Genomic DNA, 72,089 nt, shown 5'->3' with positions numbered 1-72,089 from the left:
AAATATTTTAGGTCCTATGGTGTTATATACATGATGGAAGGCTAGGCTGCTGGGTGGCTAGGTAGGTGAACATAAATATTTTAATTGGAGTGTTTTAGTCTCTCCAGCAGATCAAATCTGGTTATGTGCACTTGTATGTCTAGACGCTTCTCAGGTTAATTAGGTTTATAATGTAGAGTCCCTAGTGGATTTTTTGAGTCTTCTGCTCATCTCCCTTTTGTGGGGGAAGAAGGCCCTAGATAGGATATCTATTTTATTAGTTTTCCTCTTTAGCAATCTTTGCTAAATAGTAACTGGGGGCCTGGAGGAGGCCCATGACATCAATCTACAAATATTTATTAAAAGTGTAAACACCAAGAAAGGAGAGGGATTATTTATTCTTGTATAAAGACATGTAACTAGAAGCAATGAGCTGAAATGCAAAAAGAACATTTAGTCTGAGCATTAGTGATTTCAGTCATACAATAAATCGCTCACAAGTCAAGTGTTGGAAGCCTGGTCATTTGGGATTTTTAAAAAATCAGTCATACAAAATACAGGAAAGTATACGGCAAGGAACGATTCTGCAAGGTAAACTGGATCTAGGTACTCCTTCTATGAGTTTGTGGTTTCCCCTTTGATTGTGATCCTTCACATTACAAAACATTTATCTAGTTGCTGCACATCAGGAATCTTGGTGCAGTGCCTGGGTTTGAAATAAAGATTTATTTTTCTGGAGTAGCATTTTATAAATAGCGTTATTTTGAACTCTAGTCATTTCATTAGATATCTGTAGCTGTCTTTATAGATATAGGAAGAATTTGCCATCTTGCTTTTGCTGTTTCTCTATGCATATTTTTATCATGCTTAATGAAAAGCTCATAAAAAGTATTTGATTATTAAAAAGAATGCTGAACTTTATTTCTGTATAAACTGCATGTTGAACAGCTGCTGGTGCCACCTTCGTACTGTCACCATGTTCTTTGTTGTTGGACTGAGAGAGAATTCGTGATCAACCTTCTCTGCTGTTAGCAAATATCAGCTTCTGCCAGGTACCTTCTGAGCTAATCCTTGAAGTGAATCCAATTTTTTCTTGCTCTGATGAGCTGTCAGATACATCAGGTCAGATCCTCAGCTGGTGTAAATAAGTGCAGCATATTTAACCAACATGTCGTTCCAGCCATGATGTTGGGACAGATTCTGCAACCTGTCTGTTGAGTGTTTATTTCTCTATTTTTATTTTATATAGACGTAGTCATGTGAGTCGTCCCAAACACTTCAGTGGGACTACTCACTTGAGTAGCGGCTATACAGCGTAAGGATTGCAGAATTTGGGTGAAAGTCAGTTTTCTTGAACATGCATTTTGAAAAGGTATCAGGTAAGAATGTCAGAAGCTTGGGAATATTTTATATTCATCCTTTATTCTATGTTTAATAACTTCTATTCTAAAAGTTCGCATAATCTTCATCATCACTATCAACTGTGTTCTGAGATCAGCAGGCTGCCTTTGTGAATCATGACCTAATTATATAATCTTTTTCCAAGTCTCTTGGGTCCTGATCACCTCACGTGGGATACTCAATTACCTCAACTCATCTGAAGTCATTTGGAAGTTAAGGCTGCTCAGTACAGCTCAGGATTGAGCCCATAAATAACTTCAGACTGTGCTTCCATTGGCTTGGTACCCGACACCTTCTTCAACAGATTTTAAAAATAAGGTGATAACAACAACAAAATCTGTTGCACACAAATTTAGGCTGCTTGGACTGTTCACAACTACCCAGAGTCTTGTTCTAAATATTCAGACTTGTACCTTCTTTATTAAAAATATAACCCTTATGGAACACTAACACCTGCTGTCAGTGTGGGACTGGAATCAAATTGTCACCAGTTTTTGGCTGGGTGAACTCTTACTCCATTGTAGATGACCCTGTGAATAATTCATTCCTCATTACATGTGTATGAGGCATTATTTCTTTTTCGAACAAAGCTCTGAAACCACAGGAGTCAGTGGGGGACTGCGTGGCTCAGGGTATTGACACTGAGCTATTGAAACCACTGGCTCAAACCTGGTAATGACCAGAAGTCATTCTCGTCTTATTATTGTTTCCTGGCTTGTATAAAATGAGTTGGTGGTTTCCAGCTAACTGCTAGCAGGGGCCCACATCACAAAAATCACAACCGCAAATCTAATTGCTGGCAGCCTTAGTTGAGAAACCAAGGACTGAATCAGCATGGAGATTTCTCGAAGGATAAGAAGGTAGTTCAGAGAGTTGAAGGGACATTGTCAGGGCAGTGTGGGAAAGCTTAGGGCTTGTCTACACTACTGCTTAAGTCAATGTAACTTACATTCCTCAGGGGTGTGAAAAAACCACCCCTCTGAGTGACGTAAGTTATATCAACATAAAGCAGTGTCCACACTGTGCTATGTTGGCAGGAGATGCTCTCCCACTGACATAGCTTCTGCCTCTCATTGAAGTGGAGTAATTACATTGATGGGAGAGCGCTCTCCGTTAACATAGTGCGTCTTCAGGGCAGGTGCAACCACTAGGCAAACTAGGCAGCCGCCTAGGGTGCCAAGATTTGGGGGCGCCACCGCGAATCAAGACGCTGCCTGCAGATCACAGACTGTAGGGAGATAGGATATATATGAGAAGAACCACGCTCCCAATGAATTGCTCTCCTGCCATTTAGAAAGCCAGCGAAGTCCTTTGATTGTGAATGTACAGATAGGTACATTTACACAGTAATAGCTCCTTTGTCTTGTAGATTGCACCGCAGCCAGAAGGAGAGTGGAGCAGCATGCGGCGGGAAGTGTAAGACCCCTGCCGGGGCTGAGCTGTGCTGTCAGTGCGGTGCAGCCGGGACCAGCTTGCGTGGCATGCTCTGAGAGCGGGCTGCAGGATTTGCAGGCAGAGGAGGCTCTGCTGCTCCCTGGGGAGAGAAGGGAGGGAGGCCTGGCTGGGGGCTCTCTCACGTGGAGGGGTAGCTAAGCCGCTTTAACCCACCTCACTGCGCCCCAGCTTGCTATCCTCCTGACCCTGCTTTGGCGTGAGGGCCACGCACTCTGTGCCTCACAGTCCTGAACCCAGTCTGCTTCCTTCTCCTCCCAGACAAACTCGAACCGTCACTGTCACTGACCAAACCCGATCTGCTCCCCTTCCCCTCCCCAGCCAAACCCGATCCTCCCAGTGACCAGACCCAGTTTGCTCCCCTTCCCCTCCCCAGCCAAACCCGATCCTCCCAGTGACCAAACCCAGTCTGCTCCCCTTCCCCTCCCCAGCCAAACCCAAACCCCCACTGACCGAACCCAGTTTGCTTCCCTTCCCCACCAAACCCAATCCCCCAGTATGACAGAGTATCTGCCATTCTAATTTTATAAAAACAACAAGGAGTCTGGTGGCACCTTAAAGACTAACAGATTTATTTAGGCACAAGCTTTCCTGGGTAAAAAACCCACTTCTTCAGATGCATGGAGTGAAAGTTACAGATGCTGGAATAACACATGAAGAGAAGGGAGTACCTCACAAGTGGAGAACCAGTGTTGACAGGGCCAATTCGATCAGGGTGGATGTAGTCCACTCCCAATAATAGATGAGGAGGTGTCAATTCCAGGAGAGGCAAAGCTGCTTCTGTTATGAGCCAGCCACTCCCAGTCCCTATTCAAACCCAAATTAATGGTGTTAAATTTGCAAATGAATTTTAGTTCTGCTGTTTCTCTTTGAAGTCTGTTTCTGAAGTTTTTTTGTTCAAGAATAGTGACTTTTAAATCTATTATAGAATGTCCAGGGAGATTGAAGTGTTCTCCTACTGGCTTTTGTATGTTACCATTCCTGATGTCCGATTTGTGTCCATTTTTCTTTTACGTAGGGACTGTCCAGTTTGGCCAATGTACGTGGCAGCGGGGCATAGCTGGCACATGATGGCATATATAACATTAGTAGACGTGCAGGTGAATGAGCCCTTGATTGTGTGGCTGATGTAGTTGGGTCCTCTAATGGTGTCGCTAGAGTAGATATGGGGACAGAATAGGCAACGAGGTTTGCTACAGGGATTGGTTCCTGGGTTAGTGTTTCTGTGGTGTGGTGTGTAGTTGCTGGCGGACTCCTTGTTGTTTTTGTGGATACAGACTAACACGGCTACCCCCTGATACTTGACACCATGCAAGGCTCTAATTTTATAATTTTTATTAATAACAGTAATTGGATATTATAAATATAGAATAAAATGTAGTAGATTTTGATATGAAAGAATGAAGGACGGAAGTGACAGTGTATTGTGTATAACGTATGTGTTTTCTTTTAAGATCAATGCTATGTTGTGCAAAGCGAAAACAATAACAATGTCAACACTGTCAGGTTATTCATTTATTTTTATTAAATATGTAGACTAAATAATGAAATTAATAAATTTTCAAGCCGAACGTGTATCAATTCTAATGAACAATGCCATATTATGCATTATTCATTTTTGAAAGTTTATAATAAGCGATGCTTGGGGGGAGGGGAGAGGATGCGGGGCGGGGCGCAAGGTGGAAGTTTTGCCTAGGGCGGCAAAATATCCTTGCACCAGCCCTGTGCTTCTTCACCAGCTGCACTGATGTAGCGTGGTAATGAAGACAAGCCCTTACACTGATGTTGATCACATATACATATTAAAGTATTTATATCTGAAATAGTAAAGTTCATAAAAAAAAATTTTCAGGGCCTCCTTTTAAAATGTTTCTATAACTTCATTCACAGAGGTAAAAAGTAGCCACCTGAAATCAAGTGAAATAGATGATGGGAGGAGCTTTATGATTACAAAGTGTTCAGTTTGGAACTGAGATCTGGCTGCACATACTTTCAAAAAAGATGGAATGACATGTTCTTTTGAGTCTGCTAGCTACATGCTGCACTCGGAATGGTATGTCTGGTTGGATACTTGTGTTCACAAGCATTATATGTACCTTGTCCTTGAATGACCAAAGAAGGGATTGGTTTCTCTAAAAGGTTGAGATTTCAGAATTATTCCTTCACTTCTTCATAAGCTCCTGTCAAAAACAAGTGCAAGACACTTCACATAAAAACAGTATCACACAGAAACTGTGTTAGGTGCATAGGCTCTGAGGAGATTGCTGCTGCTGTGTGATCTCAGGGATTTTTCAGGTAATTTAGGGCATGTCTACACTACAGACTTAAGTCGACCTATGTTGAGTTGACTTACAGCCACGGCAGTAATTACTGCGGTGCTTGATATCTGAAATACCCTCGTTCTGTCAGTGGTGCTGTAGTGATTCGGTGTGGCTCCCCTCCTGCCCTGAAGAGGGAGCCCACGTGCAGGCACCAGAGTGGGCGGGACCACCACCGCCTGTCCCCGCCCCCCGGAAGTCAAGGGGCGGGACAGGAAGTATAAAGGCCGGCCGCCAGAGCTCAGTCGGCGGCCAGCCACCACAGGGAGCAGACGTGCGGCCGGGAGCTCCCGGCCAGGAGACCGTGGAAGACCAAGGCCTGGACCCTAGCTGGCCCGAGCTACCCCGGGCCCGCTACGAGGAGGAGCTGCCGGAGCCCGTTCACGCCCGCTACTGGGAGAACCCCTGGGAACCGCACCCCACTAACCCTGAGGGTGAGACTGGACCCGAACCCCTTCGCCCCTGCTGCTATCCAGAGGAGCCGCCTGAGGACCACTGGCCGGACTTCCCAACAGAGCTACCAGACTTGCCGCCGAGCCCGGGCAGAGAGGAGCCCATGCAGGTGGACTGGCCCGATCCCGGCGCTACGAACGAGGTAGGCTTTGAGGGGGATCACGGAAGTAGCCCGGGGGTAACCGACCCTGGTCCGGCTGCAACTGAGTGTGAGCCTATGTCAGTGTGTTGCGGTCTGGATACCCCACTGACCAGCAGCGGCAGCAACCGCTGTTAGGGCCCCGGGCTGGAACGCAGTGGAGTGGGTGGGCCTGCGTTCCCCCCTGCCACCCTCCGCACGGGTGGCAGGCTTCCCCCTCACCCAGCGCTCGGCCACAGAAGGCCTAGGCGTACCGTATCTGAACTATTTGCTCGCTCAGCCCTGCAACAAGGGCCTGAGCCTACTGTGTTTGCCCCGCCCTGATCCAGGGCCTGGGCTCTGAACTATTTGCTCGCTCAGCCCTGCAACAAGGGCCTGAGCCTACTGTGTTTGCCCCGCCCTGATCCAGGGCCTGGGCTCTGAACTATTTGCTCGCTCAGCCCTGCAACAAGGGCCTGAGCTAACTGTGTTTGCCCTGCCCTGATCCAGGGCCTGGGCTCTGAACTATTTGCCCGCTCAGCCCTGCACCAAGGGCCTGAGCTAACCGTGTTTGCCCTGCCCTGATCCAGGACCTGGGCTTTAAACTGTTTGCTCGCTCAGCCCTGCACCAAGGGCCTGAGCTAACTGTGTTTGCCCTGCCCCGATCCAGGGCCTGGGCTCTGAACTATTTGCCCGCTCAGCCCTGCACCAAGGGCCTGAGCTAACTGTGTTTGCCCTGCCCTGATCCAGGGCCTGGGTTTTGAACTATTTGCCCGCTCAGCTCCCTGCAAACAAGGGCCTGAGCTACCTGTGTTTGCCCCGCCCTGATCCAGGGCCTGGGCTTTAAACTGCTTGCTGACTCAGCTCCCTGCAACCAAGGGCCTGAGCTAACTGTGTTTGCCCCGCCCTGACCCAGGGCCTGGGCTCTGAACTATTTGCTCGCTCAGCCCTGCAACAAGGGCCTGAGCCTACTGTGTTTGCTCCGACTCTGCACAAAAGAGCCGGAGACTTGGGACTAACTGACTGCTTGTTCCCATAGTAGTGAGTCGGTGTGGCTCCCCTCCTGCCCGGAAGGGTCGAGCCCCGGCTAGGACCTACTACATTTGGCGCCCAACGTGGGGCACGAGCCCCTGCCCCTGTGAGAAGGGGCTAGAGGGGGAGTGGCCATCGCCCCCCCCGTTTTAGGAATGGATATGGAGCGGCTGTTTCAGCTGCTCACGGAGAGCCAGGAGCGACAGCAGACGGCCCAGCTGCAGCAGCAACAGCAACAGCAGGCCGCTCAGCTCGCGCAGCAACAGCAGCGAGATGCCGCCCAACTCCAGTTGCAGCAGGAGCAGCACACAGCCCAGCTCGAGCAACAGCAACAGCTGGTGCGGCAGTTGGGAGTCCAGCTGCAGCAGCTGCTGGTCACGCTCCCTCGCCCCGCGCCGGGGCCGGCAGGGGAGTCTGCGGAGATGCCGCGGTTAGCTGCCCCCCTTCGCTTGACTAAGATGAGCCCAGACGACGACCCGGAGGCATTCCTGGTCACGTTCGAGCGGGTAGCCCTCGTCGCCGGGTGGCCCAGGGACCAGTGGGCTACCCTCTTAGCCCCCCACCTGACGGGGGCGGCCCAGGTGGCCTATCGGGGATTGGCGGCTGAGGAAGCACGGGACTACGACCTGGTGAAGGCCGCGATATTGGACGCCCTCGACGTCAGTCCCGAGACTTTCCGACAAAGGTTTCGGGGCCAGACTTACCCCCCCGGGGCCCGACCGCGGGTAGTGGCCCAAACCTTAAAAGAGGCTTGCCGACGGTGGCTACAGCCCGGCACCCGGACGGCGGAGGAGGTAACCGAGCAGGTGGTGTTGGAACAGTTCGTGCATACCCTACCCTCCCGAGGGCGCGCCTGGGTGCTTCGCCACCGGCCGACGACACTGGCCCAGGCAGTGTCGCTAATGGAGGACTTCCTAGCCGCCGAAGATGCGGTAGGACCCACCTTCCGACGCCCCGGGCCCGAACCAGCCCGCGGCGAAAAGAAAGGGGAAACCCCGAGCGGGCCACGACACCCCGCACCGAGGCCCGACCCCCGCCGCGAGACCCGAACCCGGCACACGGACCCGGCTCCTCGGACCGGACCAGTGGCCCCGGGCCAGGGGCCCCCAAGGGCTCAGCGAAGCCCCCCCCGGAGCCCAAGCCGAGAAGGCCCCCGGAGCAGACGACCTGAACTTGGACCCTGCTTCAGTTGTGGGAAGATGGGGCACCTCCGGCGGGACTGTCCGGAGATGGATTGCAGCTATGGGCAAGTGTGGGCGGGCCACACTCGAGCCAGGCCAGCCATGAACCCCAAGCTGACCATCCCGGCGACCGTCGGAGGACGGACTACGCGGGCCTTGATCGACTCGGGTTGTGGCCAGACGTTGGTCCGCAAGGACCTAGTACCACCGGCTGATACCCGCCTCGGATGTATTCATCTACAGTGCATCCATGGGGATGTCCGACCATACCCCAGCGCCCGGGTCCCCCTAACCATTGCGGGGATCACCCGACACCTGGTGGTTGGGGTAGCTCCCCATCTTGCATACCCGGTGATCCTCGGTCGGGACTGGCCGGCCTTTGAGGAAGTCCTACGGTCCACGCCGGCCCTGGAGGCTGATCGGTTGGGGTCCTCCTCCGAGACCCCCGAGCAGGGTCCGGCGACCGAGATAGACGACACGGATGCAGCGGGACCGCCGCCGGAGCCGGCCCCTCAGCCCCGCTTCGATACCGATTTCTGTCGGGACCAGCGAGAGGATCCCACCCTTAGCCGCTTCTACGAGCAGCTCGCGGCAATAGACGGGAATATTGTGGACCCCCAGCGGGCCACCCTGTGGCCCCATTTTGAGCTGCGCCGAGACCGGCTCTACCGCCTGGACCGTGACCCCCGCACCCAGGAACCACAAACCCAGCTGTTAGTGCCCCTGTGTCACCGGCGGGCGGTAATGAAGTTGGCCCACGATGTGCCAGCCGCCGGGCACCTGGGGCGAGAGAAGACCCTCGCTCGAATCCTGGCGCGCTTCTTTTGGCCAGGAATCTCTCAGGAGGTGAAAGAATATTGCGCCTCCTGCCCAGAGTGTCAGAGGGTCGCCCCGCCCGGGATCCCCAAGGCATCCCTGGTCCCCATGCCAGTGATGGAGACGCCTTTTGAACGGGTCGCCATGGACCTCGTGGGCCCCCTCCCGAAAAGTGCCGCGGGGTTTCAATACATCCTGGTTTTGGTGGACTATGCCTCTCGGTTCCCCGAAGCCATCCCCCTGCGAAGTATTACCGCCCGGACTATCGCGGGGGAATTGCTGAAAATCTTCGCCCGAGTAGGACTGCCTAGAGAGATCCTGACCGACCAGGGAACGAACTTCACGTCCCAATTGTTGCGACAGGTCTGTGCCCTCTTAGGCATCAAACAACTCCGGACGTCTGTGTACCACCCGCAGACGGACGGGTTGGTGGAGCGGTTTAACCGCACGTTGAAAAGCATGTTGCGGAAATTCCCCGCAGAGGACCTCCGCCACTGGGACCAATTCCTTCCACCCTTGCTGCTAGCCATCCGAGAAGTCCCGCAGACCTCAACGAAATTTTCCCCTTTCGAGCTGCTGTATGGACGCAGACCCCGGGGCCTCTTAGACCTGATGAGAGAGACCTGGGAACAGTCAGCGTCCCCAGCCCAGGGCCTCCTGAAATATGTCATCCAGTTACAGGAGTACCTTGCCCAGGCCGGAGCCCTGGCCCGCGAAAATTTGAAGACGGCGCAGGAGCGGCAGAAACGAACCTACGATCAGGGAGCCCAAGTCCGGGAGTTCCAACCAGGAGACCGTGTCCTACTCCTCCTCCCGTCTAGTGAGTCAAAATTGTTAGCCCGGTGGCAGGGACCTTACGACGTCGTGCGTAAGGTCGGTCCCGTCACCTACGAGGTGCGGCAACCGGACAAGCGGAAGGGAACCCAGCGGTATCACGTAAACCTGCTGAAACGCTGGCAGGACCGGGAGGGCCTCTTAATTAACCCATGCCCGCCCGAGCCGGAATTGGGACCCCACGTACCCTCGACGGATGACCCCCCGGCACCCCAACTCGGACAATCGCTCACGGAAGAGCAATGTAAACAGACTAACTGCCTGCTGCAGACCTTCAAGCGAACCTTCACGGCCATACCGGGCTACACGTCCCTGGTCAAACACTCCATCCGGACCGAGCCGGGGAAAGTGGTTCGAGAGACGACCCGGCCCCTGCCCTATCGGATGCGGGAGGCGGTCGAGGAAGAAGTAAGAGCCATGCTGGCTCTGGGCGTGATTGAGCCGTCCCAGAGCGAGTGGCGTAGTCCGGTGGTCCTGGTGCCCAAGCCGGACGGTACCCGCCGCTTCTGCATCGACTTTCGGAGGGTAAACGCCATCTCGCACTTCGATGCCTACCCGATGCCCCGTGTGGACGAGTTACTGGGACGCCTGGGGGAGGCCCAGTATATCACCACCTTGGATCTCAGCAAAGGCTACTGGCAGATCCCCCTCGAGGAAACCTCAAAAGAGAAAACCGCCTTTGCCACTCCAACAGGGCTGTACCAATTCACGCGGATGCCCTTCGGTCTCCATGGAGCCCCAGCCACCTTCCAGCGGCTGATGGACCAACTTCTGCAGCCCCATCAGGACTATGCGGCAGCGTACCTAGACGACGTGGTCATCTATAGCCGCGGCTGGGAGGACCATCTGCCCCGGGTTGCGGCGGTCCTAAGGTCCCTACGACAGGCGGGCCTGACCGCCAACCCCAAAAAGTGCCGTATTGCCTGGCAGGAGACCAACTACCTCGGCTATACCGTCGGGGGCGGGCGGGTCAAGCCCCTCGTCGGGAAAGTCCAGGCCCTCCTGGACTGTCCCACCCCGTCGACCAAACGGCACGTTCGGCAGTTCCTGGGCCTCGTTGGGTATTACAGACGGTTCATCCCCCAGTTCGCGACCATCGCAGCACCCTTAACTGGGCTTCTGACGAAGGACAGCCCCCGGCAGGTACGATGGTCCCCCGAATGTGAGGCGGCCTTCCGGACACTGCAGAAGTGCCTCTGCCAGGAGCCGGTTCTCTATAGCCCGGACTTTAAACGCCCATTCATCCTACAGACCGACGCCTCCGGCGTAGGGTTAGGGGCAGTCTTGTCCCAAGAAGTAGAGGGAAAGGACCACCCCGTAGTATATCTCAGCCGGAAGCTGTTCCCCCGTGAGAGGAATTACGCAGTGGTGGAAAAAGAGGCCCTCGCGGTGAAGTGGGCCTGCGATGCCCTGCGCTTCTACCTCCTCGGGGCCCCGTTCACCCTCGTCACAGACCACGCTCCCCTCCGGTGGCTAATGCGGATGAAAGATAATAATGCCCGCATTATGCGGTGGTACCTCGCCTTACAACCCTACGCATTTACGGTCCAGCATCGAGCTGGTAAGGACCATACGAATGCGGACTTCCTATCCCGCATGGGGGAGATGGAAGGACCTGGCCCCGACATGCGGGAGCCAGTCTTAAGGGGGGGGGTGTGTAGTGATTCGGTGTGGCTCCCCTCCTGCCCTGAAGAGGGAGCCCACGTGCAGGCACCAGAGTGGGCGGGACCACCACCGCCTGTCCCCGCCCCCCGGAAGTCAAGGGGCGGGACAGGAAGTATAAAGGCCGGCCGCCAGAGCTCAGTCGGCGGCCAGCCACCACAGGGAGCAGACGTGCGGCCGGCAGCTCCCGGCCAGGAGACCGTGGAAGACCAAGGCCTGGACCCTAGCTGGCCCGAGCTACCCCGGGCCCGCTACGAGGAGGAGCTGCCGGAGCCCGTTCACGCCCGCTACTGGGAGAACCCCTGGGAACCGCACCCCACTAACCCTGAGGGTGAGACTGGACCCGAACCCCTTCGCCCCTGCTGCTATCCAGAGGAGCCGCCTGAGGACCACTGGCCGGACTTCCCAACAGAGCTACCAGACTTGCCGCCGAGCCCGGGCAGAGAGGAGCCCATGCAGGTGGACTGGCCCGATCCCGGCGCTACGAACGAGGTAGGCTTTGAGGGGGATCACGGAAGTAGCCCGGGGGTAGCCGACCCTGGTCCGGCTGCAACTGAGTGTGAGCCTATGTCAGTGTGTTGCGGTCTGGATACCCCACTGACCAGCAGCGGCAGCAACCGCTGTTAGGGCCCCGGGCTGGAACGCAGTGGAGTGGGTGGGCCTGCGTTCCCCCCTGCCACCCTCCGCACGGGTGGCAGGCTTCCCCCTTACCCAGCGCTCGGCCACAGAAGGCCTAGGCGTACCGTATCTGAACTATTTGCTCGCTCAGCCCTGCAACAAGGGCCTGAGCCTACTGTGTTTGCCCCGCCCTGATCCAGGGCCTGGGCTCTGAACTATTTGCTCGCTCAGCCCTGCAACAAGGGCCTGAGCCTACTTTGTTTGCCCCGCCCTGATCCAGGGCCTGGGCTCTGAACTATTTGCTCGCTCAGCCCTGCAACAAGGGCCTGAGCTAACTGTGTTTGCCCTGCCCTGATCCAGGGCCTGGGCTCTGAACTATTTGCCCGCTCAGCCCTGCACCAAGGGCCTGAGCTAACTGTGTTTGCCCTGCCCTGATCCAGGACCTGGGCTTTAAACTGTTTGCTCGCTCAGCCCTGCACCAAGGGCCTGAGCTAACTGTGTTTGCCCTGCCCCGATCCAGGGCCTGGGCTCTGAACTATTTGCCCGCTCAGCCCTGCACCAAGGGCCTGAGCTAACTGTGTTTGCCCTGCCCTGATCCAGGGCCTGGGTTTTGAACTATTTGCCCGCTCAGCTCCCTGCAAACAAGGGCCTGAGCTACCTGTGTTTGCCCCGCCCTGATCCAGGGCCTGGGCTTTAAACTGCTTGCTGACTCAGCTCCCTGCAACCAAGGGCCTGAGCTAACTGTGTTTGCCCCGCCCTGACCCAGGGCCTGGGCTCTGAACTATTTGCTCGCTCAGCCCTGCAACAAGGGCCTGAGCCTACTGTGTTTGCTCCGACTCTGCACAAAAGAGCCGGAGACTTGGGACTAACTGACTGCTTGTTCCCATAGTAGTGAGTCGGTGTGGCTCCCCTCCTGCCCGGAAGGGTCGAGCCCCGGCTAGGACCTACTACAGGTGCACATCCTGACAGGGAGCACTTCCACTGACTGAAGAGAGGCAGTGTAGGGGTCTGAGAGCCAGGCTTTTCAGCTCCACTCAGCTCCCTGCATTCAGCGGGGAACAGAAGGCAGCCTCCCGGGCTTCTCGCCTCCTCACGCTGAGTGGGGGCCAGCCACCCGGGCTTCTCACCTCCCATTCCCCGACAGGAGCAGGAGGGCAGCCACCTGGGTTTCTCAGCTGCCTGAGTTGGGAGCCAGGAGGGTGCAGCCTGGCTGGGAGTGGAAAGCCAGGGCCAACCGGGCTTTAGTTACCTGGCTTTCCTGTCAACTTCACAGTTACACCAACATAAGCCCTACACTTCCCGTGGAGGTGGAGTTATTATGTTGGTGTAGCAGATCTCTTATATTGGTGGGACAAGGCTGCAGTGTGTGCACTGAGGCCTGGTCTACACTACACAGTTAGGTCAAGGTAAGGCAGTATATATTGAAGTATATACAGATTATGTCAGTGTACACACAATAGCCCTGTCCTGCTGATGGTACTCACATCTTTACTTACATTGGCTGTTGGCAGGGAACAAGGAGACAAGAAGCCTGGGCGGATGCTCCCCATTCCCGGCTGGGAGCAGGGAGCTGAGCGGAGCTAAAAGCCTTGTATCTCAGACCCCCACACTGCCCCTCTTCAGTCAGTGGAAGTGCTCCTGGTGATGCGCACCACCGACTGAAGAAGGGTAGTGTGCACATCAGCCACTGCAGTAATTACTGTGGTGGCTGTAAGTCGGCCTAACATAGGTCGACTTAAGTCTGTAGTGTAGATATGCTCTGACATAATTAGGTCAACGTAAGCTGCCTTCCATTGACCTAACAGTGTAGTGTAGACCGGGCCTCAGAGATCAGACTGTAAATGGCAGCATGAGTATCTTGTAGACGTGTGGCACTGATCTTTTTAAAGATAAAAAAGTAACTAACATTATTAGCCCTTCCTTTTCAGTTATGGTCCCTTCTTTTTCTTGCCCCTGCTCTTCTATTACTGTCATTCATTTTAAGGGCACACTACATTTCTATGTAAAAACAAAATGTAACAGAGCAATGCAACATATAAATGTTCATAACTGAAATATGCAACACATGGGTTATATTCATCCATGTCACTTTTTCCTATATTCATATAATTATTAATAAACAGTATTCCAAGAATAGTTCAATGCATGTTACTAATTCATTTTCGAGTTTTTCATTTGTGGAAATTTCCTTTAAAAAAACACTACAGATGGTACTACTGCATTTTGTGACATGTGGAGTAAAACAAAAAGTATGTCACATCATAGTTTTTAGAAGAAGGGTACATGTTATAGTTTAAAAAGCCACCTTGGAATCTGCCTTTATTTTTACTGAGGGGCATGCCCCATGCCATTGAATACTGCGACTCTAACAAACTGTTGATGTACATTGGTAGAACATTACAGAGGCAATGACGCCTAGTAGGCTAAGAATGGGACTGTGTTTTAAACCCAGATCTCTCATTGACTGTGTGGCCTTGAGCAAATCACTTTTCCTCTTTGTCTATCCCCTACCTTATAAGGAAGTATAGAGCTTGCTCATGGGTTTCCACTTGAAGGCCAAGATTATAAAAGGTGATTAGTGCCTCAATTTTTGGATGCCCAATTTAATGGGACCTCGTAGTCAAAGATTAGGTGCTCAGCACTGAGTCCATGCTCCAGTTACCACCACTCTCCCTGAAATCCATGGCCAAAACACAGTTTTAGGTAAAGCTAGGCGAGCCTAACTGGAGAAGAGAGGAACATTTGGTGGGAAGAGCTCAGCAGATTGTCTGCCTCAGTAAGTAGGGGCCTGGAGAAGCTTTTAAATATATACATATATTGTTGAGGAGAAACACTTTAGAAGTTCATACAATCAGTGCCAATGCAGGAGGTCATCAGTCAGAAGAAAAGCCTCCATCTTTTGAAGCCTTTAAGAATAGCCCCGTGAAAGAATTCTGATGAAAGAATTCTGTTAGAAGATCCTGTCCGCTGAACACATGTGGAAGGATATGGCCACCATGGCAAAGGTCAACACCAAGGTGGGGGGGACGACAGGTCTTCTTTAAGCTGGAGACCAGAGAGGTGGGAAGGAAGAGCTGGAGGCATAGGTGGGTGAGGGAAGAAGAGATGGACTAATGGTTGTGAAGAAGAACTGGAGATCTTGGGACAGATCACCTGGTCTTGTATATGTTGAGGAGTGGAGGAAAGCTGGATTTTGAGAGAAGAGAGAGGACATAAATCCTGGAGGCATGGGTGGTGGGAGAAGAAGAGATGGAGGCCTGAGTGTGAAGAAGAGAAGAGTGAGATAGGTATGGCAAAGGGCAAATGAACTGGAGGCATGCATACAGGAGGGGGAAGGAGCCAGAGGTAAGCATAGTTGGGAGTAGAAAGAAATGGAGTTTATAGCTGTGTATGGCAGAGAAAAACTCAAGGATGCACAGATAAGTAGGATTGGGAGAAGAGTTTAAGGTGTGTGTGTTGTGGAGGAGAAGATATGGAGGGACACATTGCAGACTTGTGATAGAAGATAAAGAACTAGATATTTAGGGGTAAGGAAGAGAAAAGCTGGGGATGTGCAGTGTGGATGTGTAGGAGGAAGAAGAGAGACAAGGTGGGTGAGGTAATATCTTTTATTGGACCATCTGCTGGTGACAGAGACAAGATTTCCAGCCATACAGAGCTCTTCTTCAGGTCTCGAAAGCTTGTCTCTCTCACCAACATAAGTTAGTTCAATAAAAGATACTACCTCACCCACCTTGTCTCTCTAATATCGACATGGCTCATCTACACCACATAAGCGGAAGAAGAGGAGAAGTCAGAGGCAAATGTTGAGTAGAATGGAAAATGACTCCATAGTGTTTATGTGGAGGTGGTTGAAAAGGAGTACTAGAAAGGGAGAGGCTGCAGATAGTGGTTATGAATGGGCGGACCCTAATGACCAATATTTGTCCAGTCCCTCCCATCTGAGGAAAACCTTCCAGCTCCAAAGCCAAGATTACTCACTCATTCTATTTCTCACAGGGCTCTGAAAATCTCAGAGTTGGTCGGGGTAGGCGGGCAAAGGAGCATGCAGGGCAAAGGAAGTCAGATTTTAGAGGTACCCTGAGGAGCAGCCAGCACACACTTGGCAGCGCCAACCTGCCTAGGGAAGAAGCTGCACAGCAGAGGAATGGCATGCCTGCTTTCATGGGGCTTGGGGGGAAGAGGTAGGGCTGGGGGAGGAAGTGCATAACCACTTTTCAAATTCATTCCTTTATTACCAAACTTGGCCTGTCGTCTGCACACTTACTCTCCTCTTTCATGTAGTCACAGTGTGTGGCTAAGTCACAGAATTAAAAGGTGCATTTTATTTTTCACAGCATGTAAAGCAACAGCTTAGCAAGAAAAAAAAATCTATTCAAGGTCACAGATTGCAGTGAAAAACTGTATTTAATTTACCATCATGAAGGTCCTGGTTTGTTTGGCTTAATTTGAACTCCTAAGGTTCATGAGCGGAAGGCAGATTTTTTTTTTAAAGAACTGGTTCCCACAGGGTAATTTTGAATGTTGTGGAGAAATAGCTAAAAAGTCTACTTCAAAGATCCAATTTGTTCCATAATGAAATCACTTTAGCTTTCAAAGTTCAAGTCTACTTTACATTTTAAAGACATTTTCTTAAGGGAATATTTACTAGAAATAAAGAGCCTTATTTTTTTTTATCACTTACACCAGTATATTTCTATTGACTTCAGTGGAGATACTTCTCATGTATATAGGGATAAGCAAGAAAAGAGTCTGGCTCCGGGTGATTAAGCTTGGGTTATAAAACGCTGTGAAGCACACGGAGTTAGATCTCCCAATCACTGTTAAAATCATTAGAAGGTGTAAGCATATTGGTGAAATATGTTTGGAATGTATATACTTGTACTTTATATAATGTCTCACAAGACATGTTGCTTTGTAATCTTGTTGCGCTCTAGTCAGTATAAAAGATTCCTGTAAAGCTCCGTATTGAATAGCTTTATTTTATTATTAATTTGTTGTATTTCTACAGAGTACTTGGCAGTGTACACAAGACAGAAGATGTGCTCCCTGCCTAGAGGCAAAGCTTAGGATGTCCTGGGACACTTGGAAGTATAGTATTATAAATGCCTGTACCCTATTTTACCATAATAGTTTAGTTTGCCTAAATAAAGGCAATTCATCTGAATACTGAAGAATACTTCATGTAACCAGAATAGTCAGATCTTGTACTAGGGAAGAACATTTTGTCGTGCAGGTGTTCCATTTCACAGCAGCTTGTTAGGGCCAGAGTGTAATGAGCTACTCAGTGCGGGTCTTATTCCACATATTCCCATTGACTTCAGTGGAACTATTTTCAAACTGAGGTACCACTCAGTGTGACTAAGGGGCTCACAATCTGGCCCTTAATAAATGCGCTTTAATAGTCAGATTTTCAAAAGAGCTCAGGGCCAGATTTTCAAGTGTTCAATACCTGCCATTGGGGCCAGAATTTCAAAACTGTTCCTCTAAAAGCTCTGTGTGAAAATGCATTTGGCAAGATGCCTGTTTATTTATCTTCTTCCTTCAGTTTTAAAAGATAATTAGCCAGATCCTCGGTTGATGTAAATAAGCACTGAGCCACTGAAGCCAGCATGCCAACCTCAGGATCTGGCCCAATATTTCAAAGAGATCAGCTATCATTATGGCCACAAACCCAGTCAAATTTACATTTTATTACACTGTCATTTTAAAAAAAAGAAGACTGAAAAGACACTAATCAAGTCTGAAAACCTCCTCTAGTTTTTGTCGTTCACTTGTCATTGTTGAAAGGATGTTAAACCTGAAATATTTGTTTGCTACTAAACCTTGAAGTGAAATATTGCATTATTCTACCTGCTCAAATCCCTCAGGACCCAGCAGATTGATTCTTCTCCACTAGGGCTGCCAAGTGATTTCATTCATTTTAGAACAAGAGAATATGAAAAGGGCCATATAAACGAGCTAGTTTCAATTACAGGAAAACACATACCAACATTGAGCAACCAAAGGAGATTTATAATACATAAAAACTTTAAACTGTAGCATTCTCACAAGGTGCTGTGGAGGGAAAAAACAGCATGCCTAGACTAGTGGTTAAAAGATTAACCCTTTGACACTGAACATCAGCAAGATCATTACAGGTATTAATTTTCCAATTAAAATTCTCTTTTGGGGAAAGAAAGCTCAAAACAACTTTATTTTTTCTCCTAGACATATTTATTAACATTTGATTACTTGAAAGTAGTTCTCTTACTTTAAATCATGCAAACTTGTGAAATTTAATTATATATGATGTGTAAAAGGAAAATATTAATCTGGATCAACTCTTCTCTGAGCATCTCAGTTAGTTCACTGTAAATGCATGATCATGCCTACTTAAAGTCAATAGTTAATAATAATAACAAAAAGGTTGATTTTAAAGAGAACATTGATCAGAAGATGGCTATTGGAGCTGTGGGGAAATAGGCCTGGCTGGCCTCCCTTGCACCAATCAGAACATCGGCGAAGGCTCGTCATATAGGTCCACCCTGCAGGCCACAAGCCTGAACCAAACTAAGTGTCATGTTCTCTGCCAGTCTTGGTCAAGGGTCATGACCGGAGGGGGAGGGGGGGCAAGAAGGGAAAGAATAAAAAGCCCCAGCAGCAGCACTAATGAAATATGTTCATGGCTGGTGAAATATAATAACCGCTTGTGTGAAGCAATAGGTAACTTTAGCTGGATGCAAACTGACTAAATGCAGCTTCTCCTTTGGGTGATCTGTGACACTCCCTCCCCCCGTGATTCCAGCTAAATGCAAGGTAGCCTATCATGGTTCTCTTTTGGGTGCCCAGTAAACCCTCCCTACCCCCCGGCACACTGACGGTAACACCCCGGAAAAGTAACGTACACCTTGCCGAGAATACACCTTAACAGGTGCCAAGTACTGCCCATATCGGAAACCACCAAGAAGCCCTCCACCCAATATGCACCCAATTCTCGGAAAAATAATAAGGAAGGTGCCGGGAAAGGGAACAGACCCTAACTCTTTATTTTTCGTAAATGACGTGAAACTTGTAATATGTTTGCGGTTTGTAAGAATAAAAGGAGCCTGCAAGCTCAGTTCTGAGGAGTAATTTTCTAACTGCTACCCCCAACGCGTTGGTATGTATTGCAATAAACTGGCCTCAGGCTTGAGTCTGTGAACTAAAATCAATGTGTGAGTAACTTTTTCCACGACAGAGCTGACTAAAATATTTTACTGAAAAGTGCTTTTATTTAAATTTTTGTATTAATTTTTCCAAATACAACAAATGTACCAAAATACCAGATTAATCCTAATACACAAGGTGGATAAGGGGAGGGGAGGGGAAACGACATATCTACCTTCAGGATCTACTTTAATCATAGGCCTCTAAAAAGTCAGCCCAAATTGCTTTGAATTTTCTGGGCATTCCCCTACTGCAGAATGCCAGTTGTTCATTAACTATGAGGTTAGTCATATCACTGACCCAAGCATCAATATTTGGTGGGGACCGACTTTTCCATATTTTCAGGATTACTTTTTCAATGACCACAGATGCATGTTGAAACTATGCTGCCTTGTTACCAGATAATCTCCAGATACCAGGAATATATCCAAGAATGAAACTTAAGGGAGAGGGCTCCAATCGATTCTATGACCTACCTCATACCAAACATTCTTGATACAGGGGCACTCCAAAAGCATATGAGCTAATGTAGCAGCAATGGAGTTATATTTCCAACAGCAGTCAACATTTATGAGGCCCATTATGATTAGCCTCTGTGGGAATGAATATATTCAAAAAAGTGTCTTTTGGTGAATAAGCCACCGATGGTTTTAGGTCTATAGTTACTTTTTTAACATTAGATACAATTGTATTATGTTGGGTCAGAGTTAGTTGGGTTTCCATGTCTTTATTCCAAGAAACTCTCAAATTATTAGTCTTTGGCAGAGTTTTTTGGGCCAGAAAATCATAAAAGAAGAAAATCCAGAAAGTTTCTTTCCAAAATAATAAAAGTTCTGGAGATATGATAATTTTCAAAGTTAGGAAAATGAAATCCTCCCAGAGATAGGGGAAAATGTAATTTGTTCAAAGCCAGTCTAGGTTTCTTACTTGTACCCTAAAAAGAAGGTTTTGAAAATATTATTGAATGTATAAAAATAAATTTGAGGAATAGAAATGGGGAGACCTTTAGGGAGATTCAAAATTCTGGAGAGGACATTCATTTTTAGTATATTAATTTTACCCCACAATCTGAGGTTTAACAAACTCCATCTCCCCAAATCATTAGCCACTTGAGCAATAATTGGTTCTATATTTATCTTAAGGTTTTCTTGAATATTTTTCGGAATCAGTATTCCTAAATATTTCATATCAGAGGATTGCCATTGACACCCCTAATTTGAGAAAAGACCTTGGTGGGCACATTTGTTAATGTCTAAGATTTCTGATTTACCCTGATTAATTTTATATCTTGAGAGGAGATATAAATTTATTTATACCATATTATCATATTATATATATATATAATTTATTATTATAAACTTATTAATAGTGATTACAAGGTTAGGAATAGTAATTTGGAGCTTAGATACAAATACAAGAGCATCACTGGCATATAAAGCATAATTTTATGCTCTGTATGTTCCATCTTGATATCACAAATATGTTGATTTGCATGAATGGCAATGGTTAAATGTTCTAGAGCTAAATCAAACAGAAGAGGAGAAAGGGGGCAGCCCTGCCTAGTACCTCTTTGTAATAGACATGGTAAAGAAATAATACCTTTGGTAAGTACCCGGGAAGTCGGGGTAGAGTATAAAACCTTATTCCAAGCAATAAATTGGTTTATTTTGCTAACACATGAAAAAGATAGTCCCAAACTATGTGGTCAAAGGCCTGTTCAGCATCTAAAGAAATGACAGCTAAGGGTTCTTTAGAATGTCTCAAAGCCGCAATAATATCAATCAGTTGATGCAAATTATCTGAGGATATCAGTTCTATGAGCTCTCCATTTCAGCATGGCAGCCGATGAAGCAGTGGGAGCATTTTTTTTTTTATAAAGTTCTAACTCCTGCTGGATAGAGTTAACCAATGATGTATCAAACAGCAGAGAGGTATTTAGTCTCCATATTGTAGCTGAAGGTGCATAATCTGAGGGACTAAAAGACATCTGTGTAGGAGTATGGTCAGACATAACAATAGTACCAATGTCACAATCAGTAACAGAATTGAACAAACCTTGTGACAGTAAGAAATAGTCCAATCTTGAATATGTTCAATGAGCTGCAGAAAAAGAACTGTAGTGTCCGGCAATAGGATTACCCAATCTCCACTCAATTTGTAAGCCTCAATCGGCCATGTATGTATGAAGTACCTGATGAGTATTAGTGTTTTTATATGGAGATGGAAAAGATTTATCAAGGACCAGGTCTAGAGTTTTGTTAAAGTCTCCAGAGGATGGTGCCCTTGTCATTTATGCTCATTAAAACATTATGAAAAATTTGGGATTGTCCTGGTTTGGCCCACAGAGATTGGCAAAGATGATTATAGAATTGCCAATTTTAGCCTTAAGGGAAGTAAGTCTGCCCTCACTGTCAGATCTTGTGCTCATAATATTAAAATTCAACTTTTTATGTATTAATATATAGACAGCCCTTGCTTCAGAATTAACACAGCTAGAAACTGAGAGGCCCACCCAATCTCTCTTTAGTTTACAAGCTTCATGTTCTGTCAGATGTGTCTCCTGGAACATGGCAATGTCAACATTCTCTTTTATAAAATATTGAATATAATTTTCTTTTAACAGAGTAATTAAAACCCTTTATATTCTAGGAGACACATTTAATTATCGGAGCCTTCATTGTTAAAATGTACCAGCTAAACTAGAAAGTCGCTTTGTGAATAAATACGAAATTGCAAATTTTCCTAAGCAGCACACAGCTCTTGCATATCTAAGCAGCAAAAGTTATACAGTCCAGGGGTAGGTTGTCGCTTCCCAAGACATATTCTACAGGAGTGGGAAAGAAGCTCCCAGCATGAGAGAGTGAGAAAGAGGAATTAAATAAGTGAAAAAACAAAACAGAAAAAGATAGTGGAGAGAGAAATACATGTTCATACCATACAATCAAAAAGAAGAATCTGTTTAAACAGTCTAAAAACATACACTTAACACCCAAAGGGGGAGGCTGCATCTAGTGAAACTTGGAGATTTTCACAGCCCCTGGGGCCTCAGTCATTAAAACTACAGTAATCACCTACTACCAGTAGAAGTAGGATACTTTAGTCTATAAGGAAGAAGAACAGGAGTACTTGTGGCACCTTAGAGACTAACAAATTTATTATAGCATAAGCTTTCGTGGACTACAGCCCACTTCTTCGGATGCATATAGAGTGAAACATATATTGAGGAGATATATATACACACATACAGAGAGCATGAACAGGTGAGAGTTGTCTTACCAACTCTGAGAGGCCAATTAAGTAAGAGAAAAAAACTTTTTAAGTGATAATCAAGCTAGCCCAGTACAGACAGTTTGATAAGAAGTGTGAGAATACTTACAAGGGGAGATAGATTCAATGTTTGTAATGGCTCAGCCATTCCCAGTCCTTATTCAATCCTGAGTTGATTGTATCTAGTTTGCATATCAATTCCAGCTCAAGTTTTTTTCTCTTACTTAATTGGCCTCTCAGAGTTGGTAAGACAACTCCCACCTCTTCATGCTCTCTGTATGTGTGTATATATATCTCCTCAATATATGTTTCACTCTATATGCATCCGAAGAAGTGGGCTGTAGTCCACGAAAGCTTATGCTCTAATAAATTTGTTAGTCTCTAAGGTGCCACAAGTACTCCTGTTCTTTTTGCAGATACAGACTAACACGGCTGCTACTCTGAAATCTATAAGGAAGGACCATCTAATGAAACAATGTCAAATATACATAATTACTGATCAAATGGTAGATTTTACATTGATGCTCTTTTCTGTAAATTAAGGCACTAGGAAGTAAATTGGTAATAACGCTTCTACCCCAGTGAGAAAGAAAAGAAAAGAAACTAACATATCAGTATCAACTAGCACCCATCAATTTGTTTAGACAAGCATATCAGATCTCAGAGAACAATACATACATTCCATACAGTTGAATCATTCCATAGATAACTCCTTTTACGAGGGAGGAGGTTGCAGATTTTTTAAAGCTATTATTCTACTTCCTGAGAGGAACGGAATGATACTATCTTCTTATCATTTTCAATATGGAGCATTGCAGAGTATTTAATACAATACTTCAAGTCCATCTTCCTGGCCAATTGTTCCACTTGATTAAAAGCTGCATTCACTGCAACCATATCACAGTCATAATCTTGAACAAAGCAGTATTTTAAGTGCAGGTTCTCCTCATAACAGTTTCTTTTCTTCCCTCTGGATTTTTGCAATATACATTCCTTAGTGGTAAACTTCAGGAATTTCACAATCAATACTCTAGGCTGACCTCCTGGAGCTGGCTTGGGGGCAAGAGCCCAGTGTGCCTGTACTATATCAAAACAAAAATCCAACAGCAGATCTATCAATTTAGTTTGCAGTTTAGGGACAAATTCAGGGGGGTTACATTTCTCTATTCCCTCAGGAATACCCAGAATCCTGCTGTTACCTTGTCGTGAGCAGTTTGCTAGATCAATTAGCTTGGTTTTAGTAGTCTTTATACCATTACAGTTCTTCAGCACCTGTAATTTTCTCTCTTTAAAATCATCTTCCACTTCAGAAATTCTGTGTTCTGCTTCACTCATCTATCTGGATAGAGCTTGTAGCACACTCAGAATCTCAATCATGGTGTTCTGTAGGATGGAAACTGTAGGTTTAATTTAATTACTATCTGCAGCCACCTATTTTATTACATCCATCAGCTGCTTTCCATCTGGCTCAGACACCATTTTGTTTGTAAAAGTTGGGGAGGCAGATCTCTGGGTTTTTTTTAGTGATTTTGGATTCAGAGAGGAAGATGCAGAGCTAGAGGGCATCCTGAGGGTTTCAGAAGTCAGGTGCAATATTTCTTGGGGTTGGATGGTGCAGTTCAGGAGAGGATGTTTGGGGATTCCCGTGGGCCACTTCAGAGCTCAAGCAACCAGCATCTGCCTTGGTTGCTGCATTCTTTGGCATCGTGAAAAGTATTTCTTAGTATTTGTCTTTTCATCATTGCATCCCACTCTTACAGGATGTGAAAGTGACAGTGAAAGAGACAGTGAAAAATGGGTGGTTTTATTGATAGTGAATAGTGAATAGTAAGATCCTACTCACAAATTCCACATCTCAGAAAGAATATCTTTCTACTGCAAAATGAAGGTGTGTGGTACTGCTGTGGTGATAGTCTTGAAAAAATTAGAGTATTAGGGAAACATTACATCTCTTTTCCCAATGTGAAAATCCTTTGTAGAACTTGAATGCAACTCTTCATTTGTATATACTTTTTAAAATATGTTTGGGTAACCAACAGATGGATAAATTGACAAAGTCTGTGACTTCTAGAATAATCATTCAAGTCCTGATTGGTAATAGCCAAAAACTCACTATGTGATGGTTATTCAATGGCAATAATATTTGTTTAGTCTTATTCCAGTAACCACTGGACTGGTGTCCACATCAGAACAATCATCACTCTAATTGGGACCCTGGTTTCCAGACTTACTGGAGAGGTCAAGGACTGAGTGGGCATGGACAGCATCTATCTTAAAGTCTCCAGGTGAAATCCTGACCCTTTTGAAGCCAATGGAGTCAGATCATCATGCTCCAGATCAGAACTGAGGCACATTAGCATGGCCATACAAGTAAGCTTGTTCAGTTGTTGCATGTTCTGTATCAGCTCTGTGGAGAAATACAGGCGTTTGTCTCCAAGTCTATGAGACCAGCTCATTCCCACTGTAGTCACACGCCTTAAAATCTGTTCTAAGGAACTTCAACTCTGATTCAGAAAGGCATTTAAGCACCTACACATATGCATAAGTCCCATTGACATTAATGGAATTTAAGCACATGCTTAAAGATAAGTACCTGCTTACATGTTTTTTCTGAATAACACGAATAATATTTGTAGCCATTAGTGATTGTCTGACCATGCTCAAACCTTTCCAAAGTTCCCAGAAGAAAATATTTTATCTCATAAGTGCACTGAGGTTTTGTCAGATGTGTTTTAAATGCAAGATTGGTAGATCGCTTTCCCCTCTGTATGCATGATTAATAAAAAATGAAAGTCTAAAATAACACTTATCATAGGTTAATAGCTACTAAAACTCACACCAATGCTATGAGGAGAGATTCAGTTCCTAGGGATGAGGAATTGAGAAGAGCTACCAGCCAGTTGGATTTTAAAAGCATGTAAAATTGAGACAAACAATGGTATTATCAGTATTTTTCAGTAGTATAATGCTCTTTCAAAAATATTATAATTGGTATAGTAGAATATATAGTATTGATCACATTGCTAAAGACACTTTTTAAGTATTAAAAATGTTACTTTGATGGATTTTTTAAATCAGGGAAATAACATTCTAGACCATGCAAAAGTGTTGTCTAATATATTAATATCAACAAAAGTGTTGACACTTATTAGCTGTCCTAGTACTCACCAAGGCATGCATGATTTAGTAGTGTACGGGATAACTTCTCAAGCATAAAGGGATAACATAAGGGGGATTGGTGCTATAGCCACCATTTTCAAACTTGAGCACACATATAGCTAGGAATCTAGTTCCATGTTTTGGAACTTAAATAAAAGTGGCCTGATTTTTCAGAGGTCATAAGCAATCTGTCATTCCCAGCTAAGTCAAGCATAGGCCACTTGGTTAGGTAACTTCATATGGATATTGAAACTGAACCCTGGGCACCCAAACTCAAACATGGTATGATCTGATTTGCAGAAGTGCTGAGTACCAGCAATTCCATTGACTTCAGTGTGAGCTTTTCAGTGGAGCTGAGCACTCAATTCAGACTGTAAACCTGTATCTCTAAGGAGAAAATTGCTAGTCCACTAAATTTACCTAGTACAAAAATAAACAGGGATTGGTGTTTACATTTATGGAAACAAACATTGAGCTGAGGAGAGTGGAAGGAATAGAAATTTCCAGACTGTTTGACAAGATTCAATATGGTACAGTAGTTGTATTGGTTTTGGCTTTCAATTGCTTGAGCTAGAAGTTCTGATGTTAAAAAATAAACATTCCATATGCCTCACTCCCTCTATTCGTATACCTTTAGCCAAGAGTTAAGTCTTACAAAGGTTAGTTCTCAGAGGGGAAGCCCTCTGGATAGATTTTATTTTCCCTTTGTAAAGTTAAATATAAGAAGAGGTTGAGGCAAAACCATGAGGCAAAGAAGATGAGCCATTTATGCAAGAAAGTTTTACTAACCATCATTTTTGTAACCTAGAGAGCGTCCCGCGGCATGTAAGTTTCTAAGTAAATTAATCTCCATCCATCCCATTTATAAAGAAGTAGCTGAGAGGAGAAGGAGACTTGACCACCCTCCAAAGGAATCTTTCCATGGTAGGAAGAGGCCCTCTATAGCAAATGGGTGGTTTCTTCCAAACAATCTCATACCCCTGCCTACAGTGAATGAATGAAAAAGTCCAGACTTTTCTCTTAGCTGAACAATCTCCACTCTGTCATTGGAAAAATAACATCAATTCATTTCAATATTTGCAAATCCAGTTACTATTGCCCCAGCTTTCAATGACCGTAGGCAATTGGGTTAAGAATCCAGGAATTGTTTTCCTTGCATCCTGGACCTCTCTTTCCCTCTTCTCTTCTGTATACTGTCACGTCCACACATGCACGCACTGTCACACCACTGAAAGTCCTGAGATTTGGGTGACAGTCCTGAGAGTGCGAGAAATCCCCTGCAATATCCTGAGTCTCTGGTCAAATCCCTGAAGGTAAAGAACTGTGCACTCCCAGATGTTTTATTTTACAGTTTTGCACAGTCAGAACAGATGATGTTCCCACTCATAATGATGCAGGGAATTTATGCCAGTCAGCCGTAAGAGTTACATTAATTCCCAGTTTGCATGGCTGCAAGTACCAGCAGATTGATACTCAGTGGCCTAAAAATCCAGTCCAGCAGAGCACACAAGGTGGAAAGTTCATTTCCATGAGCTCTTCTTTTCCCCACACAACACTATAGAGCTGTGAGTTAATTTTCTTGAATGCTTCAGTCTTCCATTTAGCCAGCTCTCAGAGCGTCCTATTCTGGGCTCTGAGTATGCTGTCAGTGTAGTCAAGCAATTAGATTATAGGCATAGAGAAATAAAACGGATTTTATTTTCTATAGTGGAGCTATACTGCTAAGAACCTGCTCTGTCATGCCTCTAGCTTCTTCTTTTTCAAGTCCATCCTAAAAATACTCCTCTTCAACAGGCCTAGAAACCCTCATCCTCCATTCTATATAGAGTTATCATAAGATGAGTGAGGTAATGTGAGTGTAAGGGTAACAAAGATAAATATTACATTAAAAATATCATGGACCTCATTATTGTTAAGGCTACTATTTTGTCACGGAGGCCGCAGAAACTATGAATTTGAATTAAGACCATGAAGTGCCCCCAGATTGAGTGGCATTGTGACCTAGCACACAAGATCTGTAGATGGAGATAGAAGAGTGGAGACTCCAAACCTGAATGGTGTAGTGGCCACATGGGCCAGGTTGCAACACCCAGAGCGGGGAGCCCAGCCCAGTCCTCTGGGACAGGAGCCACCACTGCAGGGCAGGGTTCGCTCTACAACCCCACCTCCCCATAGTCCCCCACTTTTCCACTTTCTATGACATATTGTTGTTTTCCCATACCTCTGTCATGAAATGTATTAAAAATTGGCATGACAAAATCGTAGTGCTAATTATTGTTGGTGATCACTTGTATTACTCTAATGCCCAACTGAGACCGGGGCCCCACTGTGCTCAGTCCTGTCCTACCCACCATGAGAGACATGAGAGTCCTACCTGCCCTGAAGAACTTACAGTCTACAAAGAGAAGACAAAGGACAGGAAGGTAAACGGATGCAGAATAGGGAAGTAACTTGCCCAAAGTCCCACTCACAGTTCAAGTCAATGGCAGAACTGGGACTCCCAGTCCAGTGGCCTATCCATTAGACCAAGCTGTCTACCCTTATGTAACTTTTGCCTAACGGCAGCAGCTTTTGTTATTCTCTTTTCATATTCAACTATCTTTTTGTTTGTTTCAAATGCATATTCTTTGGGGCTGGGCCCTGGCAGTGGTGGGAGGAGAGGGTCCCGCCACTGGGTCAGCGCTGCAACACGCTGACCAAACACTAACTCACCACACTGTCCAGTTCCGCCCCTGGGCTACTTCCTACCCGGTCTCTCGAGTGGGTCCCTCTGGTTCCTCAAACTCGTTGGTATATTCAGTCCCCGGTAGCTCCAGCTCACCCTCAGCGTCGGGCTCACTCAGGCTCCGGTTGCTGCCCGGCTCCTCCAGTTCCTCAGGGTACTCTGCGGCCGGCAGTCCTGGTAACCCAAGTCCTTCCTCTGGGTCAGGTTTCCCCTGGTCCAGGGTGTCTCCTGGTTCAGCAGCAGGGTCTACAGGGAACAGCCAGAAGCCTGTGTCTGTCTCCCTCCTTGGTGCTGCCCTGACTGGGCTAAGGGCCCCACCTTTTGTACTTCCTGTTCCACTCCTCCCCTTCCGGGGGATGGAGTAAGCTTGGCCTGGCTCCGCCCCCTCAGGCTGAGAGGGTGGCTCTTTACCCTGTGGTTCAGAGGGAGGCCACCCCGGCTCCCTACAAGTGGTAATAAGAAGAAACACATTTTCAATAAACATTAAAACAAAACTCTGTCTTTTAGTTTATCCTTGATAGTTGGAAGTATTTCAAATTGCATAAATAAAAGAGAATAATCTTTCACCTGCTTAGATAGCTACTTAGAAGCAGCTTAGATGGAGTGATTTAAATAACAAAAGGTGCAACAGCTTTTTCAGCCTAATGTGGTGAAATAGGTATAAATCAGGGATCGGCAACCTTTGGTCCATGGCCCATCAGGAAAATCCACTGGCAGGCTGGGACGGTTTGTTTACCTGCAGCGTCTGCAGGTTAGGCTGATCGCAGCTCCCACTGGCCGCGGTTCGCTGTTCCAGGCCAATGGGGGCTGCGGGAAGTGGTGTGGATTGAGGGATGTGCTGGCCGCCACTTCCTGCAGCCCCCATTGGCCTGGAACGGCGAACCGTGGCCAGTGGGAGCCACGATCGGCCGAACCTGTGGATGCTGCAGGTAAACAAACCATCCCAGCCTGCCAGCAGATTTCCCCGACAGGCCGTGTGCCAAAGGTTGCTAATCCCTGGTATAAATCATTTACTATGAAACAGTGCAATGGAAAGCTGATAAAAGCCTGGCCGCAGAATGCTATTTAAAAATATATACTCTAGTTTTAGAACAGATTTCACTTTATTATTCATGCTTTTATGCTCTGGTATAAAGAATTATAACAGATCTTATTGTCGATTTTATATTTTGACACAATATATGCTTGCAGTAGTTTTATTCTTTGCAGGTAGGTAGTCATTTTAGGGTTGTGATTATTAGCAAATTCACTCTATTTAGCATTTTCTGCCTTGGAGTGTAATTATATGTTTTTTACATTTAAACATTTATTAAGAGGATTGCAGCGAATTTCCCGCAGGACTACATAATTTAAACTATTTTAAAGTATATACAGATATCATGCATGGAAAATATTTTTAAAATATTTCTGTGTGTACCCCACTCTGTTATAGACATAAGTAACTGGAGACAGAGAGCAATTAGTGCACTCAGTTGCACCTTATAGAGTGGGCCAGGCCCAATTAAAGATGGGTCCCAGCTGAGAGAGCCAGCAGTCACTAATAAAGGAAGGAGTTCAGGGCAGTAGGAAGGAAGACGGCCCAGATGGAGAGTAGGTCTTGGGATCCTCTCCCAAGAAGGGAACTCTGGAAAAGGCCAGAAGAGATATTGGGAAGATGTGTGGAGCAAGCTTTGTTGAAAGGGCAGGAACCTGACCTCCAGGGAGCAAATCTAGGAGGCGTTGCCCATTACAAGAACTGGAAAGAACTCTGCAGAACCTGTAAAGGGCGCAGGGGAAAAAAAGCCTAGAGACAGGCATGACATCCTCCAGGATACAACCCGAACCACTGTGCCCCCTTAACTCTCCAGCCCAGGGTGCCTCTTACACTGCTTTGGTAGTGAAAAGCAGCCTCTCCAGGCTCTGCCCACACAGCCTTTAGCATGTAAAAGCAAACCCAGGAAAGTTATATGAATTCTCTCCCAGTCACTCATGAACTATGTACAGCATGACACCCAAATATTCTTAAACCCAGCCTTGCACCTCCAAAATGCACGTCTTGTACTGAACAGAGCAAGCTCATTAATAGTTTGTCATTTTATCAAAGAAAATGATTATGCCCTAGCCTTTGTTTACCTGAGTTGAGATTCCTCAAACACTTCAACTGAAACACACTGGTTTAGATAAGACAGTAAAACAAGTTTATTAACTATAGAAAGATAGATTTTAATTGATTATAAGTGATAAATCTGTAAAAGTCAGAACAGGTTACAAAAGAAATAAAAAGATAAAACCACAAACTAAGTCCTAAAGTTTACCAAGCTAAAGAAGATTTGAAAGCAAAAGGATTTCTCTCACCCCAAAACTTTCAGCAGTCCATGCTAACCGGAAAGCCTTCCAGTTAGTATCACTTCCCCCCAGTTCAATGATGGTTCTTTGTGTTTCAAATGATCTTGCTGCTGTGACTAGAGATGGTGGAGGAGAGGTAATTTCTGTGTTCTGCCTTCTTATACTCCAACCTCTGGGCTTAGGCAGTTCCATTGCATAATGCTCTGCAATCAGTCCTTCATATGAATTGTAAATTCTTTTGTTATCCTTCCCCCCATTTCTGTTGAATGTCCAATTAAACAGATAATGGCTCCAGCATTTTGTTGGCAAGCCAGTGTGTCTTCACTTCTGAGAAATTGGCTTGTGAGTGTCCCCCAGAATAACAACACATTTCAGTAACAATCATTCCGTAAAATCTCATAGCTTTACACAGTGTTGTTACATACATTTTTACAAGACAATGATATTCAGCAGATTGAGTTTTCAAATGATACCTCATAAGGCATATTTTGTATAAAATATCCCATAACTATATAAAAGTGGTGAATATGGGGGCCTAATGGGTGTTACATGGGATACAGTGTATCACAACAGGTCAATATAGGAAGTAGTCTAGGGAGACATCAAGGAGTCTGAAGGGGCAGACCTGACTGATCTCTACAGGTTTCTGGAGTAGAACACAGAGTAGAGGAAGAGTCTGTGTTGTCCTACCAGCCACTAAGGAAAGTGTCATGGATCTCCTCTCCTCTTCCCCCTTGATACAATAGGTATGGAGTATTAGAAGCTCTGAGGTCAGCTCAGTGTCTTTCCACATCCCTACAGGCTATGAGGCTGCCTTAAGATGGCAGGCAAAGCCATCCAAAGACTTAGACAGGGCCTTAGAGCTGAGAAATGGTAGTCATCGACACCCTAGACGTATGCTACGGCTTCCAGAAAATGACTTGGTTCAGCTTATAAATGAAAGAACTTGTCTGCATCCAAAGCGGAGGGGCACACGTGGGATGAAGGTGGCACCATCCCACAGCTGACCTTAGCCAAGGCTAGAAAGGCTCGCTTTTTCCCTTCCCAGCTGAATGATGCTATCAGTGGCGATGCGTAAGCACATATGCCATCTCAGCTCTTCCACCAATGAGCAAGGCTGCTTGGGTTCAGCCCCAATAGTCTAATGGATAAATCAGTGGCCTCCTAAAATAGGGATTGTGGGTTTAATCCCACCTGGGGTGCTCTGCTCTGTGCCTCTTCCTTGTGCTCACTGCCCTTCCCTTGGGAAGACAAGGCATTTGTCAAGCCCCGGTATGGCTTGGAAGATATCTTATATACCCTATAAAAGTAGTACCCTGCCTCAGGCCCTTAGAAACTCTTGCAGGAGAGGCGCGGCTCTCTTGGCAGGCTTCACCCTTTTCTTGTGCTCCTGCCTCCACGGGCTGAAGACAAAGCGGGCTGTCTGGCTCTCTTGATTCATCAGGGAAAGATGGTCCCAAGGAAGGCAGGACTTGGAGGAAGATCTTCTAATTCAGGAAGCCCTGCCTGGCAAGTGCTAGATGGGAAGCAGACAGCCCTCCAAGGTGTCACAGGAGCAGCAAAGGGCCTTGGCCAGATCCAGAGGTCTGTCCACTACTTTTGGAAAACTCAAGGCAAGCATGCAAAGGGGATGGCTCATAGTCAGCAGGATTCAAACCTACACAGGAATTCCCCAGTGGAGTTATACTCTAGTGCCATAGCTTCTCAGCCACAACTATGTTGCAACCTCTGTGAGAGAACCTACAAGGCCTGACCCTTTGACTGTGAAGCATAGCACTTTCTCCCCCTCTTCCAGCATCATATCTCAGTTTCTTTCTATGTCCCCAGAGTGGATGAGACTGCCTTAAGATAGCAGGTGAAGCCATCCCAAGACAAAGGCCAGAGCCTTAGATTCAAGAAGAGCTAGCAATAGATATCCTAGAAGTATGCCCTGGCTCATCTTGAAAATGAAAGAGCTTGTCTGGGTTGAAGGTGGCAGCGTCCCGCAGTTGTCCTTGGACAAGGCTGGAAAGGCTTGCTCCTGCCCTCTCCAGCTGAACGATACCATCAGTGGTGATGCAGCAGCTGGTGTGCCATCTTAGCTCTTTCACAGGTGAGGCAGTATCCTCCATTTCAGCAGCTGTGGCCTAAAGAGTAGGCCTAGGTGCTCTGAACCAGGAATTGTGTGTTCAAATCCCATCTGGGCTGCTTATTTTCAGCCTCTCCCTTGGTCTCTTTGCCCTTCCCTGGGGAAAATAAGGCATTTGGTAAGGCTGTTGCTGGCATGGCTTGGCAGGCACCTGCTATCCCCTAGAAAAGTAGAAGTGTGCCTTGGAGTCTCTGGCAGGTGGGGCTCTCCCACCTCCATGGGCTGCTGACAAGGGGGGCTGTCTGGCTCTCTTGAGTTGTCAGGGAAAGACAGCCCCAAAGAAGGCAGGACATGGAGGAAGACCAAACAGTGACCACCACCCTCTTCTACTTCAGGAAGCCCTGCCTAGCAAGTACCAATTTGGAAGCAAGCAGCTCTGCAAGGCACCACAGGAGCAACAAAGGGTCCTAGCAAACGATTCTGAGGTCCAGAGGCCTGTCTGCTATTTTTGGAAAGCTCAAGGCCAACAAAAGTAGAGCACATAAAGTGGAAAGCCCATAGTCAGCAGGATTCAAAGCTGTGTGGGTATTGTTCAATAGATTTATAGTCTATCACCATAACTTCTCAACCCTGACTACCCAAACGCAACTGAGCTGCAGCCTACATGAGAGAACCTGCAAGACTGACCCTCTCTATCGAAGCAGCTCTCTCTCCCCCTCTTGCAGCAACTCACCTCAGTGTCTTTCCATATCCCCAGAATGGATGAGGCTGCCTTAAGATGACAGGCAAAGTCATCCCAAGAGAAAGACCAGAGCCTTAGAGCTGAGAAAAGATAGTCATCAACACCCTAGAAATATGGCAAGGCTTCCAGAAAATGACCTGGTTTAGTTTGCAAATGAAAGAACTTGTCTGTATCCAGAGCGGAGGGGCATGCATGGACTGAAAGTGGCAGCATTCTGCAACTGTCCTTGGCCAAGGCTCATTTCTACCCCCACCTAGCTGAAAGAAACTGTCCGGGGTGATGCATCAGCCCACGTGCCTTCTTCCTTCAGTAAGCAAGGCTGTTTAACATCAACCCCAGTGGCCTAATGGATAAGGCATTGGCCTTCTAAGCCAAGAATTGTGGGTTCAAGTCCCACCTGGGGTACTCTCCTCAGAGCTTCTGTATGAGCCTTCCCTGGGGAAGTCAAGGCACTTAACTAGCCCTCTGTTGTTGGCATAGATCAAGAGGTGCCTGTTTTCCCCTTGGGAAATAGAAAACTGCCTCAGGCCCTTGCAGGTGGGCCTATCAAAGCAGGTTCTTTGCTTTTCTTGCTCTCCCACCTCCGTGGGCTACAGAGAAGGTGAGCTGTCTGGCTCTCTTGGGTCATCAAGAAAAGATGGCCCCACGGATGGCAGGGACGTACAGACCACTGGGACAGGGGCGAAGCCACTCATGGGTCTGGATGGGATGCAGCCCCTCCCACTTAACATCCAGGTCCACCCAAATCTGAGCAGGATGTAGTGCTGCCAAAGCAGCCTGGAGCATCACTCAGGCACCTGAAATACAGGAATGAGCTATGCGCCCACCCTTCAGAAAGCTACGCTCCAGCAGCTCTGCCTTGCCATTTCCTGAGCCGGCCCATGTGCGTTCCCAGCTTGGCAGGTGAAGCCCTGTGTCTGGCGGCACCAGGGCTATGAAGAGGGCATGGTGTCGGGGGAGAAGAGGAGCTCCCACAGTCTGTCATTGCCCATCCATCCGAAAGTCACGGCCCACCCAAATTTCCACTTCTAGCTACGCCACTGCACTGGGCCGAGAGTTGAAGACCAAAGACCTGACTGAAGGCCATTGGACTATTGGTAGGACTTTCTGTTACCCTGGTAGGGCTGGGACACAAGAAAGAGTGGACTATAGCAAAGCCGGAGTGGCTGTCAGCACCAGTGGAGGAGAACTCGCCTCTTCTGCCATGAGGGGGCACACCAACTGGTGAATCATACTTCTACACCATCTAGTGATGTGTAGTTAGGCTGACAAATAGCACATGGAATGCTGCTCAGCAGAATGGAGAGCTGAGAGTAGACAGTTATGGGCAAGGACACTGAACTTGCAAAAAGTACCATTGGTTCTTTAAAGTGCATGCTAGACTGCAAAGACAGAACTTCAATTTTAAGATACCCACACAATAAAGTTTGGAGAATTCAATATATTTAAACTTGGAACTGTAGGAAATAAGGCTGACTTGACCCAGACAGGCTTGGAACATCAGGTTCCAGGCAAACTAAGTATTTCAGACTAATGCTTAGATGCTTAATACAACATTGGAGAGGATTACTTATCTGGAAATTATACCATCATGGCATCTATTCTGAATAGAAGATTAATGACTAATTTTGAGACTAACATTTTAAGTTAGTCCTGCATTTTAACATAATTGTGCAAACATATCTATAAATTGTTAACATTGTTTAGCTATGCACATATAAATTATTATAATTCAGAGTTCAATTCATTAATGTAATCAGGTTTACTGCTTACCCGTGACAGCATGAGATAATCAGACAGGAAACCTATCCTTGAAAGATAATTACACTTTTAGAATTAAAATCATACTATTCATTTTGCCATAAATCACTGTCAGCTATATAGCTGTATCTATTCAGGAAATGGCTCACGCCTTTTATATGACTAGTTAGGCTGAATGGTTAAAAATGGTAAACTGACAGCAAAGTTTGATTCATTGTAGCTATTCCAAAAGACTGATGGGAGGAAGTAATAGTGTTATACTCTTACAAGCAATATCTAGGTGAAAACTATATTTCATACCATGCTGATTTCAAACCATTCTGAAGACAGTGATGATTGTGATAGTCTTATTTCACTTACAAAAAACGAGATTAGTTTACAGCTAGGTAGCAAAAGGCTTTTGATATCTCAGATACAGGCAATCGGATGATTAATTAAAAACGAAAGTCTAAAATAACACTTAGATTAAAATTTTAGCTTAAGAAATAGGGTTAAAAGTGACTTAGGCATTTGGTGCTTCAGTCATTTGGGTGCTTTCGAGAATTGTACCCCAGCTTATTAAAATCTGGCCTTTTCTTTTTCCATCCCCAAATTGTGGTCACAATATTGCATTCACACTAATGGATGCCACTAATTTTTAGAAAATGCTGAGGGCCCATCCTCTGAAAAAAGAGACCCCTTCAATATGTTTCAAGTTGGCCATTGAAAAAAATCATGACACACAAACTTAGTAGTCATTTTGAAAATCTTGACCATATTATCTAATTATATATTTCTATGCATAGATACATTAAATATATTATATACACATCCACTGTATATTGCATATTCCATTTCACACAGAAAATGGCTTTTGTCAGTTTTCTCTAAATAAACAAATGTTCTGTATGGATTCTTCTCTCTCCTAAGCCATACAAGAAGTTGGCTTATATTTTACTGAACCAACATTGTCCTCTTCCTTCGCTCTCCGGTCTAGCCAGCGAAATATAGCTCGCTTAGAAATCATGCTGCCATTGGCTTTCCAAGACAGAACATGCTTGCACACTGCTCTGGGGGTGAACTACAAAGTGAAAGTTATGCTACATTAAATTCCACGTGTTTTCTCTTGGAAATCTGCTGTAGTCAGAGTGGTTGTTTGTGCCCTTTCCACTTCTAAACCACAGATAGCCCAGCCACAATATATGCCTCAGAAGAGGCTCTTGCAGGCGGTGGAGACGTGGAAGCATGTCACGAAGCAGCTGCTTCCCGTTTCTGCATTCACTGCAGATTTTCTGATTGTTTTTTCTCCACTCTGGTCTATCTGAGTGGAGGGAAGTATACAGCCCTAGCTTATTGTCTTGCATGAGATGATGCAGCATAAAATAATCTGCTGTGACAGAAATGAAGCTGACTTGGAAATCAAATTACTTCTGTGTGTCTGTTACAGCTGTCCCCCTGCTGCATTCCTTTTTCCCCTCTCCTTTCTGTTTGTCCTGTGTGGCCGCCCCTCCCGGCCATTGTGCTAACTGAAGTCACAGCCCTATTCATAGGAATGGCTTGTACAGACTAACTGGAGCCATTGCTCTGCCTAGGGAGGGGGCTTCTTGTTTCTTTGTTTGGTTCCTTTGTTCAGACCCAGGCTCGGTGTGGGGGGCGCTGCCCAGAAATGCAAGACCTGAAGTGGCCAACTAATTAAGCATATGAGTCATACCTGTGGCTCAGAACATGCCCAGGCATGCCTATGCTTACCTGCAGCCTTTCCCTGCCTCCTCTCCTCCCCTGTATCAAGAGGAACCAATCAAAAGTACTGGTGGGAAGCTGCCTGAGTTTGCCTTTAAAGCCGGACATTTTCTGATCAGACCTCAGAGAAGGTCCTTGCTTTGCCACCTGGTCTGATCAGCTAGGGGTCTTTGGGGGGCCCTCTCCCCACTCTCATTTGTTTTTGAGCGTACCCCCGTTTTTAAATTCCCCTCCCACGAACAACGAATTTGTGCCTGGAGATCTCCTGATTATTGTAAGCGAATCGAGTCCTCTCTCCATCCTCCGATGCTACTGCCTTTCCTGTCTCTGTGCTTGCTGCTGTCCTGGGGATTGGTAAGAACTCCCTCTTGCAACCTCCCCCTGTCCTAGCTGCTGGCCTTGTTTCCCCAGCAGACAAACCCAAGCTAACTCCTTGGTCTGTATCTGTAATCTGTTTCTTGCTCCGCAGCACCTTTGCTGCTAGAAATAAGCCTGTGCCGCTGCTAGGCTGTGCCTTCCTGGACTGTATCCTGGGCTGCTGGCTTGCAGCCACCCCATTGCTGCAGCCACCACTAGTTAACCCCTCCCCCCCCCCCCCCGGGGCTGTACCCTGGGCACACACCACTCTGCCCTCCGGAACTGCTCCCCCTCCCGATCAAAGAAGCGGCATAGTGTAAGGTGCACCTATTAGAATCAGTTTCTTAGTCTAGATAAGTTGTAATTTCATTTTGGATAGCTGTGGTTAAGTTAGGTTTAAAGAATTGTTTGTATTGTGCTCTGTAAGTTAGGTTTAAAAAAATTGTTGCATTGTGTTCTGTTACTTGCTAATTTTTTTAGTCTTCGTTAAGTTAGATCATAGATAAGATTTTACTGTGTTCTGTATAATTGTGGTTAAGTCTGTCTTCCCGCTGCCCTAATCCCCCGAGCTTGCCCGTGTCTCCCCCCGAGCTCCCCAGTCACTCATTGCAGTCTCTCTGCTGTTTAAACTTGCAGCCTGTCTGCTCTCTGTGTCTCCCTGAGTTTAAATCTCCCTCGGCAGCGCCTCTGCCTTTGGTCTCTGCTCCACCACGTGCTCCTCTTCCCCCATCCCCCAACCTCACTCCTCTACCACTGCCTTTCTCTCTCTCTCTCTCTCTCTCTCTCTCTTTTAATCCCTTCCCCCATGTGCTCACCCCGCTCCTGCTGCTGCCAAACCTCAATTGTATTACTGAAGTCTAGCATAAAACCCCACTGGTTACCCTTTTTCTCTCTAACACACCTCACATTTTACATTTACACCACTGTGACATATTTTTACCTAGAGTTGTTGGTTATTTAACACATTTTACCCATAACTGTTAGTTGGTTATATGCTGCTGTGACACACCCTTTACATAGAAACTGTTAGATACCTGTTACATTTATACTTCAGTGTTAATTGGTTACCAACTGTATTGGACCCCACTGTATTGTACCCCACTATTGAAACCCCCTATCCTATTTACTAAAAGAAACCCCTTCCCAATTGTCTACCTTAACAAACCCCGTACCCCTCACTATTGAATTTTCCCTGTTTTTGCATTTTCTTAATAAAGTTTATTTTGCACCCCACCAGTGCAGTAGTTGTCCCCCAAGATCCCCTACCTGCTGGCAGGGTCACTGTGGTGTTCATCTTAGTTGAATATTTTTGTACTCATGTGTAACACCGACAGACCCCAGTCGTCAGTGGGCAGGATTGAACCTGGGACCTCTGCTAAATGCATGAGCTTTTACTGCATGAGCTAAAAACCACATGGTCTTTAGCTAAGGCTGGGACAGACTTATTAATCTTTCTTTGAGTGGTCTCAATGCAACTAGATGGGACAGAGCACTACCCAAGACGTGTGGGGGTTACACATGGGTAAGAGATCATGTTCTAAAGCTGGGGCTGGTGAGAACTGCATTAACAGAAGGATATACATGAGTGGAGTGTAGATTTGTACTTTTAAATCAAATTGATAAGTGCCTGATTATTATTTATGACTATACAAGATGTGGTCTCGAGATCAACTTGTATGTATTTCAGAATGCTGAATTGTAAACGGTAAAATTGAAAATGGTAAAATTGAAACAGAAAGATAATAAAAAGGCTAGTGTAGAAGAGGGACATCTTTACAGGTCTCTGCATACATGTGTACATGTTTTAAACAGTTTTGATATATCAGCATTTAATTTCATATTAATATAGAACGGTGAGCATTAATTTTAAGACCATTCTTGCAGATCTGCTAGGCGTCGGGGCAAATGGGAAGCTGCTTCCCTCAAGAAAAAACATGACTGTCTACCAATTCCTTGTCTTTACATTATAAGTAAAAACCAATACAGTATAGAGAAATTGCTTTTTCTGAATGTCAATAGGACAAGAATACAATGAAGTAAAATTGCTATAGTGAAGAATTTTGGATGAAAGAGCCCTCTACTTCTGCAAGATTCAAAACATACCAAGGAACAGTATTAAATTTACCAGTACAGAAATATTCACATAAATTCTTATCTTATTGCAAACTTTAAAAGCTACCTATTATTTATAGCAGTCTATTAGGACTGAGAGCATACTTGATATGCATATGTTACATATCTCTCAGCCTTGATTTAGCTGGTTTAAATTGAAGTTTACCATACATGTAGAAATGTTCTCCCTCTTTTAAAAAAATAATAATGTATGTCCCTTTTCCAGACTTATGAAATGTGACCAGTTTCGCGAACTTTTAAGATGATTTTATGAAGCCAGTGAACTAAATCTGGACATCCATTCTTTAACATTTCAGCAGAGCTGCTCTCAAGGACAGGTGATTTGCCATTTCATAATTATTGACCATAAGTATCATTACCTCTAATGTCACTGGCCTATTTTCTGCTGGGTTCATTTTTGGATTAACTTGTGGTTTACATCTAGATGGGGATCTGTTAATTAATTCACAAAAATGTTCACACCAATGCTTAAGTTGAGTATCAATATCCTGGTAGTATTTTCCATTTTTGTCCTTCATTGGTGGAATCTGTGAGAATGGACGTCCAATTAGGACATTCAAAGTCTCAGATGTATTTCTGGTCATGTCTTTCAGAGACTTCCTCAATGTGCTGTGCCATACTAATCCGCCACTGATTAGGGTTATTCCAACAGGCCCTCTTAACTGCTCATTCAAGACTTTTATTGCCCATTTCCTCGATTGCCCATTTACTCCTCTCTTCACTAACTCACCTCTGACCTTCCAAGGACATCCATTCAACACTGTCTCTTTCTCTCCCCTCACCCTAGTTTCGATTATATCATCTGTAATCCAGATTTGCTTTTTCATGCTTCTTAATCTTCCTTGTTCCCTAACAATCTCTGTAACAGAATCCTGAAATAAAGTCCACTCTTCCTATGCAGTAGACAGCTAGTCATCCAATATAGAATATTTATTGGTAATCCCCACCTCATAACTGTTTTAGCAATTGCTTCATCATGAAGTGTTTTGATGCAGTAGATACTAGTCTAGCATTTCTCAAATGTGGCCACCGGGGGCTTTTCTTGTGGCCACAGCCTCCTGGGCTGTGATGGGGGGAGGGAAGCAGTGGCCCCTCTTCCAGGGCCACAAATGGGGTTGGGCCCTGCCCCCCTCTGGAGACACAAATGCTGGAGGTGCAGGCAGCTGGTGAATTCCCCACTTCCCTGGGGTGGGGGAGCAGGCTTCGGCCACGGGACTTCGAGCTCCATTCACACAATAGCAGGCTCTTCTTCCAGGCTCTGGTCCCAGGCTCACCACTCATGCCATCATCCCTGGGCCCCGTGGCCTCCCTGCCTACCTCCCCATCCAGGGCTTAATTTGTCCCAGAGCTTGTTGGGGCTGAGTAAGTCTGCTGTGAAAAGTGATATTAACAAACATACAAATATCTCTTTCACAGCAGCAGACTTATTATCTAGAAAGTTTTTTTTAAAAAAAAAGCAACCAGAAAAGCAAAAGAAACAACAACAAAAAGACAAGAACATGCAAAGCACCCTATTTGTGTTTCTATTCTGTTTAGGTCCAGTAAAGAATAAAGACCACTGTACATTATTTTTATTACTGAGTCTGAAAAACCCCTACATAAATCAATTATAATGATTTGGACATGTATATGTGCATATTTATTTGTTTTTCCTAAAGTTAATTAAGTATTTTAGGAAAAATTGTCAGCACGGCCACCAGCAAGAGGTGGTACCCGCACTCTGAGGCCACCAAAAAATTGTGATGTGAGAACCCCAGTACTAGTCTCTGAAACGTTATTAAGTGGAACATCGTTGTTGCTATTAGGAGTCGATGTTCAGATTATAGAGCAAGATCAAAACTAAAGTTTCCAAACTAAAATGCAATGCAAGGTTGCATTGTTGCCCCAGGGATATTGAAATGTACACTTGTGGCAATTCTTGTGCTGAAACCAGACATCTTTCCTGACTCTGAATTCAAAGCCATGAACCGTCTCTTGGTGTTTGCTGCCTAAGCAGGTCAGTCTTTATTACAAAAAGCAGAGGACAAAGTGGTGGTATCACACACTCCTTATGCCCAATAGACCAGTAGTTAAAGCACTCATCTTTCTGGATATAGGGAACCCAGGTTCAAATCCCTACTTGGCCTGATTCAGAGCAGGGACCTGAGCCCAGATTTCCCCACCTTCAAGGTGATGCGCTGCCCCCCCCCCCCCCCCACACACACACACACACATGTAGCAATAGGGTATTTTGAGGTGAGTCCCTGTCAATCTCTCCTGTTGAAGCTGTTCCACTTTGTTAAAAATACTTAAAAATCACTTAAAAGGGACTGGAACCTGGGTGTCTCAAGTGAGTCCCCTCACCATTAGGTTATAGAATCTTTCTGGCCTAGTGAATATTTAAATATTTTATACAAAGTAGAATGGCTTCAACAGTGGAGCTAGAAACCTATTCCGTAGCCCAGTGGTTAGGCATTCCTGTGAGAGATGTGAGTTCAAGACACTGCTCTGAATAGAGCAGAGTGGGGATTTAAATCTGGGTCTCCCCCACTCACCTGAGATGTGGCCTCCAGCAGCAGAATTTTAGGCACCTTTCAGGGGTAGGCAGCAACTGAGCAGAAGTTTTGAGGTTTTAACTTTTGGATTTAGGTGTCTAAAGTGGCAGTTAAGCACAGAAATCTCTTTTTGAATCTAGATCTAAGTAATCTGCAATAGTTAGTAAAAAGGTGACTACATTTTTTTTTTCTTAAGACATACATTTTTTCTTAACTCTTAAGGATGGATTTCCAAACTCAATCAGTGTTGGCCTAACTCAACAGTCATTGAAGTAAGTGGTAAAACTCTCCTTTCAACATCCAATGGGAGCGGAGTTAGGCCAATGAAGAGCACTTTTAAAAATTTTGACCTTATTTTGAAACAATAGTTTTCTCCACATTTCAATATCTATAAAAGGCTTTTTCTTCTACCTCCTGCCATCCTCATCCCCAAACCTCATGAAGTTGACCCACGCTGAGTGATTTGCAAATATAACTCCTTCCCTGTACTCACATTACATCCCATCAGAGTATTTCACACTATTCATATATGGTCCTAACTCACACATATAGCAGCAAAGTGGCCTAGTCACAATCTACTAGGATTATCTTTCATGGGGTGTTTGGATATTATGTCATCAATATTTTAATCATAGTGTATATTTTAGCTGTTACTAATGGTTCTGAATAAACAATGTACTGTACCTTCAAGATAAAAGATGGAGGAGATGTATAGCCTGGAGTAACCAGATGTAAGCAATTTAGCAAGAGTCAGTTGCAAAACCATTCAGTGAAGTTTATAGAGTACTTGATGGGCTTCTGTTTATACAAATTGATTTTATTGTTGTTTCTTAATTTACAGATTATATATGCCTATGTTGTTGTTTTCAAAAACGATCCACCAATCTGTTGATCAGATTTAAAGATGGGGGAGGCAAGGGGAAGTTGTGTTAAGGCTGTATTCTTACTCCACTCCAAATCACACATTTTCCATGAGAGATGATTTGAGGGAGCCAAGTCCCTTGCCCCAGCCAGTCCAGCTCTACTTGTAAGTTACACAGCAACAAGGATCTAATTGAATCCCCTTTTAAATCAACAGGATTTTTTCCACTGGAGTTAGAACAGGCCCCAACAAATCTTCTTTGGGCTTTGCTTGCTCTCTCTCTCTCTCTCTCTCTCTCTCTCGGGTTTACCCAGTGGATCCAAATGGCTGTGGAGCCATTGGTCACACCCATGTCCCTTCTCTGACCCCTCCGCCTCCAATGCCATCCCCTTGCTCTCTGGTGTGGAGAGAAAACACTTCTAAAACTCTAAAGGGGCAGCACACAAAAAACTAAACCAAAACAGTTACATGGTGACATGCACTGCACTAGTGAATGATTTTGTAAAAGTCATGATGTTTTAGTGTTTTAGTAACCCGAGTCCTCAGCACAGTGCTGAGAAGTGGGGTGAGACTGCTGTGATAGGTGTAAGAATCATCATCCTGGCAGATTAACAAAGTGCAAAAGAACTAAAATGTTAACAAGTATATGACAGGTACTTCCAAGTACCCGTTAGTAAGAAAACAGATGGAAATATGGAGTCCCAATTTAGCACCATCAGTAAAAATAAAACACTTTAGATCTTAAGAGCATTCTCGTTAATCCTTCCAGTTTAAAGATGTAGGTTTACCAGATGGCTAGTAAAGCATCATGCATGGCCAAGGACAGCTCACTTAAGATAGGACTGCACTAGCTATATTGCAGGATACCAATATCTATATGGTTTTGTTCACATTGTGCAAGCCAAGATAATATATTATAGAAAAGCTTTAATCAATTTAGTTCGTAATAAAGGCCTGCAAGCTCAAAAAAATAAATAAACTGGTTGAATTATATATATGGAAATAGTTTATGCAATTTTTTCCCATCGATCATCATATACACATTTAGTGATTATCTTTTCCTACTATCTGATCACTTCTACAGATAATTAATATTTTTATTAATTTTAGATTTGTACCCCAAAATAAAAAGGGGCACTCATCCAACAGCGTAGCTGCCCTTGCCATAAATGATGACAAAAACAGAAATAAAATTGATCAGTCAGCAGATTGTAAAACTCCCAATCTCTCCTAAATAATCCCCCCATTGTGGCAGGTAGCAAAAATAATGTTCTTCCCAGGGTACCCTGAAGGTCATAAGAGCAAGCTTACTTTGGACAAAATGGGGATGCTTGTCTAGAGAGAGACAAGTAAACTGATCTCATTTTTTCCCACCAGTTAATAATTTATTCATTCATTCTTTCCTTTTTTTTTTTTTTTAGTATTTAGTCCTCCCTAGAATTCTTACATGGTCTGCAGGGGTTTGTGCAAGCTTGTCTTTCGTTTTGCTGTATGTGGTTTTAAACCCCTGGGGCCAGATGCTCAGCTGTTGTAAATTGACTTTAATTAAGCTAATGTAGTTTACATAAGCTGAAGACCCAGTCTCTTGCATTGTATTTTGAGTTTCTGCAAAACTCAGCCAGAGATACTTCAGTTTGGATGGAAGCTGGGTGAAAACACTGTTTTCCAGATTTGCCCTCCATAAGCAATGCACAAGACAGAGCAAGAAGTGTAGGTGGAGTCAACGGGGGAGCATCAGCAGTTGACCTACTGCAGTGAAGGCTCCGTGGTAAGTAGCTCTAAGTATGTCAACTTCAGCTACGCTATTTTCATAGCTGAAGTTGCATAACTTAGACCGAGTTAGCTCTCCCCCTCCCCCAGTGTAAACCAGGCCTCAGACTGGGAGAAAGTATGTAGTGCAGTTCTGCAGGGGTCTGTCCTGGGTCTGGAACTACTCAGTATTTTCATTAATAACTTGGATAATGGAGTGGAGAATATGCTCATAAAATTTGCAGATGACACTAAGATGGATGGTGTTGCAAGCACTTTGGGAGGACCAGATTTGAATTCAAAATTATCTTGACAAATTAGTCAGTTGATCTGAAGTCAAACAAATTAAATTCAGTAAAGACAAAAAAGAAGTTCACAAATACAAAATGGGGAATAACTGGCTAGATGATAATACTGCTGAAAAAGATGTGGAGGTTAAAGTGGATCATAAATTGAATATGAGTCCAGTCCACAACACAATGCAGTCACGACAAAGGCTATTATCATTCTAGGTTATATTAACAGAACTATCATATGTAAGGCACAGGAGGTATTTACCACTGGTGAGGCCTCAGCTGGAGTACTGTATCTAATTATGTGCGCCACACTTAAGAAAGATGTGGACAAATTGGAGAGTCTGGCGAAGCGCAACAAAAATGATAAAAGATTTAGAAAACTGACCAAGGAGGAAAGGTTAAAAAAACGTGGGCATGTTTAGTCTTGAGAAAAGAGCACTGGAATAGGCTTCCATGGGAGGTTGTAGAATTCCTGATATTGGAGGTTTTTAAGAACAAGTTAGAAAAAAACCTGTCAAGGATTGTCTAGGAATACTTAGTCCTGCCTCAGCACAGCGGGATGGACTGGATGACCTCTTGAGGTCCCTTCCAGCCCTATATTTGTAATTTATGATTGGACTTACCCAGTAAGTCTGGCTGGACTAGAGAAGCACTTTTCATAGATTTCTTTCTTTCAGCAATAAATGACTCCAATGATTTTTTGGAGAGGCTTTCTTTTCTTTTCTTTTCTTTTCTTTTCTTTTCTTTTCTTTTCTTTTGCAAAAGACAGTGGTGCCCTAATCCTGAAGAATTCATAGTTCCCGCAGGCCTAGACTGCAGGAGATAGAATGATTATTGCTATAGTGTCAACACTCAAGTATGGCTAGTTTTTTCTCTGTAGTGATCTTTGGTAACAACTTAGAGCTAAGTACAAATGATAGTAAAGAACAGAATTATCAGACATATAGATGAACATGAGTTGTTCAGCAAGAGTCCCAATCTATTCAACAAATATGTGGACAAGCGTGATCCAATGGATATAGTGCGCTTGGACTTTCAGAAAGCCTTTGACAAGGTCCTTCACCAAAGGCTCTTAAACAAAGCAATCATGGGATAAGAGGGAAGGTGCTCTCATGGATGTTTACATCTGAAATTTCATAGAGTTGTAACCATGGGGGTCCAGACGCAAAACAGGGTCATGGGGGGTTGCAAGTTTGTTGTAGGGGCGGTCATAGGATTGCCACTCTCACTTCTGTGCTGCTTTCAGAGCTTCTGCAGCCGGGAGGGGGGCGGTTCCCAGAGGTGGAGCTGGGTCTGATCTCCCCGGTGCTGCTGGGAGTGCCCCAGCTGGAGGTTTCTAGCTGATAATCCCAGTCGGGTTGGGGAGGGACAGGACTTCCTCTTCCCTTCCATGGTGGCTTTCAGGAAGGAGATCAGATCCACTTCCGGATACCTCCCACAGCTGCAGGAAGCTCTATGGCTGCTGCCTTCAGTTTGGTGCTGCCTTCACTTCTACTACCCTGTTTCCCCGAAAATAAGACATCCTCCGAAAATAAGGCCTACTTACAGTTTTGCCTCTCGTTGTAATATAAGGCATCCCCCCGATAATAAGACCTCCCCGATAATAAGGCATCCACCGATAATAAGGCATTTTTCATTTCTGAAAAATAAGACATCCCCTGAAAATAAGACCTAGCGCATCTTTGGGAGCAAAAATTAATATAAGACACTGTCTTATTTTCGGGGAAACAGGGTATGTATTTATGCTTCAAGCTTTGCTGAAAGGATGGGCTTCTTTTTTAAATTCAAATTTGTTTATTTTCAAAATTAGATATTAATATAACTCATTCATCAAATTGCATTTGACGGGTGAGTATTTTTGTCCACAATTGACATACACCAAAACATAAGAGCTACACCTTGGAAAATAAGTTCAATTTCATATTAGACCTGAATTTGATCTCATTTAAAGTAAAGGGGAATTTTGCCTTGACTTCAGTGGAAGCATTATGTCAGTGATAATGTTAGACTCTGTACGTTAGACTGAAGCTACATTACGTTACAATCCCAGCGTTCATAAATACATTACTACTCTCAACCAGATGATGGCTACCTAATTCAAAACAGATCTATAATTCATAAAGTAACTCAACTAATTATCCAGAGCTTTCTCTGTTTCACATGGGGCTGCATGTGAGATACTTTATAATATAATTTAGATGAAACTATCATCACCAGCCCCAGTAACTAAACAGAACAGGAATGGAATACCAACATTAATAATGTGTTCTTTCATTTCCAAAATCATTGAATTTTCACTATTGGTTTCACATGTCAGATCAATAAACCATGTGTCAGTGAAGAACTGGCGGATAAAATTATGCACTTTCCAGAGATATTTGAGTCCAAATAATATACACATGTCAAAGGCAGAGAATATGCTGTCACTGGCACATCATTGGTAGTTTCAAAATATTTTGCTTTCATTATAAAATATTTGTATGTTTCTTCTAATATAGGACTTCGGTACATTTCAATTCAGAGTCTGGTGTTTTAAAAGGGCATTTCTGAAACTGTAGATTCACTACCATATATGCCATGGATAGCAAAGAATGTGTTCATGTCTGCACAGGTTGTTGGTGGGGATAGAAAGAGTTTGATAAAATTGAAATGTGGTCCTGGGCAGCATACTGCAGTGCTTATTTTCAGATAAGGGATTTTAGCATAATTCAGGCATGGTAACAAGAAAGCATGACACAGGTCAGAGAACTTCCCCAAAATAATTCCTAGAGCATATCTTTTAGAAAAATGTCTCATCAGTAGTGGAGAATTCACTACAACCCTTGGCAAATTTTTCCAATGGTTAATTACCCTTACCATTAAAAATTACCCCTTATTTTATGATGCTACCCTTTTTGGGGGGCAAGGCTATTGGCACCATGGTGGAGAAACATCTCTTGCAATGTTTGGAGTCTTCTGTTACCTTAGATCCATCAATGTAATTGAAAGCTTTAATATGGTATTAAAGACTTCATTAGTTTCATTGGCATTATGATCTCCTCTCAGTCTGAGGTGGCAGAGCTGCTGTCATTGGCTCTTGTTATGGTCTAAGAGCTCCCAGGTGTTGAGATCAACATTGCCAGATTGAAGGTTGGCCTTGAGAGTGTCTTTGTAATGTTTTCTTGGTTTGCCCCTAAAACGAGTGCCAGTCTGCAATTCTCCATAAAAGACTGCCTTTAGTATTCTACTATCATGTATATGGACCACATAATTTCAGCAAAGAATAAGGACCATAGACCAGCACAAAGAGTTGTTTGAATTGGTACTAGGGTGTGCATGACTAGTTGCACTCTCTCATCCTTGTTGTCCATTTTGTCCACTAGGGGAGAAGGTTGCAGTAGGCATGTCAGCTGACAAACGAAGATGCAGCAGTTTGTGAGGTGCAAGTGAAGTAGTTGAGACAGTCTCATGCAGAACTCTTAAAGGCCAAAGTGACCACAGCCAACTGCCTGGGCTGTGCAGCTGTGCCAAAGCTTGCTTGCTATTGCCACGGTAGACTGAAGCAGAGAGCAGTTGTGCCACTGAGGTTCGTTGCCCATGACTGGCTAGCAGGCTGGACTGCCCCATTTTGAATACAGAGTATATCTTCTCCGAGACCAACTCCCTACCGGGGCTAAGGAGTCCGGTCAACCACAATAATGGACTGCCTTTTTTCTGGTCCCTAACCTCTAACCTGTCTGGCTGGAGTGGCCATACCAGGGGTTAAACTCCTGCCGGGATAGCTATCAGTGTCACTGGAACTCACAAACTAGCTCATCGAGTCAATGTGTAGCCCCCAGGGAAAGAGACAAATTGTAGATACCTTATTTTCCAACACAAACATTTTTTTCTTGCAGGTTTCCCAGGATACTGTTCTGCTTTCCTCATTTGACATGAATGTGCAATCTATTGCCATCAATACATGGTGAGACACAGCTGTATAAGGCCTTCTCACCTGACCCAGATGTTGTAGTACCTCCATGCTGGATTGGCTTGCAAAATGATGCATTAAGAAGGAGATAAAATGTTTAAGATGTATCAACATACACCAAAATAAATCAAAAACAGCCCAACAAATTATAGGTAGAGCTTGTTGAGACGGTGCCAAATTATTAGGAATTGTAGTGATTGATATGGATAAATGTGGCAAGCATGAGTTTGGTATGGATTGGTATGTCTGAACCTACTAGAGGATTCTGGGAGCAGGATCCTCTTAGCATTAGACAAATGGAGTGGAATACTACTGAAGGTGCTGAAACTGTACTGGAATGGTTAACAATGGCTCAATGGGCGTGTGTGTTTTAACCCCGAACTTTGGAATATATCAGCAGAGAACCCGCTCAAAAAGTAAAAAACACATACGATCATGTGATCAGCGAGCTTGGTGACATGGCTGACATGGGTCAGAATTACCCTTTTTGGATAACCTCACGCTAAGAGCTTGAATGAATGATTTATGAAAGGGTAAACTATGGATGAGTTTTGGTCTGTCTGTGTGTCCACTTTGCAGTCCCTTCCAAAATTATGAAGTAAACCAGTAATAAATGCCTACGAGGCATATTTCTGGACCATGTAACTCCTTTGAGAACAAAAAGGTATATAAATGCTAAGCAAAGTGAATGAAATCAGATCAATTTCCCAATTAACATCTGAAGAGGTTCAAGACTGTGAGACAGAAGTCATCAGGGTAACCAAGGCCCTGCCTCAAGGGACCTTAGAACCAGAGGTTGTCAGGGTAACCAAATCCCTGCTTCAAGGGGACGGACCAAGTGCCTGATAGGGGAAAGAAGAAAGAGAAGTAGTCTCCATCTAGAGCTATATCTGCTTTGTTTGCCAATCAGGATACCGTGTAAGGCCAACATAGTTACTGAGGATTTATGCTTGGGGAGCTGAGGCTTACGGAAAATAATGTATACTAAGTAACCTTAACTGTGATTCTCTCTCAAATAGTGTATACTAAGTAACCTTAACTGTGATTCTCTCTCAAATAAATGACTGCGCATTAAGCATATTGGTTTCCGAATTCTCACTGGTATTGGCAAACACCTGCCCAACTGTGGGCCATTAAAAAATCCACTTCAACAGAGCTGTCACTCATTATCCAAGAACAATCAAATTATTTACAACTGTTTCCATCCTAAAACTATTTCTATCCTTTTTTTCCAGGCTTCTGCTGCTAGGCTTTGAAGATATATGGCAGAAGTCTTATGTTGCCTCAGATTCCGCCAATTGCAAATTCTTGTACCTGTACCCTTCATCTAACCACAGTTGGGCAAGTTAGGTTCTAATGACTGCTCATAACTAATAAATATCTGGAAATTCCCTTTCCAGACCAGGACACAGAGTGTACACAGAGACCAGCTTGTTACATCCCCTACCCCTTAATAGGCAAAATCTATTTCTGATTTTCTCATTTCTTCAGACCCATCCAAGTACATGATCTGTGCTTTTATGCTTGTTTCCTGCTCTATGCCTCACCTTGCACTGTTTAGATTGTAGGTCTAAAAGCCACCTGGCAATGCATGCTTTTTTGCCCCACTTCTTATTAATTCCAGTCCGTGGATGGTGACCTGTAATAAGTGTGCAAGTGATGCCTAGGAGGTAATAACTCAACGTTGCCACTTCAAAATAAGACATTATTTTCAGCTCTACTGTACTGTTTCTTCATTAGTCAACAATTTTCTATACGGCAGAGGATATTGGTCTTCTCCTTTCTCCTGGCACAAAACTGCTTCCAAACCTACCTCAAATGTGCTTGCCTGATCTGTGAAAGGTTTAGTACAGTCCAACTTAATAAAAAGAGATTCTGAATTCAGAGTCTCTTTCAGAGTATCACAAATTATGTGGTATTTCTTTGTCCAGCTTGCCACTTTCCTCTTTTAAGCTCATCTATTAAAAGTGGAGGCTGTTGGCTAAGTGACACAGAGATATATTTATGTCAGCCACTCGAGTGACTACCTTGTATTTCAGATTTGTTATAATAATGTTGTATTGTTTACATTTTGCAGATACGATGGGTGCATTTCTTAAATTGGAATTAAAGAGCCATGGCTTTATTTACAAACTTGCCCAATCACATAAATAAAACCATAGCTAACCATACAGCTGTTGAAAGCTGCCATAAAAGAGATGGAGAAAAATTGTTTTCTCTTGCCACAGAGAGCAGGACAAGAAGCAATGGGTTCAAACTACAGCATAGCTGATTTATATTAAATCTCAAGAAAAAACTTCCTTACTGCAAGAACAACAGGACAATGGAACAGACTGCTTAAGGAGGTTATGGAAACTCCATCATAGGTGCTGGAACTAAGGGTGTTGGGGGTCCTGCCGCACCCCCTGGCTTCAAGTGGTAATAACAAGCCACTTACAGGGTTTCTGTCTTTAGCATCCCTCTATAAACATTGTTCCAGCACCACTGTCCTTCACTGCAGGTTTTCAAAAGGAGGCTGGATAGCCGCCTGTCTTGCATGGCTTAGATACAACAAATCCTGCATTTTGACAGGGGGTTAGACTCACTGACCCTTGCGGTCCCTTCTAGCCCTATGGTTCTATGATTCTATATCAGTGAATCAATCTCAAGTACTTTCCAGAATACATACAAAGGGGAGTGGACTAGGGTGACCAGATGTCCTGATTTTATAGGGACAGTCCCAATTTTTGGGTCTTTTTCTTATATAGACTCCTATTACCCCCCACCCTCTGTCCCAATTTTTCATACTTGCTGTCTGGTCACCCTAGAGTGGACAGAGAACTTATTGCAGTTTCACACAGATGTAATGAAGGGGCTTGACTCTCTCTCTTCCATCTGATTCTTACTGATTGATTAGAGGCTTTTCTCTTGATTGAGAAAGGTCAGGGCTTGGGACAATTCTCCTGAAGTCTGTGGCAAAGCTCCCATGACCCTTTCGGCCCTACATTTCTATGATGCTGTGTACTGCACTGAGAATTATATTGGGCACCAGTGATTCTGACACATTTGCTGCTTCTATCAGCCTTTCTTGTCAGGCTAAATAGAACACTTTTAGTGCGGTGAAGGTCAATAGCTTGTTGCTGCAGTGCATTCAAATGGAATTCCCTGTCCTATCTGTCTTAACCTGCAAACAACCTATATTTCTGAGTTTCAGATGTTGCTTTCATTTGATGCATCTTATATGGACTCTGTCATTTTATCTTCAAAGGGTAACAACATTGATTTGCTGTGTTTAAGGAGCAGCTGTGGATCAAAACCACAGACTCTCTTCCCTTGAAATAATGTGCATTTGAAGAGCTAGAGACTGGAAAGAGGTAGATTATTGCAGATCTTTTGATGTTTTCATGTCAAACAACTTCACCTGTAATAATTGGGTATCTAGTGTATACCTATACAATGTAAGAAGGTATAGCCTCTGAAGTTATTCTGTGCCCAAGAACACGTGTTATTTTTTATTAATATGCATTTACCCAAACCATCAGACTGTATGGCATAAGTGCCTAGGGATCACTTTTATGCAGTCTCCCTCACCAGTGCAATGCCATTCACATTCTGGTTCATTTTATTCCTAATCCACTGCAAATTGTTTCTTATGCAAAGAATATTTTAATTTTTTTACATAAATCAGGTCCCAAGATTAATTCATATACATTTTACCTGAATCTCATTTACTCAGCCATTTTAATGTTCAATAAACCTAGATATTCTGCCTTCTAGATTCTTTTTCCTTTCAAATTAAATTGCTTTATTTCTTGCAGCCTGTTAATGATGCTCAGCCCAAGAGGGACTGAGATTGTATCTTCCTGGAAGTTCTGCTGTGCATCATCTTCAATGCATATATGTCTTATGACAAGTTTGCTTTTCAGCACATTTCACATTCCGGTAAAAGAGATCTGCTTATTAGAGTTCTGAGGCTTAATACTGTGCTTTGTGTACATCTGATTAATTATCAGCTGGCGGGTATTGCAAGATTGAGGCTCACTATTAGTTTGACTTCAGAGAATATTAACAACTACTCTAATGAAGTAATTCATTTCTTAAAAGTAAACAGCAGGATTTTTGCTGAGAGTGTGATAGTGAATTGATAATACATTTTGCACACTTAATTTGAAAAGATAAATGAATTTCAGAGACATTAATCCACATGGAGGTCCAATTTAGCAGAGGATTTAAAATGAAACCCCCAAAGACAGACATGGAGAATGTCCATCTTTATCAATATGAGAAACAAATATAAATGTGTGTCTGTGCAAGAATGTATCCCTAACCTAAAATGCTGCATCTCCAAAGGCACTTAGGAACTATGTGTTTGTGCACTGCCTCACACAATGGGAGCTTGATCTCAGCTGGTGCCTCTAGGTGCTACGGTAATACAAATAATACCACTAACAGAAGGGGGGAAACAATGTATTTTGAAATCAATGCAACACTGTGCTTCATTTCAGAATATCGCTACCAAAAACAAAACAGTCTGGTCTCTTATTTATGAACCACATCAGGTCAGTCGTCACACACAACTTGTGACAAGTGGCTTATCCAAACTTGCATCTGAAGAAGTGAGGTTCTTACCCATGAAAGCTTATGCTCCCAATACTTCTATTAGCCTTAAAGGTGCCACAGGTCCCTCTGTTACTTATCCAAACTGATACCCATTTGTAGCAATTAGGGATGGAAAAGATTTCTTAAATCATCAGTCCATCCCCTCAGGGAATAGTGCTTCATATGCACAATGATCAAACATCAGATCTTTGGCCCAGGATGTAAATAGCTCTGATGCTGCCTCTCAGACACAAACAATACTAAAGATAAGACCTGATGTTCTGACAATACAAATGGAAAGGAGTTGCATAGCGCTCTCACTGTGCTGATGTCTCCAAGTTACTCATTGCTGTTACCATAACTATGCTGCTCAAAGGAAGCTACACTCTCTCCAGCAGAAGTTGCTTAAGGGTAACATTACGGGATAAGGCAGGAATTCAGTTTTTGCTACACTAAAGTGAAATGATAGGCAATCGGCTACCAAAGAGTAGCTGGTTTGGAGGCTTAGAGAGTAATCCTGACGGTATGAAATCCTAAAATGAAGCAATTACAAGTTTCCCCAGCACTTTAAAAAGTAATTGCCTAACTACACTGAAGCAGAAATGGATCTAACCAACAGTGTTCTTAATTCACCCAGTCAAGTGATGAGGTGCTATATGTTGCTTGTCTTCCAAAAATTCCCACCCACTTTAGAAGAAGTTAGTGCTGGGGGTTCTGCTGCCAAACAGTATCTTCAAATATAGTTACCCTATTGCTAGCACTCAATGATCAGAGCTACAATGGTGCTGAAGTGACCTGTCTGAATAAGCTTACCAGAATATCAGTGCTACTTGCAGGCCCCAAATACCCTCATGTAGGAGGTTCCTTCACCACCACCATCTCATCTGCACTATAAATGGCACTAAGCCTTTCTATGGAAAATCATTCATTGTATTAATTTAATGACAAGTGAAAGCGTAAAACAATATGAAATAGTGACACTTATTTGAAAATCTGTTTTTTTTTCTTTTTTGCTCCATATACTGCCACCTCTTAGATGCATTAATGTATTCAGACTTTTAAGGATTTAGAACTTATAATGATCTATAGGACAGAGAAAATTAGATTTAGAAGCTACTAAAATCAATGCCCAGTATAATCTGTAAAACTTGAAACAAATAATAGGCTACATAACAGAGGAAAACTGGGAATATTGTCAGCAAGCACTTTCAAATCATCTGACTTGATTGGCTGCCTGCTGACCAAACTGCCAACAATTTGTGAAGGTTTGTTCTTGGCAACAATATTTTGCTCAAATAAATATGTAGTACTGTCCAGATTTCCTGTAGGAGATGCATCAATGAGCAGCTATCTACCTTGTAATCACTGCTGACACTAACATTCATCATGGTAACACCAGAGCTCATCTTTGATATCATCTTGCCAAATGGAATGTTACCTTTTACAAATCCTAGTGTGTAGGGTCAGCTTAGTTTTCATGTTTATTTAATACAGGATCTCTGTGGGTGAGAGAGAATTCGATTAAGTAGCAGTCACCATCAACCTACGGTCGAGGAAATTAAGATTTGTTTTTTGAGCACCTGTGTTCTTTGATGTCTGAATCATTTATGCCACTTTACGCACCTGAAATTTTAAGTGTTTGGCAGCTGGAATGAACTTGAAGGTAATCTTGTTAATTGTTTAATAAAAATATCTCCTGAGCAAAATGCTTTGTTATTTGAAGGGTGGACCTTTGTCTAAATTGAAATGTTTGGTAAATATTGTAAAAAGAAAGAGACTTTAGCCAGAGGAAGGAAAGAAAAACATAGTAAAAGGCATTGGGGTGCCTATAGTTTTTGCCCATAGAGATATTGACCATGTACGTGTTTGTACTGTGATAGAGTGATCCTTCTGGCCTAAGTGTGGGCTGGTGACTGCCTGTTACAATGCCATTTAAAAAGCCTGCATCTGATACCTGCCACATAAAAAGCAGCAGCATATGATGTCACGTTGATCAGGGAAATAAAGGGCTTGAACAGGAAAAAATACAGGCATTGTCATAGCCAAACCCAGATTCAGACTCAAGGTATTTTGAACAGCTTTTAATTTTCTATCTATATGAAAGGCAAAGAAAAGCCCAACTTCTTTCTGACTTGGAAGCAAATTAAACGGTGTACGCTGGGATTTGCAAAAGAACCTTAGTGACTGAGATCCCCAATTCCCTCTGAAATCCAATGGGAGTTGGGCACCTAACTCCCCTTAGGCTGGGATTTTCAAAGGCGCCTAAATCAGTACCGAATTAGAGACCAGGTGTGCTCCAAAGGCAGCTGTGCTCCATTCCAGGGCAATAACATTTTATCATTGTTTTAGAAAGGGACTCCCAGAAACATTCCATTCACCCTGGGCCTGTTCAAAGCCCACTGAGAGATTTTTCCCACTAAGTTCAGTGGACTTTGGATAAGGTCCCTACTCCAATTGCTTGCAAAGAAGTAGGGTGAAAGAGTGGGAATCTATGTATTTGTTGTCCCATTTATAAAAACATTTAGTCTTCACCAAAGAAGGCAGCAAAGCACATATTAAGGGCATTGTAGGGCAAAGTTTGTAACATAAAATATACAGATAGTACAGCACACAATTCAACCTGTTCAATTTGAAAAGAAAGTTATGCTCCTTTTCAAAGTAAAGAAGGGCAGGGCTTGGAAGCAGGGTCTTATTATTTTTATGCAATCTGGTGCATTTCAAAAGCAAAATGTTTACTTTTCTAAAACGTTTTCTGAGACTTAGGAAAGTTCTCCCTGGATTTAACAGTATACAGAGAAAGCTGAACTGAATCAGAAGCAGGAAATTATACAATTATGCTTTCATTTTGATAGAGTGAATTTCAACAGGGGGCACACCATAGTTCCCGAGAGAGGAAGTGTTTCATGTTCCTTAATAATAAGGATGGCTTTGTATTTGGACTTGGAATATACTCAGATTCAGAGGTCCCAATATTCAGGTACCTGCATCTAAGTATTATGGTATTGTTGTGGGTTGGCTTAAACCTTGTTGTTATGAGTCTGGCATAACTGCCACCTTTCATTCAGGATAAATGTAAAGATGCCATTGGAAGCAAGTGGATCAAACTATAGGGGTAGCACATGGAGAAGCCCAAATAGAAGCTGAACCATTTGGCATCAGGAGTTTCCCAGGGTACTGATAGCAAATGCAGGGGCTAGGGCTTTGATTGGTGGAAATGTTTTTGTCTCTGTGTAGGAGAGAGAAGGGGCGAAGAAGCAGAAGTGGCCAGGAAGCCAAGCAGATAGTAACAGAAGTTCTGGTAATATGGCCCTAAGACAAAGCAAAGAGAGTTATTTAGGCAGAGTGTTGGCTGGAAAGCAGGCTTGGAGCAGTGAACCAAGTACTGTCTCCTGCTGTTTGATTCTTACTATGTTCAGGGAAACAAGACTTTGTATGTAATCTTTGTAAACAAACAAGACTGCATCAAAGAAAATAGCTGTCTATAGCCTCACTTTCTCCTCCTAGTGGAAACAACCCACAGGGCCCTGAACTTTGGATATCTGTTCAAGTGAAAAAGAGATAACAGTTATTTATCCAAAACTCACTTTTTCTCACTCTCTCTCTCTCTCTCTCTCTCTCTGTCACACAGAGATAAAGCCTGCATTTTGCAGTTAATATTGTGGAAAACAATTCTACATAAAAAAGAACATAGAAAAAGCAGGAATTTCTTGACATACAGTTGGCTTAGAACAGATCACTGCCACAATGTTTAAAGTATGCAGACAGTATGTGGGCTTTTTGGCTTTCCCTTATCTGCATTCAGTTAGCAAAGTCACCACTTGATATTTTTAATGAGTCATTCTCCATCTAAATACTGCTCCTTGGTCACCAAGGCTTGGTGTCAGACTGATTCATAAGCAGGAAAATTCTTTGTCTTGTGTCTTCTAGACCTACAGTTTCATAAGAAGTTACTATAGAAATCCCTTACTAACACATTGGAAGACGTTTTGCCTCATAATTGCTATGGCTGACTGATTTTACTTTAATATCATTTTAATGAGTCATGCTCCCCCATTAGCCTCAGCATCGCGACCTGCCTCCGCTCTTCACGCTCACTTAATTCTTTCCTGGCCTCTGCCACTGAATGCCCCCATGCATTAAGTTATGTCCTATCAGTGCAGGAGGACTGCATGAGCTCGGAAAACAAGTCATCACGAGTGCGTTTTTTTTGCCTTCTAATCTGCGATAACCTCAGGGACGGAGGTGATAGGGGGAGCGCAGAAACATTCGCACCCGGGGAGAGATAAAAAGGAAGAGTAAAATTTAAGATGATACGTTTATGAGAACAAAAGGGAGACTCTTTCACAGTGAATCAAGCAATTCACAGCAGACAGCACATGTGCTTTAGGTACAAGGTCGCATCTTGCCTTTTATATTGAGTGCCTGCTGGTATGGTGACACATCACACATGGCTGGGCAACAGAATTCGGTTTCCAGGCAGCCATGGTAAGCCTTTTGGTACGCAGGGTTGGCTTCTTACGCCTTCATAACATGTGGGAATGTTTTCAAACTGCAGCGCCCTCCTTTACCAGAGTAAGCAATGGGTTGGGTTTCACATTTAAAAGAAGGGGATGTGGTTTTCGGGTGGATGTGTAGCACACACCTACCCCCACCCCACCACGTGGCTCTTCTCCGGGATGATCCCTTCACCCCTCCCCAGACATGTGAACAGACTTTTCCAGTGTGTCCCTGTTGTAGCCTCTGTCCAACATGCCCTGTGAGATTTTGGTAAATATATTTGCATTTCTTTTTTTTTTATCGGAGTTCAGCCTGCACAGATGCTTCTCCCCATACAGTAATAAGATCCAGTGTCTCCCTTTCGCTCCATGCTGGAGCTCGTTTGCAATTCTGGGGGGACTGCATGGTCGCCTCTGCTGCTGAGCTCGCCACGGTGACCAAACAGGAAATGAAATTCAAAAGTTCCCGGGGCTTTTCCTGTGTACCTGGCTTGTGCATCGGAGTTCAAAGTGCTGTCCAGAGCAGTCACAATGGAGCACTCTGGGATAGCTCCCGGAGGCCAATACCGTTGATTTGCGTCTGCACTACCCAAAATTTGACCTGGCAAGGTCGATTTTAGTGCTACTCCCCTCGTCAGGGAGGAGTACAGAAGTCGATGTTAAGAGCCCTTTAGGTTGATGGAATGGGGTTGGTTGTGTGGACGCAGTCATTTTTAAATCGACCTAACGCAGCTAAATTCCACCTAACCCCATAGTGTAGACCAGGCCTTATTGTAAGCTCACCTGGTGAAAAGTGGGCTAAGGTCCATGAATTATCACAGTGATCTGTTATATAAAACTGTTTAAGAAAATATGTGAGAAGGAGACAGCCTGAATTAATTTAAACAAAAAAAGGTTTACCTATAGCCCTTAAGGACTGTGTTAAGATTATGGTTGGTAAACAAGAGGAACAGAAAATGAGAAATCAAGGAACCAAAAATGATGTGTTAGAAATTAGGCCTAACTGGTGGACAAAGTAATGAAAGGATGGGCTATTTCATTCCATATTCCCTCCTGAGATCCTTAAAAAGAGACTTTGGGGGAGAACAGGGAGACCTCTTTTACCAACACTGCCATGGAAGGATTGTTGCTATGACACGAGACCTTGATACTCCAGTGGGGGTGCTTGACCATCATCACTGCCCCAAGAAGAACTCCAACCTGATACATGTGAGATCTTGCTCTCTCTTCCCTGACCTTGTGTGCTTCTTTCTGTCCCCCTATCTTCTTCCAGGCCTGTCTCTCTCTTTCAACTTTTCACTGGGTAATGAAATCTACTGTACTGTACTGTACTGCAAGATGCCAGCCTGGTAACAAGAGACAGCCCATCCAGAGCTGCCCACCTGAGAAGGACCAGTGAAAGAGAGGAACCTGACCAGACCAACCAGATTATGTCTCCAACTGGGGAAGCAGGGGTGAAAGTGAGCCAGTCCGGGCCGGTACTCCGTACCGGTAAGAACCAGCACTGGCCCATACCCAGCCCACATTAAAGCACTGCTGTGCAAAAATGGCAAAAATGAGCAGTGACATTAAAGTTCTGCCATGGCAAAGGGCCCTGCAGCGCTTTAATGTCCCTGCCCCATTGCCTCCCCCAACCCCTGCAGCCTCTGACGGGTGGTGGGGGGGGGGGCAAAGGGAGCAGTTGCCCTGGGGCCAGGGATTTAAAAGGGCCCGGGGCTCCGGATGCTGCTGCCGCAGCAGCAGCATCTGGAGCCCCAGGCCCTTTAAATCAACACAGGAGCCCCGGGTGGCGCGGGCCAGGCGGCCTGAAAGGGCTGGTTGGGGGATGCTGACCCCCAGCCCCGCCCCTTCCGCCCGAGGTCCCACCCCTTCTGGGGGCCGGAGTCCCCCCCCGGCCCATACCAGTAAGTGGCCTAACTTACTTTCACCCCTGTGGAAAGGTGAGCTAGTGGCCCGAACAACAGATATCATGAACAACCTGCCAGCCCAAAGCATCTGTCTGTGACTTACCAGACACCCTGCATCCTAAGAAAATCAGCAAAAGATGTATTTTCCTCATTTTTATTATCTTTCCTTTCTGTGTCTGTCTGTTTGGTCTAAGGTAGGAACGTGACTACCATTCTCAATTTAGAATTGAGCAATAGAACTAACCCTTTCTCTGTCACCAAGAAGGGCTGTTTGAATCAATAAGAAACTTTAACCAATATTAACTGTCTCAGAATGGACTTGGATAGGTTTTGATTAAGTTTGTTTTGCATAAACAATCAATTTCAGTCCCAGTGCTACCTCTCTTTGATTCTATTCCTTTTGTGTATTTTAAATTAATGAATTTCTAGTCTGACTTTCACAGTGTGTTTGCCATGATATTAAGCAGGCTGGGGTCTCTATATATCAAACCCTGGGCCTTACTTAGTACTGTTTAATGTTGGGTAGTGACTGGGTTAACATCTTTAGCCCATGTGTTCCAAATAAATTAATGCAACACACCCCTTTGCTGCTATCCTCATTTTACAGATAGCAAGTAAAGACACAGAAGGACTGTGACACCCAAGGTCACGTGTCAGACCAGGGCATTGGAACACAGCTCTCCCATGTGCCAAGTTAGTGTTATACCCATTGGGCAATACTTCCTCACTGATGAAATCCAATTTCTCCTTTCACTGAAATTTGGAAAGCTGTTCAGGGAAAACATTTCAGGTTTTACTTTCAGAGGTTTCATCTCTTTGCTCTGCTGGCTTTAGAAAAAGAGCTTGCTCAACAGCTGTAGAAAAATAGAAATAGAAATTAATGGAGATATCCTATCTCCTAGAACTGGAAGGGACCTTGAAAGGTCATTGAGTCCAGCCCCCTGCCTTCACTAGCAGGACCAAGTACTGATTTTTGCCCCAGATCCCCAAGTGGCCCCCTCAAGGATTGAACTCATAACCCTAGGTTTAGCAGGCCAATGCTCAAACCACTGAGCTATCCCTCCCCCCAACATATCTTATAGAACTATGCTAGTGAAGGCAGGGGGCTGGACTTGATGACCTTTCAAGGTCTCTTCCAGTTCTAGGAGATGGGATATCTCCATTAAAAAACAAAACAAAACAAAACAAAAAACTAAGATGCTAAGTTCCCAGTCCTGCAATGAGCTCCATGCAGGTGGGCAGCTGGAGCCTCTCTGACTTCTTTGGGGTTGGCCCTCCTTTGGAGCTAATCATAGGATCAGGGGACTAAGAATAGGTTGGAAAAATACCTGTCAGGGATGATCTTGGTTAGGGTGCCCAGATAGCAACTATAAAAAAATGGGACAAGGGATGAGGGGTAATAGGTGCCTATATAAGAAAAAGTCCCAAAAAACAGGACTGTCCCTTTAAAAATGGGACATCTGGTTACTCTAGTCTTGGTACATTTCCCTCCTGCTTCAGTGGAGGGGGCTAGACTAGATGACCTTTCAAGATCTCTTCCAGCCCTATATTTTCTATGATACTATATGACTAAGGAAACAAATAACTCATAAGGGGGTGGAGGGAAGGGATAGAATCAAACATATTAAGTTTTTATATTTTATATATTATACACTTGCATTTCATATATATATGAAAAAATCCCAGCTATCCATATCTGCCCCTCAACCTCGCCATCATTAACTGGCTGGCTTCTTATGGACATTGTGGCAGAGGTGTATAATGGTCACTACCATCTTTTTTTTTTTTTTTTTAATGTAATCATTACCACCCACTGTGATGTGAAACTCACAGGATTCCAGTCATCCCACGTTGTTGCTTGTGGCTTTTCCATGGAAAATCATTCTATGATTAGAGAAGCAGAATTCTTTCTACACAGAATGTTTTATAAACTTCCCATGGAGTATCAGCATCTCTTTATGCTAGGATTAAGAAGAGAATACAGAGGAGTTTCTATATGTGAAAGATTTTCTGCTGCTATCCAGAGGTAGTTTCTCTTAGTTTTTAAGAGGTCATTTTGACCTATTAATATTATTTTACAGGTCAATGCTGTCAAGCCAAGTGAATTTGAAAGACATTAGGTCACATCACCCATGTATTGTGGAAATTCTATAAACTAAAGAAAAAAGAACATAAAATATCAGCAGGTCTCACTGTGTTTGGGTTCTAATCCAACTAAAATTCAGCAAATCTGAAGGTCCCCCTATGCTCTGGAGATGGGACCTTGAAGTGCTAACACAGTGAATTGGTATTTGTGTCATAAGGAAAATACCTTCCCAGCAGAACACTGTCTACTGAATTCAGACTTGTAAAGTTCACATTCATTCTTGACAAACTCCAGTGTGGCTAGTTTAAATTCCATTCACCCAGAGCTAAAAGAAAGGAGCATAATTTCTTTATTACTACATGCTTTAGGGGCATTAGTTGAAGTTTGACCTATCATGCTCAGGAAAATTTGGATACTTCCAAATGTAGAAGTATCCACATCAAGTAATAGGGTAGTGTGTTTGTCCAATTGATCAATCCTTGCAGCAGTAGCATGACAGTGCCTTAAATGACAACACTACAGGAAGTATTGTTTTTAGAAGTTGTCATGGATCCACAGGACCGGTCCTTGGAAAAGCCCCTGGGAGGAACCTCATCAGTGTGCCAGACCAGCTAGGGGTCTCACGCTTCCTCTAGTGTAAGCCAGGCAGCTTCACTGCCTCCTTAGGCTGGACCTCTGCTCCTTCAGCACCCCGGCTTCACACCGTGAGCTGCTTTCGTCAAGTCCAACCCCTGAAGGAAACTTGTACGAGCTTAGGGAGCAATGCACCCCAACCTTTGCAGTAACACTCTGCCAGTGTTGTAAAAACGGTAGGGTTTATTAGTCAACTGGGCACTGCATAAGAACTCCTTGGTTAGCATAGAGAAAAGAAAGTTACAGTATAGTTCCTTCTGATTAACCCAGAGCCCCAGCAAAGCTGTAGAGAACTCCTAGACTCCCACTCTGTCTCTCTGTCTGCTGTTTGCCCCAGTTCCCAGGTGAGCATCCCTCACCTGGCCACTTCTCACTCCTTTTTTTTTTTCCAGCTGTTCAAACACTGTTGGCTTCTTAAGGAGGATGGGCCATCTGTGGCGGTTAGTTCAAATCTCTCAGTGACTGGATTTACCATGGTCTTCATAGACTCTCCATTGACCTGGGCCCCAAACTCAAGATAGGTAGGCATCAGTCATAACTGTATCTCTGGGCCTGTGCAGAAGGTAAACAACCCTTTCCCACCACCTAGTGAACAATGCAGCATATAAAAGAAACTGAGGCACACATGGTATTCCTACAAAATTCCCAGAAAATTCCCACTCCATCACAGAAGCAATAGTTCTTTCATTGACATCAATATAGATTCCATGGTGGGCTGCGTGGAGATATGTAGGTATTTAAAGGATAGCTGTAGATAACCAAATAGAATGGATATAATGCTAAGGGTATGTCTACATTGCAAATAAAGCCCCATGGCAGTGAGTCTCAGAGGCTGGGTCAACTGACTTGGGCTAACACTGTGGGGCTAAAATTAGCAGTGAAGACGTTTCCTCCCCCACCTCACTGGATTTCAGAGTCCAGGCTCCAGCTCAAGTGAAAACATCTACACTGCTACTGTTAGCCTCATAACGTGAGCCCGAGTCAGTCAACCTGGGCTCTGAGACTCTCTGCCCACCCAGTTTGTGTGTCTGTTTTTTGCAGTGTAGACTGACTGACCATCTTTTAATTAGGATTTCTGCCTTCGTGGAAAGCCCTGTCAGATTTGACAAAGAGATATGAACATTTTAGTGTCTAACAACTGAAATCAGGCAATTACAGGAACACACGTCCTTCCTGGAATAATTCTGAAGCAAGGTCAAAATCAATATTTTGTTTTTAGCTTAAAAAAGATTTTTATCTCCAGCTGCATACCACATAATGTGCAACAGCACTCCTCCTGGGAGCCTACAGTGCTCATCTCCTGCAACTGCATTCATTCTGCTCTAAGTGACCAATCCGCGATCATTTCGGAAAAGAGTATTTAGGTTGAACTTTGTTTTGGTTGAGAAGGTTTTTCCTTGGGGACCACAATGATTGCAAATGTGGTAAAATCTAAAACTGAGACACAAAAAGGCCTGGGCAGGTGCATGTCTGTGCTGGAGAGAGCACATGCTTGATTCATCTTATTTAGCTGCTCTATTTCTTTCTACCTGCTCTGCCAGCCAGCCATCCTTCTTAAAATCTGAAAGGGCTCATTTTCTTCTTTATCCTCTTCTGCACCATGGCCTTCTCTAGGAGCCTGGATTGTCAGTCATTTTGGTTGAGTCTTTATTTTATTTCCCCTCCCTGTTTTTTTGTTGCTGTTGTTTACCCCAGGGCATAAATAAATAGGATTAAAAATACTGGATCCTTAGAGCATGTGGTGGGGAGGGCAGATCCTGCAAACCCTTTCTTACCTGAGCAATAGCCCTGAATTGTGGGAGTTATCCCATTCACTGCAAGGCCTCTATTTGCATCAGTCAGGGGGAGAACTCATGTGAGAAAGTGTTTGCAGGAAAATGCTCAGTATTTTTATCCTTATACGCTAAGGCCCTGTCTTAGCGTGAGGCTCTGCCTAGACTAAGGCTATGTCTACACTACACAGCTTCTAGCAACATGGTTGTGTCGCCACAGCTGTGCCACTCAAAGTTGCACAGTGGAGTCGCTGTTTGTTGGCTCTCCTGCTGACAAAAAAGTTCTACCCCCAATGAGCAGCTGTCCACACTGGCACTTGTCGCAGCAAAACTTTTGTCTTTTGGGGATGGGGTTAACACCTTTGAAAGACAAAAGTTTTGTCGTTCAATTGCCAGTGTAGACGTAGCCTAAGGCTTTGTCTATACTTCACTTTCCTCGGTAAAACTTTTGTCACTCAGGGGTGTGAAAAAACACATTCCCGACCGACAAAAGTTTTGCCGACGAAAAGTGCCGATGTGGACGGTGCTTTGTCAGCGGGAGACACTCTCCCACCAACAAAGCTACATCCCCTCATGGGGGGTGGGGGTATTTTGTTGGCATGAGAGCTCTCTCCTACCGACAAAGAGCGGTTACACTGCGTGCCTTACAGTGGCAAGGCTTTAGCGGCACAGGTGTGCCGCTGTAAGGTGCACCATGTAACCATAGCCTAAGAAAATGAAGGGGTAACCAGCTGGCACTATCTTTGTCAGAAGTAGCAGGTGTTTAAAAACGCATTAAGTTAACATGGGTTAGGTCACATTTTCTGAACATACCTCATTTTCTTAGTCTAGGCAAGGCCTAAAATAGGTGAAATTCACCCCAGTCTCAGAGGCCAATACAATGCACTACTAACCCTTAAAATAGGTCATTCTCAGCCTAAATACTATGGGGCTTAGAGGTGAATGTCACCCAGGATTAACACAATGTTTAGGCTAGTGTTCACTAGGAAATACATATTTTTGTAATGAAACATACAGGCATTTTGTACCAAAGTATTTTGCTGTGTTGTGGTAATATTCAGAAATACTCTGCCTGAGTATTGTGTTCACTTTGAGAAAGGGAAGCACCCACCAAGAGTTAATCCTTTCTTAGTATCTGCCTGTTCAAAAGGACAGTACTTACACAAGTTTTACTGCCAGATCCTCAGCTATTCTAAATCAGCATAGAGGCATTAACGTCAAGGGACCTACACTGATTTACACTGTCTGAAAATCTGGCACATCTATATGAGAAAAAGACTCAGCTGAATTAGTTAAAGGGCCAGATTTTCAGCCGGTGCAAACCAGTGTAGGCCCCTTGACATTAATTGTTCTATTGTGATTTACACCAGATGCAGATCTGTTCCTAAAACTTATAAACACTGTACAAAAGAGGTTCTGTTTAGTTTATCAGCTACTGCACCATGTGAGATGTCCCAAACATCAGATTTCATCTGTTCAGCTCAGATAAGCATCACACCAACCTCTAAACTTCTTGATCCTGCCTGTGCACACTGGATGCAAGCCTGATTTCACCACTCCCATTATAGCCTAATTTTCCCAATCCCCAGTCCTAAATCCTCTGCTCCTTTCCTATTTCTGCTGCCTCTGCACCTACCTTTGATAATCTGGTCTAACAGCATTACTGGGTCCCAAACTGCTGTGAGCTTCCATTTCCCTGTACTAACAAGCTTTGACCTTTCTTATTACACAGAATGTACTATAACTCCATTGAAGTCAATGGAGTGACGCTGCTTTACAGCAGTAGAGGATGTCATCCTTGGTGCTTTGTTTTTTACATGGGTTAAGGTGTTATTGGTTTTTGTTTAGGTCATTAGTTTATCTAATTACTTACTCTATGTCGTGTGTGTTATTCCCAAAATTGGATTTCCCAATAAAGAAATAGTAACTTCCATGTTTATTATGATTCTTTGGAGCAAACAAGAAATTATTAGGTCTGCACCATGATAGAATAGCAATGCTGTTTGCTTTTTGAGGGGATGGGGGACCAGGGGAGGGCAGTACTCACTTAAATACTGCTCAGTTGGTGTCCTCTTAATCTCTTCCCCTAAGGAAAGATGCAAAGCTATAAAAGTAGCAATAATTATTTTGCACAGACGTGAACCGGAAAATGTTATAGGCAATCATTTCGCAGTAACCTTCTCAAATGAGAACTGAAGAAAAATCAAAAAGAGGCTCACAGCCTGCTGGTGAAATAAGATGTTCTCTTGTGAATGGAGAACTTGCACAGCATTGCCTGTACGTCTAGGAGTCACTGCAAGGGGGAGACTGAAAGCCTGTTGAAAGGAAGGCTACAGTAGAGGATTGTGCAATCTACCCCAGCAAAGGATGGCCGCAGCAGTACGTTTTGCCTGGGAACAGTCTACCATGGAAGCCGCTGCTGAAGCATGATAGACATAAGCAAGTGTGTCCAGAAGAAGATCGGTGAACAGGGATATGTGGCAGGATCCTGGGGAGTCTGTCAGTAGGGCTGTCCAGAAAACAAGAATTCTGTTTCAGGAAAAAAGCTGAGCTATTGTTCTGCATTGGGAAGAAACTGGAACCGTCTGAAATTTGAGGGAAAGCAAGAGACCTATGCCAGAGTGGTTAATAGCCCAGTGGTTAAAGGACTCATTTGGGAAGTGAGAGACCAACATTCAAGTCCCTGCTCTTCTTCATTCAAAGTAGGGACTTGAACTGGGTCTTCCACATCCACGCTGAGAGGCCTACCCTACTGGGAATTATGGGGTGAGTCTCTTTCTGGTTTGGACCAGAAATTCCATTCTGGAGCTGAGAAACCTACCCAGCAAAAATTTCAGTGAAACAGATACATGTATAGGCCCTCCTCTGAAAGGAGGCTCAAGCTTCCTCCCCAGTGCTTGCTACTTGGAGTAGCTTCTCCCCTCTCCTTGCAGGGGATTGGCCCTGAGGGATTTTTTTTTTTTTTGGTTTTGGTCATAGCTGGTGCCTCCACCCAAGGAGGCTGCTCACTGTGCCCAAGACACAAGGGGTGGTGTCCCTTGGGGAAATGAATAAAGCTCCCAGTTCCATCAAGGAGTATAAAACCTGGTACACAAGAAACAATAAAATATATCAACACAAATCCCAGCAAAGAAATGACACACCCACAACCAAGAATATAACAAAGGGGGACTTCACTGGAACAGAAAAATCAGATCTGGGGAAGGAGATGGTTAAGGGCAACTGATAAATACTAAAAATCAGTAAATCTCCCATCTTCCCACACTCACAACTCTTCCCAAAATCCAGCTCTGGTATCTCTTATCTTGGGGATAAGTCTGGAAATGAGTGCTGCAGCACTGTGAACATTGGCCAGATTAAACAAAATAAAAGGGTGGGCAGGGTCCTCTCCTGGCTCCCTGATCTGGAGTCTAGTGAAGGTCTTGACTGGCTCATGGTAGCAGATGCCTGGTCAGATCTCTGCTACTCTGGACACTGGTCTCTGCACGCCTGGCACTGCCTGGCCCATGCGCTAGATCCCACCGCAGTTCCAAGACTCCCTCTGTGTGGAGGGAGAGGGAATTAATTAGAGACTCCCTGAGCTGTTCTGCTTCTTTCTCAGCTCCAACTTCAAAGCTCAAAACTTAGACTAAAACTAGTCTCTTTGTTCCTGAGTTGGGCTGTCCCTTCCCACTGAGGGGCTGGGCAGCCCTGTCTCATCATTGACCCAACAAACAGCTTGTCCATATCACCCTATGCAAAAGCCTCCTAATTAGCTTCAGCAAGAGTTTCTACTTCATTCTGTTCCCCACCCCTCACTTCACACATGCTGCAGTCTGAGGGGTCTGAGAGCCATTATTGTTGTTGTCCATAGAGGCTCAGTCCAGAGTTCCAGGAGCTGGCAAACTCCACGGGTGTTCTGTATGAATCCCTGGGAACATGCCAGGTTTGGACATTCAGATCTTGTAGCTTATCCTATACACCCCAAGCAAAAAGCTAGGGGAGCACTGTGAGAGGATCTCCATGGAGTGTTCTTCCACCAGAGTTGCCTCCTACAAGTTCTACCCTGAAAAGAGAGGATCAGTCCTAAGAATTCGAAAACGTTTTTGACCATCATATAATGTACTTAATATATCACATTAAAATGCATACCATAAAACAGGTATACAGATGTTCTTACATATTCTTTTAAGGGATGAACACAGAGGTGAAGTTATATCATATATATATAAATGTCAGTGTGAGACGCTACTAGACAATACTATATCGCCAGAAAATTGAGCTAGTGCACAGGTCTTAGATAACTACTGGTACGTAAATGCCACCCAATAAATCATGACATTGTGGGTGGGGGGCTTTTTAATTTAATCAATAATAATCTGTCATGAACTTCTCAGTCAAGATAGCTTGAAATGGCAAAAAATATAGTTTATGCTTTCCAGGCATGTCTTGTGTTAAATGGATAAATTTCCTCACATCTCCTATTCCAAGCAAGTGTCAGATGAAATCTCATGCAATTGTGTTTCAAAAGGAGTTGACTGCTTTTAATGTCATACAGTTATAAACTTTTCGGTTAGCATCCTAGTTTATTCTGTTCATTGTTCACATAGAAGGTGCGGGAACAAAGTTATGAAGTTTACTGTCTGAACAGGTTGTTTTTCCAAACACTCATATGCATTTTAGCAACAGGACACTAAAAAAAGAGGGGTTTCGGTTTTTTTTTAAGAAAAGAAGGTAGAAAACAGGAATAATGAAAACAACATTTCCATTCTAGGGTAAGGTAGCCAGCTTACAGAGGAAAGATGAACAGATAGCATCAGTCTTTCCAGATTGTAGCTTCCCCGCTTGCTCATGTGGTAGTGGCATGAAGAGTGCCAGTGACTGCCTGATTATTTTGAAATAAAAACTGAAATTGTTTTTTTTTTGTGTGTGGATCTCACACACCTTTAGTAAAACTGATCTCAAACGCTGTTTCATATATTAGCATATGTGACTAAACAGTTGCCTGCTGTGAACAACAGGTCTAGGACAATGTGTGTGCCTATTCCATTGGAGCCACTGATCTATAGCATGATGTAAAAAATAACAACAATACACCAATATTCTTTATAAGTATGGCCCAGAACAGCAATAGTTCTACTGTGAGCTGTACTGTTTTGAACCTTTACTAGAGAAAGTGAGTATTTAAAAAAATAGATAAAGAGTAGAAGCATAGTGAGTTGAACTAAAGATAAATATTTTAAAAGGTTTCTCGAAGCCAGAAGGTATGTCTGTTCTTGGTATCTGTCTGTAACACGCTGTTTTTAAAGTCACCTCTACAATCTTCTCATTCCCATTTATTCCACCTTTGGTGCCATGTAGCTGAGTGAGGCTCCAGGAGCTGTAAGTGTATAACTAATCTTGAGCTCACAAATATCAGACAATTGGAGGGGGGGGGGGCAGTGAGGAACCCATCAGAAAGAGAAGCTTCCTGACAGCAATTCCTGCAAGTCTCTCTAATGCGGACTGTGCAGGTTCCTTCCCCTTGAAAGCCCTAGTCCCACAGCTGTTAAACAATCAACTACATAAGATCTTGATGGAGCAGGTGCCACCTAATCTAATTTGCCATGTGCTGCTCGGTTTGCTGAGAATGCTGTGGGAGTTGGATAATTATTTAGCATTCAGAGGGCGTGGGAGTTGTGGCTTTTCATTCAAGCACTGAGTGAGGTATGGAAAAGGATTCTTAATTATAATTATTATCTTGGTGCCAGTAGATGTAGGTAACTCTCTTTTTTGGTTCACTATCCAGTAAATACAAGATGAAACATCTGCCTGCCAGTCATTCAGAACTCTAGTGTGTGCCAGTGCTGTCCTTTGAGAGAAGGCTCTGGGCCTGTGGAGGGAGAGTGATCACCACAACACGGTTCAAAATCATTCCTTTCTTCCCACTCCTCTCATCTTATCCCTTTCCATAGTCCAAAGAAGTGTGTGTGGTGGGGAATTTCCCCTTCTGATCTTCCTGTGTCAGCAGTAAGTAAAGGTAAAGAGAGTACAGCCAGCGTTGGCCCTGATTCCTTTCCCACTGAAGTCAAAGCTAAAGCGTCCACTGGGAGCAGGATTGGGACCTTGGCTTAATAAATGCTAGAATTAAACACGTGGGGTGGAATTCTGTCCCCATTGAAGACAAGGGGAGTTTTGCCATTCACTTCACTGAGACCAAGATTTCACCCTTGGGGCCTAATTTTGCTCTCATTAATACCATACACATCAGGAATAACTCTATTGAGATGAAAGCAGAATTGGGACCTTGACCTTTCTTTTTCATAGTAACAGGCTGGTGTGATTGCCTGTGTTAGGGTAAGAACAGTAGCCTGATCCAGTTAGGCATATCAGCATCGGTCCATCTCTAGCTACCTCCCACAGGGTCTGAGGGAACTTGTGCTTTACAAAAACACAGCTAGACAAAGTCCCATTCCCCCAAATAGTTTTATAGACACATACATATAGATTTCAGAATAGCAGCCGTGTTAGTCTGTATCCGCAAAAAGAAGAACAGGAGGACTTGTGGCACCTTAGAGACTAACAAATTTATTAGAGCATAAGCTTTCGTGGACTACAGCCCACTTCTTCGGATGCATATAGAATGGAACATATATTGAGGAGATATATATACACACATACAGAGAGCATAAACAGGTGGGAGTTGTCTTACCACCTCTGAGAGGCCAATTAATTAAGAGAAAAAAAACTTTTGAAGTGATAATCAAGCTAGCCGAGTACAGACAGACAGTTAGATAACAAGTGTGAGAATACTTACAAGGGGAAATAGATTCAATGTTTGTAATGGCTCAACCATTCCCAGTCCTTATTCAAACCGGCGTTGATTGTGTCTAGTTTGCATATCAATTCTAGCTCAGCAGTTTCTCGTTGGAGTCTGTTTTTGAAGTTTTTCTGTTGTAATATAGCCACCCGCAGGTCTGTCACTGAATGACCAGACAGGTTAAAGTGTTCTCCCACTGGTTTTTGAGTATTTTGATTCCTGATGTCAGATTTGTGTCCATTAATTCTTTTGCGTAGAGACTGTCCGGTTTGGCCAATGTACATGGCAGAGGGGCATTGCTGGCACATGATGGCATATATCACATTGGTAGATGTGCAGGTGAACGAGCCCCTGATGGTATGGCTGATGTGATTAGGTCCTATGATGATGTCACTGGAATAGATATGTGGACAGATATCTACCAATGTGATATATGCCATCATGTGCCAGCAATGCCCCTCTGCCATGTACATTGGCCAAACCGGACAGTCTCTACGCAAAAGAATTAATGGACACAAATCTGACATCAGGAATCAAAATACTCAAAAACCAGTGGGAGAACACTTTAACCTGTCTGGTCATTCAGTGACAGACCTGCGGGTGGCTATATTACAACAGAAAAACTTCAAAAACAGACTCCAACGAGAAACTGCTGAGCTAGAATTGATATGCAAACTAGACACAATCAACGCCGGTTTGAATAAGGACTGGGAATGGTTGAGCCATTACAAACATTGAATCTATTTCCCCTTGTAAGTATTCTCACACTTGTTATCTAACTGTCTGTCTGTACTCGGCTAGCTTGATTATCACTTCAAAAGTTTTTTTTCTCTTAATTAATTGGCCTCTCAGAGGTGGTAAGACAACTCCCACCTGTTTATGCTCTCTGTATGTGTGTATATATATCTCCTCAATATATGTTCCATTCTATATGCATCCGAAGAAGTGGGCTGTAGTCCACGAAAGCTTATGCTCTAATAAATTTGTTAGTCTCTAAGGTGCCACAAGTCCTCCTGTTCTTCTTTATACATATAGATGCAATCCATGCACTGAGAACTGTCCGAGTGGGTGCCTTGCACCTGCCTTGAGCCCCATTACAATCAATGGTGGGCTACCTGTATGGTTCTCGATGCAGGATCTG

The 72,089-nt window shown here is 44.3% G+C and overlaps 1 long non-coding RNA gene and 1 other non-coding gene across 3 annotated transcripts; both read left to right on the top strand.

The window, feature by feature from the left end:
• Positions 1 to 33,670: 33,670 nt before the first annotated feature.
• TRNAR-UCU (transfer RNA arginine (anticodon UCU)) lies at positions 33,671 to 33,743 on the top strand. Its single transcript has one exon. It is a non-coding gene; the product is annotated as a tRNA-Arg (tRNA).
• A 2,981-nt stretch (positions 33,744 to 36,724) lies between these two features.
• On the top strand, positions 36,725 to 49,760 carry LOC135984013 (uncharacterized). Of its 2 annotated transcripts, none has more exons than XR_010601944.1 (3): positions 36,725 to 37,092; positions 39,514 to 39,625; positions 48,625 to 49,760. It is a non-coding gene; the product is annotated as an uncharacterized LOC135984013 (long non-coding RNA). The 2 variants fall into 2 exon arrangements; XR_010601943.1 differs by having other exon boundaries at positions 36,725 to 37,172.
• The last annotated feature ends 22,329 nt before the right edge of the window (positions 49,761 to 72,089 follow it).

Source organism: Chrysemys picta, chromosome 1 (genome assembly GCF_011386835.1).
Source record: "Chrysemys picta bellii isolate R12L10 chromosome 1, ASM1138683v2, whole genome shotgun sequence".
In the NCBI taxonomy this organism is placed as follows: Eukaryota; Metazoa; Chordata; order Testudines; family Emydidae; genus Chrysemys; species Chrysemys picta.
This window is presented reverse-complemented; position numbering and strand designations above follow the sequence as displayed.